Below are 62,486 nucleotides of genomic sequence, written 5' to 3' on the forward strand. Positions count from 1 at the left end.
AGCCAAGGAAAAAGTTTTCACAGTTTAAAAGAAGAAGAAGAGGCAAAGGACATGACTCCCATTACCAGTTAACACTGTCCTCTGCTTCCTCATTAAAAAAAAAAAAAAGCAACAACAGTATTTCTCTTTTACACATCAGGTGAGCAATGTACTTACTTCAAATGATGACAGCTTTTTGCCAAGTGTGACTCCTGGAAATATTGATCAGTTGAAATATTCGGATGCTTGCATCTCTTGAATTTGCTTACTGCAGCCCTTCTTCCTGGTCAGCCAGAAGAGCACCAGCAATTTTGTTATCATGATAAATTACCCTCCCTGGTAGGTCACTAGTTTTTACCAAAGTCACAATTTGCTCCTTCCTTTAGGTCAGAACCTGATTTTTCAGGGTGACAGATTTATTGCTTGCTTTGTGCTTTAAAAAACAAATCACTAACATTGCTCAAAATACAGTTCTGTCCCAATAATTGTGAATGCTTCCTTATGGGAATGGGAATTTCATTTGTGTTTGAATATGGCAAGGGAGGGGCCATTTCCATGTTTCCCTGGACTTGAACTGAGAGGACAGTCAGTTAAGCTGAAGCTGGTTAAAGCAACTGATGATCAAGTATTTGTCAGCATCTTTTCTTCTTTTGAGGAGGCTCCGAAACAGAGCAGATCGCTACTTTTGGAAAGAGCTCCCTTGTGGGAAGCAAGAAGAGCCTGTGCAGAAGCATAAAAAGGAGAGCCAGGGCTAGCACACTGTGCTTGGGAAGTGCAGGTCTCCGAGAGTGGAAGAGAAGATAAAGCAGCCTGGTCGGCATGCTGTGGTGTATGTTTGGGGTTTGAGTGAAAATTAGTTTTCCACTGAACAATTTATACACATTTTGTTCCATGACAGTTGCAACTCCTTCGCTATAACAGCACCCTTCCGCGCTTTCTCCGTGCATCCTCCACAGCCACTGGCCCTTCCTTCCCCCACCTTCCGGCTTTCTGAGCTTTGTGTTGGGCAGATGTTGCCCTTTGGGTCTCATGGTCTTCTGAGGACTACATTTCTCCTACATGTTCTTGTTCACTTTATAAGCTTATCTGTTGCTTGGCTGAGAGGTGGGTTCGGTTCCATGTTTGAAGAGTATCTAGGCACCACAGCCTTCGGAAGTTCACCAGTCTCTGACCTTGTTCAGTAAGTCTGACCTTGTTCATGATTCTGAATCTTGTTCTGCTTATTTCTTCTATTCTGTCCCCATTCTTTTGTTGTCCTAATCAGAGTGGCCTGTCGTGGTAGTGGTTGTCTTCTGGTTCTTCTGATCTCCAAGTCGTGGAGGCCATGGTTCACATGGACCATTAGTCCTCTGGGTTAACTGTGTCCTTGAGTATTAGAAATTCTTCCCAATTATTTTCTCCAAGTGGAAGGAAACCAATAACTGTATCTTACCTGGCCACTGGACAGTTTTGGAGATCCCAGGAGCTACTCACCACAGCAGAATGTAGAGTATGACCTGACATCCCACTTTATACTGCAGACCACGCGTTGACTACAACCTGTTTGATGAATAAAGTTTTATTGGAACACAGCCATGCTCGTTGGCCAATGTGTTGTGTATGATTGCTTTTGTACTATCATGGCAGAGCTGAGTAGTTACAATATCAATCTCAGGGGGTCAAAAATGTGTACCCTCTGGACTTTTACAGGAAACGTTTTCAACTCTTGCAACAGTGAGAAGCAACATTCACAACACTCATGCATAATGGTCAGGAGTTGGATGCTGAAGCATTAAGACTGGAGGCTGAGTCTAGATGGCTCAGAGACGAGAAGAGCAGTTGGTCCTTTTCAGATATGCCACCTGTTCAGTGCAGTGCAGTATTGCACAGGGCAAACATGCGATGACTCATTAAGTCTTTCTATGGTCAATCGACCTTTTTACAGCGCTGTGACAATTTCATCGCTTTGAATCTTCTACATATCATTTAATGCACATGTGCAGGAAATACATCAGGATGAAGGCCATAGAGAAGTTCTAAGTCATGTGATACATGGATTTTTAGCTTTAATAAGTCTGGCCAAACTGTCTCCAAAACAGTCAAAAATGATGTGCCCTACTGCCACCTCCATGTTGTCAGGGAGCCAGGATGGAGTTCAGGCAAAGGTCATGACTCTGGAACTAGTGCACCTGCCTTCTAATCCTCTGTCACTTATTGGTTATGTGGCCTTCAGAAAGTTACCACTCTGTGCCTGCTTCCTCGTCTGCTAAATGGAGAGGATTACTGTTATATCTTATAGGGCTATTGGGAAAACTAAATGAACAACTGCTTATAAAGCATGTATAACAATGCTTAGCTATACAAGTAGTAGATTTTTAAAAGTTTAATTCTGGTGGCAAGAAAGTGATTTTCATTGTCATTCCCAAACTGACCAGTCATATATTTTGCCATTTATCTTATTAACTCATTCAAATCCTCTGTATCAGTGGTTCTCAACTTTCTTAATGCTGTGACCCTTTAATATAATTCCTCATGTTGTGGGGACCCCCAACCATAAAATTATTTTCATTGCTACTTCATAACTGTAATTTTGCTACTGTTATGAATCATCATGTAAATATCTGATGCTCGGGATGTATTTTCATTGTTACAAATTGAACATAACTAAAACATAGTGATTAATCACAAAGCAATATGCAATTATATATTGTGAAATATTTATTTCTATTTGAAAATAAATTAAATTTTTTGAAGCATGGTGTAGCATGGGTCTTAATATAACAAAAGTAAAACATAGCTACATTTTGCGACAGTATGCGTAAAAAGCCCACATCAGTGCGAAGGTTGAGATAACTTCTTTATCACCAGATCAGACATTCTCAGGGCAGTCTTTGCAAGAGCACAATAAAGATCATCTTCCACAACAAGTCTACTTCTGTATTTAGACTTGATAACCAACAAGCTGGAAAACCCTGTTTAACAAAGACATGTTGTTAGAAATGGAAAAAGAAGATGTAACAGTCTCAGACAGAACAGGATATGACTGCAAACACTTGATCCAGAATTTTGTAATTGGCATTGTAGAGAAATCAGTTCTCATTGCATCACTGTTAATAAGTTAAATGAATTCCTCTTGTGCTGTATCAGGAATATCTTCAACTTTGTGTATGGGCTTCTGGCAAGTGCAAATGGGGGTGTCTGGTAGATTTGGAAAGGATGATGAAATTTTGTCTGCAAGCATGTGCAAGTGTTCTTTCACAAAAATTGTCATCATAATCCTTTTGTCTGGTTCAATGCCATGTTCCTCAAAGAAAGCAGATAAGGTAGGCAACATTTAGATTTTATTTTCATCCAATTTTTTTTGCCAATGCTAAAGTTCCATTTGGAATGATCATTTCTTTTCAGACTAATTAAGGAATGTTACATTTGGTCCTTGCAGTGATAAATTTAACTCATTCAAGATAGCAAAGATCTCTGCCAAGTAAGCTATTTTCTGCAGTTCACGTTTATCCCTGAAAAGTGCTTTGAACTGTGGTCTTGTTTCTTGATTTAAAAACTTTTTGAGTTCATCACAAAGCTCAAAAACACATTTTAAATTTTTTTCCTCTTGACAACCATCTCACTTCAGTGTGAAATAGCAGAGCATTATCCAGCACATCCAACTCATTGCACAGTTGTGAAAACAGTCGACTGACTGTTTAAAGTGCTCGCCTTTACAAAACTGACAGAACTTATGACATTTTTCATTACTGCTTGTAACTCTGCGGCAGTGTCTTCATTACTAATGTTTGCTGATGAATCAGACAGTGAGTTCCAATGACTTCTGGAGACTCACTCAGTACCAAACGTTGAAATCCAGATCAACAGCCTAGCATAGCTGGAGCACCATCTGCACAAACACCACAAACCTTTTCCCAAGAGATCTTATGCTCTTTCAGAAATGAACCAACTGCGTCAAATACATCAAGTGTAGTAGTTGTCATTTCAAGAGGTTTGCAAAAAAGAAACTCTGCTTTAAAATCACCATCATTAATACACCTCACATAAATCAGTAACTGAACTGTTTGCAACATCTATAGATTTATAAAGCTGGATGCTAAACATTGGAAGTGGAGCAGATTTAATTTTCTGGATTACCTGATCAAAACATCAGCAGACATGTCATCTATTCCTCTGAAGACAGTGTTGTTAGATAAGGAAATTGCGCTCAATTTCGTAACAAATTTGTCTCTGATCATAACTCAAACAATGTCTTTGGCCACTGGCAATAGTAAATCCTCAGCAATGGTGTGAGGTTTCATAGCTCTGGTGATTCTGAGTGCCACCAAATATGAAACTTCAATGGCTGATACGTTTTGTTTATGGCACTTGCCACCAGTGTCAAGTCTGGCTTTCTTGAGTCCATCAGCTTTGCTTCTAAAATAGTTGGTATCCTTGCCGACAAAGCTCAGATGCTTGCTATCAAAATGGCATTTCACTTTGTTTGGCTTCATACATTGGGCTGATAGAACTTCACAACAAATAACACATTGCAGTTTCTCAATTCCTGCTGTAATTATTGAAGTAAAACCATACTATAAAAAATCCTCACTATATTTCCCTTTCTTAACATTCTTCTTGACATGATCCATTGTCATGGGATTGTTTGATAATGAAAATAATATATAACAATAGCTTTAATAATACAAAAGATGATACATGGCATAGTTTAGTCAATACAGTTCATTAAAGTTTCCTATTATTTTCCTTTGTGTTTTTTTTACATACCTGTCACTATACAAAAGGGGCAGTATTCACATCAACCATAGCTGAATATAAAAAGACTGATCAGCTTGATGGTGAGCGGGGAGTGGCAGGCCTCGTAGGGAATGATCAAGGGTAAGGTAACGTAAAGAAGAGGTATAGCTATAACCCAGGTGGGGACGGAGCATGATAGTGGGGCAGGGGGAGAGTCAAGGGAAATAGAGGAAAGAGCTAGGAGGCAAAGGGCATTTATAGAGGTCTAGACAAAAACATGTACATATGCAAATATATATATAAGGATGGGGAAATAGATCTATGTGTCTATATTTATAGGTTTAGTATTAAGGTAGCGAAAGGACCTTGGGCCTCTAATCAAGCACTCCCTCAATGCATGAATACTTTCTTCTATTAAATTGGCATTCTATGATGCTCACCCTCCCGACACAACCGCTGAAGCCAAAGCGGGTGAACAAATAAATGTGGTGAAGAAAGCTGATGGTGCCCAGCTATCAAAAGAGATAGAGTCTGGGGTCTTAAAGGCTTGAAGGTGAACAAGCGGCCATCTAGCTCAGAAGCAACAAAGCCCACATGGAAGAACACACCAGCCTGTGTGAACACGTGGTCCTGAAGGGATCAATTATCAGGCATCAAAGAACAAAAAAATCATATCATTGGCTGCACACCTCCAAGATACGATTGCCAAGGACAAATGGGTGCATAAGCAAATGTGGTGAAGAAAGCTGATCGTGCCCGGCTATCAAAAGAGAGTGTCTGGGGTCTTAAAGGCTTGAAGGTGAACAAGCAACCACCTAGCTCAGAAGCAACAAAGTCCACGTGGAAGAAGCACACCAGCCTGTGCAATCATGAGGTGTCAAAGGGACCAGGTATAAGGCATCATCATAAAAAAGAAATCTTCCCATAGTGAATGAAGGGGGAAGTGCAGAGTGGAGACCCAACGCCCATTTGTCGGCCACTGGAGATCCCCTCACAGAGTGGTCTAGGGGAGGAGATGAGTCAGTCAGGGTGCAATATAGCACCGATGAAGAATGCAGCTTTCCCCCAGTTCCTAAATGCTTCCTCCTCCCCCCCCCCCCCCAACTACCATGATATGAATTCTACCTTGCAAGTCTGGATAGAACAGAGGTTGTGCACTGGTGCATACAGGAGCTGGAGGCACAGGGAATCCAGGGTGGATGATACCTTCAGGACCAGGGGTATGAGGGGCGATACTGGGAGAGTAGAGGGTGAGTGGGTTGGAAAGGGGGAACCATTTACAAGGATCTACATGTGACCTCCTCCCTGGGGGGCGGACAACAGAAAAGGGGGTGAAGGGAGACTCCGGATAGGGCAAGATATGACAGAATAATAATTTATAAATTATCAAGGGCTCAAGAGGGAGGGAGGAGCGTGGAGGGAGGGGAAAAAGAGGACATGATGCAAAGGGCTTAAGTGGAGAGCAAATGCTTTGAAAAATGATGAGGGCAAAGAATGTACAGATGTCCTTTATACAGTTGATGTATGTATATGTATGGATTGTGATAAGAGCCCCTAATAAAATGTTTAAAAAAAAGACTGATCAGCATCCAGATTAGGTTCCCATGGTATATATATATGTATATATATATATGGTTCCCATGTGGTGTGTGTGTGTGTGTATATATATATATATATATATATATATATATATATATACAACCCACAGACTATATATGTATGCATCAAATATACAGTCTAGTCATTTGTGTATGCTTCAAATACCTTCTCCTAGATTTGTCATTTTCAGGCTCTTTATTATACACAAAGTCTAGAGTTTTTATCTTATTAAAAAGCAATTTTTAACAATATTCCACAAATACATTCAAGTCAAGGCTATAATATCAGAATATGTTACTCCAAACACATTGACTATCCACCTTCATAAGACAATTACCAACTCCTTCTTTTATCTTTATACTAAGTCAAACAGGTCTTAATGACACATCACATTCTTAAATCAAATTAATTTAACATTGGTAGTCATTAATAATAATAGAATCAGGAATAAAATACTACCCTGCCCTCATTATTCTTACCTATGATGAAAGAATAAACACATTTTAAAACACTTAAAATTAACAGGTGGTATCACTGTAGTAGAAGCACCATAATTTATTCTTATGCTGCTCTGAGCACTCACTTTATAAGGCACACCAACAGAGAGAGCAAAGCGGTGGAATCTCTTGCCATGTTGAAGGAGATCTTGAAAAGCCACGGTTTATAAAGTGTCCAATTCATCAAAAACTATATTTCCATTACTGGAATTATGAGCTCATGGAAAAGAAAGTAGTCCATGGTAGAGTGCCCACTGGATGCTGAGGTTGCAGCTAGACCCTTGTCCTCTTCCCATTGTCTTCACCAAGTGCCATAGCTCTAAGCATATCGCACACGTTGGACAGCTCCTAGGTGCTATAAAATCTCCATAGCTCATTTATTCATGTAAAACATATCATTCCTTGCACTTTAAAATTAACAACAGCAACTCAGAAGATTAGAGAGAAACTCTTAAGGGACAGTGAGTTTATTTTAATAAGTGAGAAAAAACTCAAGAAACAAGGGTGAGAATGGCTGCTTGAAAATATATAATCAATGTCCCTGAATTGCACATGTAGAAATTATTGAACTGGTGTATGTTTGTCTGTGAATCTTTTCTATAATAAGAAGTTAAATTAAATCTTAAATATATTTACATATGACCACTTCATGAGAATTATTTGGGTTTTTCAAGAATTTCTAGATAAAATGCTGGGTTATAAAGGCAAGTTGCTTTAATATTTTTATCACTGGTTATTTTGTGATCCAAGTACATCCTTTCTAAATCCCAAATGTGCAATGTCTAAAGTGCTTGCTTCAAATTAATCCAACTTTGGTCCTTAGTTCAACATGTCTCCAGAGAGCAAGAAATATTTAGAAACTGTTTTTATCTGGGTACTATAAAAGTCTTAATATGCTTTCATCATAATAAAATAATCCAAATCAATTTTGAATTTCATATAATAATTGTAGAAAGGCAAAAGACAGTTGGTGGAAATAAGAATTTAAAATCTGGTCTATTGTTCACTTAAATGAGTATTAGTCCTAGTAATAATCATTGCCATTAAGTCGATTCCAACTCATAGAGACTCTCTAGGATAGGGTAGAATTGCCCAATGAAATTATGAGACTTTATGGGAATGGAAAGCCTTGTCTTCCCATGTGGAGCAACTGGTGGTTTTGAACTGCTGACCTTGTAGTTAGTAGACCAATGTGTAACTACTCTGCTTTACACCAGATCCTGAGTAAGACTCTTCATTTAGTTTTCTCTTCACAATAACACTACCTTATAGGTAGTATTAGCACTTCCATTTCTCAGGATCTATCTGAAGGAGAGCTTATTTGGGCTGCACTGTATGCATTAGCTAAAAACAAGACTCTAGGAAATACCACTTGAAATGTTTCAACAAGCTGGTGATGCACCAGAAGCATTCACACATCTATGCCAGGGAATTTGGAAGATAACTACTTGAACAACTGACTGGAAGAGATTGGATTTGTATCCATTCCAAAGTAAGGTAATCCTACAGAATGTTCAGATTATAGAACAATATCATTCATTCACAGCAAGTAAAATTTGTTGAAGATCACCAATCACACTTGCAACAGTACAGTGACATGTAGAAATTGCTGAACTGCTGTATGTTTGGCTGTGAGAGATTCAGCCCAGATTCAGAAGAGGATGTGAAATAAGGTACATCATTGCTGAGGCTAGATGGATCTTGGATGAAAGCAGACAATGCCAGAAGGTGTTTACTTGTAGTTATTGACTGTGCAACAGCATTCAGCTGCGTGGATCGTAACTACAGACGGCATATAGAAGAGTGGGAATTCAAGAACACTTCATTGCACTCAGGGGGAACCTGGACCTGGACCAAGAGGTGGTCAGAACAAGGAAATACAGCATGGCTTAAAATCAGGAAAGGTGTGTGTCGGGGTTGTATCCTCTCAGCAAACGTATTCAATCTGTATGCTGATCACCTCACCAGAGAAACTGGTTTATATGCAGGAAAGCATTGCATCATGACTGGAGGGAGGCTTATTAACAACCTGTGATATGCAGATAGCAGCAACTTGCTGGCTGAAAGTGCAAAGAACTTGAAGCACTTGCTGATGAAGATCAAGGACTGCAGCTTTCGGTGTGCAGTCTTACACGTCCGTGTAAAGAAAACAAAAACCTTCACAACTGGACCAGTGGGTAACATCATGATTAAACAGAGCAAAGATTGACATTGTCAAGGATTTTGTCTTGGATCCACAATCAATGCTGATGGCAGCAGCAGTCAGGAGATCAAAGGAGACATTTGCATTGCATAAATGTGCTGCACGTGATCTCTTTAGAGTGGTACAAAGCAACACCTAACACAAACCATGGTACTTCCAGTTGCTTCATATGATGTGATAGTTGGACATTGAATAAATAAAATCAAAGAATTGAAGTATTATTTGAATTGTGCTGGAGAAGAACATTGAGAGCACCATGGACAGCCAAAAGAACAAACAAATCTGTCTTGGAAGAAGTATAACCAGACTACTCTTTAGAGGCAAAGAAGATGAGACTTCGTCTCAAGAACTTTGGACATGTTGCCAGGAGAAACCAAGCCCTGGCGAAGAACATCGTGTTTGGTAAAGTAGAGAGGCGTGGAAAAAGAGGAAGACCTGCAACAAGATGGATTGCCATGGTGGCTGCAACAATGGGTTCAAACATAAGAGCAATTATGAAGATGGCATGGGACCAGGCGGTCTTTCGTTCTGTCATGTATAGGGTCGCTATGAGTCAGAACTGAGTTGACGGCGCCTAACAATAAATAACAACATCCAAATCAGTGAAGACTCCTTGAGCATCTGTGATGTGTAGGGCACTGTCCTAGCCATTTCAGGAACTGTGAAGATTGCAATTCAAGTGCTTTCGCTACAGGATAATACAGCCTTCTGAAAGGGCATAGAAGAAACAAAACTGTTTTGCAAGATCAAAGACACGTATGACGACATCTCTGAAAGAATGGGGAAAGATTTATATAACAGATGTACAGCACAGTATGGCTGTAAAACCAAAGAATTACCTCCCCTGCCTTCCCTCCCTCACCACAAAAGCCACAGGGGCTCTTCCATGGACCTTCCACAGAGGCACCACCATTGCAGGAGACTCCATTTAGCCCCACTGGCCCACCTGTGAGCTTTCCAACCTCTGGCTTTGGGTTTCAATCTAACTTATTGGTGGCATCACCTGCTCCGAAATTGGTTCCTTGCCACAGACCATTCTAACCCTCATCTCCCACATCCTCCTAGAAAGATGTGTTAATACTCAAGAGATCAGCCCAGTATTATTCTTTAAACTCTTTCAAGTAGCATCCTAGATGAGGAACTAGAGTAAAACTTTAAGATGCAGCATCATATCAGTGAAACTACTGAGAAAAAAATTTTAGACAGTAAAATCATTGGATTGTATTTGGCAGTGCCTACGAGCTTACAAGATATTTGGGGTAATAGCTTGGGTACAAAATAACACCCTTGACTCCAACCCTCTCATCTTTTTTCAATTTACAGTTTGTAGATGGTCTGTAATAACATGCCATCAAAAAATAAATATTTCCACAAGAATCAGCCGAATTTTCCAAGGTCCATTCCAAACCACTCTGTTCACATGTTTACTCTAAGTAACAGAAGTCCTTGCCTTTCGTCCATCACTACAACTATTTTCTTTTGCGGCCACCAGAAGTTACCAATGAAATAGCCCCAAGAATATCATGCACACAAAGCTAATTGCAATGGATTTTGATCCTCTTTGGCTTGTTTGAAGAACTCTACATTGCAGAGAATGGGGAGTGCCAGAACAACCCATGTGCCAAACTTCCCTGTAACTCCATTTACAACGCTTTGCCAAAGCGGATCCTGTAATGATGGACACTGACTAGCAGCAATGAAAATATTCTTTCCTCATCAATACTGAGTGTGATTTCATGACGGAATGAGACGATCAGTGAACCCAAAACAGAAAGACTTGGCGTCTGGTCCGCCGGAAATTACCGTGAGTAGAGCTCACGGAAGTTGATCTTTGTTTCTTTCTCTGTAAAACAGGTGAGAGGTCAACGACCTAGCCCCCCACCCTCTCAGTGGTTTTAACATTGTTTGATGACACTACCTTTTATTCTAGGCAAGACAAGCTCATTTTTTATACTACCTCAAGTTAGTGCCCCTATATATATAGAGAAAGGAACTTTTAGATGTGGCAAAAGGTCAGAAGGTAGATCTCAGTTCAAAATCGTTATTAAATTTAGAGTTTTTCTAAATCAAGCACCACCACTCCACATATGGACATTTTCCATAAAATTAAACTCATGTGTTTTTAAGTCACATTCTTAGAAATTTGGGCTAGATTTGCTCCTAAGAAAGGCATTCAGCTACTAAGAGTAACATGAAAGTATGAAGTCCCACCAGAACACTGTGTATGCTCCTTGCTGCTTGTTCTCAGGTTTCTGTGATGACAGCTGCTTTGCCACTAAGAGCGCTCCCCCAGAGGGCCTGTCCTCACCCCGACTGTATTTCTGAACTGAGTATATCAGCACCTCTCTTGGTTTCTTTCTGCTACAACTGAAATACCGCAAATGGGTGAGTTTACATACAGATGTGTGTGTTCTCACAGTTTAAGAGGCTGCATGTTTGAATTCAGGCCACTCGCTCCAGAAAAGGCATTCTGGTCACTCCGGAGAGAAATCTTTGTCTCAGCGGCTTCTTGATGCTCCCTGGGGATCTCCACAGGGGATCGCCCTTCCCCCTGTCAGAGCTGCTCTCTCTCTTCTGCACCTAATCAGCTGTTTGGTGTGTCTCAAAGTTGAATGTATGGTTTTCAACCTTCCTTGTGCCACGACCCCTTTCATGTGGTGACCCCCCAACCATAAAATTATTTTCATTGCTCCTTCATCACTGATTTTTTGCTACTGTTATGAATCAGGCGACCCCTACAAAAGGGTCATTGGACCCCCAAAGGGGTCAGGACCCACAGGTTGAGAACCGCTGCTAGAGGGCTAGAGCTTCAGTAACATAACAGACAGTGCTATTCCCAAGCTGAATTGTATCCACAGGTATAGAGCTTCAGATTGTTGTGAGCTGCCTTGAAGTCAGTTCAGACTCATGGCGACCCCATGCACAACAAAACAAGCCACCGCCCAGTCTTGAGCAATCCTCAGAATTCTTCCACTATGTCCATCCACCTTGTTGAGGGCCCTACCATTTGTCGCTGCCCTTACACTTTACCAAGCATGACATCCTTCTCATTGAAGTCTTGCCATCTTTGCCTCTAAGGAGCATTCGGCTGTACTTCTTCCAAGTCAGATTTGTTTGATGTTTGGGCAGCCCATGTATTTTCAATATTTCTCTTCAGCCCCAGAATTCAAATGCATTGATTTTTTGTTTGTTTGTTTTCCTTACTTGGTTCCCAACTTTCGCACGCATATGCAGAAATTTAAAATAACATGGCTTGGGTCAGGTGTCTCTAAGTCCTCAAAATAACATCCTTGTTTTTCAAGACTTCAAAAAGCCTTTGTGCCACAGATGTACACAATGCAAAGATGTACCGTTTGATCTCTTGACTGCAGCCTCCATAAGCATAGATCGTGGACCCAAGCAAGACGAAAGAAATCCTGGACAACTTCATTATTTTCTCCATTTATCACGATGTTACCCATTGGTCCCATGGCGAGCATTTCTGTTTACATAGACTTGTAATCCATACTGAAAGCTACGCTTCTTGATCTTCACCAGCAAGTCCTCCGCGCTTTCAGAAGCAAGGCTTGTGTCATCTGCATATTGCAGGTGATTAATCGGCCTTCCTCCAACCTTGATGCCCCACTCTTCTTCGTTGTTCGTTTCTCTGATGATTTGCTTGGCATACATATTGAAGAAGCATAGTGAGAGGACACAACTCGGATGTGCACATTTCCTGATCTTGAACTATACGGTAGGCCTGCTCTGTTCACACAGCTGCCTCTTGAGTCACGTGCAGGTTCCACATGAGCACAATTGGGAGCTCTGGAATTCCCATTCTCAAAACGTTCCATTGTGTTTCATAATCCACACAGCTGAATGCCTTGGCACAGTCAGTGAAAACAACTGTATATTTTTCTGGTATTGTCTCCTTTCATGCAAGATCCATCTGACATCAGCAATGGTGTCCCTTGTTCCACGTCCTCTTCTGAATCCAGCCTGGACCTCTGGCAGCCCTCTGTCAATGTAGTGCTGGCGAGCTTCATCAAAATCTTACTTCCATGTAATGTCTATGCATTGTTCTGTAACCTGGGGATCCTGTGGGTCATTATTCTTTGGACTGGGTATAAATATGGATCTCTTCCGGTTAGTTGGCCAACTAGCTACGTTTCATATTTCATAGCTGAGGGAGTGCTTCCAGTTTATTGAGACATTTCAGTGGGTGGTCCATCGGGTCTGGGAGCCTTGTTTTTGGCAAATGCTGTCAGCACAGCTTGGACTCTGTCCTTCAGCACCATTGGTTCTTGCGCATGTGCTACCTCCTGAAGAAATAGAACATCAGCTAGTTCTTTTCAGTACAGTGATTCTGTATTCTTTCCATCTTCTTTAGAGGCTTTCTGCTGTAATCAATACTTTGTCCTTAGAATCTTTCAACGTTGCAACTTGAGGTTTGAATTTTTTCATGAGTTCCTTCTGTTTAAGATACGCTGAGGGTGCCCTTCCTTTCTGATTTTCTAATTTGCACATTTCATCATAATACTTAACTTTGTTTTCTCGACCAGCCCTTTGAAATGTTCTGTTCAGCTCTTTGACGTCATCACTTCTTCCATGTTCCTCCACTTGGATATTTTCTTTCTTTCCTGTCTGTTTTATTTGTTTGTTTAATCTTGGTTTTGTTTCTCTGCTTACCTGGCAGCACCTGTGTCTTTTTGTTATTATTATTGACCATTTTATTGGGGACTCTTACAGATATAATAACAATCCATCAATCAATTATATCAAATGCATTTGTACAGATTCTGCCATCATCATCTTCAAAACATTTTCTTTCTACTTGAGCCCTTTGATATCAGTTCCTCTTTACTCCTCTCCCCCACCCTCCCACCCTGTAAACCCTTAATAAATTAAATATCTATTTGTTCATATCTTACACTGTCTGGTATATCCCTTTACCCACAGTTCTGTTATTCACCCTCCTCAAGGGGGTTTATACATCCATCATTGCTATCAGTTATGACCTTTCTCTTTAATGACCTTTCATGCTTTCGTCAGAAAATGATATTCTTTATGTTATGCTACAACTTATCAGGTCTTCTGTCATTAGTGTTTAATGCAGCAGATCTGATCTTGAGATATTCTCAAAATTCAGGTGGAATATATTCAAGGTCATATTTTGGCTCTTGTGGATTTGTTTTAATTTTCGTCAGCTTCAACCTGACCTCACATATGAGTGGTTGATGGTCTGTTCCACAGGAAGCCCTTAGCCCGGTCTTGGCTGCTGATAGTGGCCCTCTCCATGGTCTCTTCCCACAGATGTAGTAACTTTGATCTCTGTGTAGTCCATTTGGAGAAGTCCATATGTATAGTCACCAGGTATAATGTTGTTGAAAAAAGGTATTTTCTAGGAACCAGTGGTTTGCCTTGCAAAATTCTATCATGTGCCCTCCAGCTTCATTTTTATCACCAAAACCAGATTTTCCAACTACTGTTCCTTCCTCTTTGTTTCAGATTTTGCATTCCAATGACCAATGGTTATCAATGCATCTTTATTGCATGTTTTGATGAATTTCACACTGAAGATGTTTGTAGAATTCTTCAACTTTTACATCACTAGCTTTGTGCATACATTTGAATAATAGTTGTATTGATTAGATTTTCTTGAATGTAGGTAGATATAATCCTATCACAGACAACATTGCACTTCAAGATAGATCTTGAAATTTCACATGATTCCTCTTGATTGTATTGTTTCCAGCATAGTAAATTATATGATTTTCTGATGCAAAAGTGCCAAGACCAATTCAGTTCAATTCACTAACACCTGGGATATCGATCTCCATATGTTACCATTCATTTTTTATGATTTCTAATTCTCTTAGATTCATACTTTATACATTCAAGTTCTAATTATTAATAGATTTTTTCAGCTGTTTATTCTCATTTGAAGTCATGCCTCATAAGCAAACGAAGGTCTCAAAGGCTTTACTCCTTTTGGGGTTACATAATCTGTTGTCAATTTGAGACTTGAGTGAAGGGGTGGAGTTTAGCCCATCAATCAAGTTGCAGCTTGACGACTTCATTTGGAAGCACGAAAGTGATAAATAGCTCACTAGAGGCAGGACACTCACACACTCCATGAGAGATATTACTGACGATGAGCCTGATGGAGCTACACTGATGGGGCCAGAGCACTGTGAGCTGGAGGAGCCACATGGAGACCTCTGCCAATGCTGAGATGCTTACACCCACACCAGATCCATTAGTATTGACCATTTGGGCTAATATTGGATTTATGGACTTATGGACTGGGCTGGGATATTTTCTTAATGTACAATTGCTCTTTATATAAGCTCTTTCCTATACACATGAGTGTCCATGAATTTGTTTCTCTAGTCAACCCAGACTAACACAACTCCCATAGGCTTTACAACATTTATGGCATTGCGCTCAATTTTACTCTGAGAAGGCAGCTCTTCCTCGGTGCTATTTTGAATGCCTGCTGACCCAGGGGGACATCTTCTGGCACTGTCTCTTACAATCTCCTCGCCCTAGTCACTAGACACTCAGTATCTGACAGTGTTTTGATGCCATGCATGAAGTTGTCAGCAGCTAATTCCTTCAAAATGGACATATCTCCTTTGCAGTCTGTTAGTCTGGAAGCTCTGCTGAAACCTGTTCACTTTTGCATTTGAATGAACAATGACATAGCTTCCAGCATGACAGCAACAACACACCACCACAGTACAGCAAACTGATAGACAAGTGGTAGAGGGTTAGGATTTATCAAACATGTTTTTGGAGGACACTATTCAATCCACAACACCCTCCTGCATGTAATGTATTGCATTTATTGAACTAATAATCTATCTTCTCTCTATGAAATTGGAAGGGTTTTTCCCCAAAAACCATTGTATTAGAAGCTAATTCAGACATTATACTATTCCATAGTTCAGTCATATCAAGCAGTGTTATACAATCACAGTGTTATACAATCACTACCACAGTCAATTTAAAAATATTATCTTCCTTCTTAAATTCTCTGGTATCAGCTCTCCACTACCCCTATCACAACTCCCTTCCCATAATTCCCAACAACTCTTATTTTAGTTATTGTCTTTATAGAGTCACCTATCTTGGGTTTCATGTACTGAAAAACATATTATAGAGAGTCAGAAAGACTACCAACAATGAGAAAATACAACAGAGATAAACCCCAATATAGGAAAGGAAAAAAAAAAAAACAGAAAGTGTTTTAAAAAAACAGATCAAGCACAAAGTATATCAAAAGGTCCAATGACAGGGTTTTAACCATTCAAGTCAGATTTATCATTTTAATCTACTATAATCATCTCTCCAGTACTCTCTGTCTTATCACCATGTGAGTTAGTTTATTGTGCCAACCTGTGAGGTTAATTGAAGGGCGGAGGGATAAATGGCTCAGGGAGCCTCGCCTTTCTAGTTCTTAGGTCTCTTGTTTTGTGATGGTCACACCAGGGTGCAGCTGCCTTAGCAGTTCCCTGCTTATGCTTGCAAGGCTCACTTCCTGCAAGACATCCCCAAGGAGAAGCCACGTGGACCTACCCTGATACATCCCTGGGTCCTGGAGCACCCATGTGGAGACCCTGCCAGTGCTGAGATGTTCACACATTCACTGACTCAGCTTTCCTCCTGCAGTCAGCATCATTGTGTCTGTTTTGTGAGATGGAGGATGATTTTGTGGATTGGTGTTGGACATATGGGTTAATGTTGGACTTGTGGGCTTGGGCAGCACTGGGTTGGGATGTATTCTTGATTTGCACTTACCCTTTATATAAAACTCTCTCTTCTACATATGAGTTTCTGTGGATTTGTTTCTCTTAAATACAAGACTAACATACCACGTTACTGCAACCCCGTGGTTATGTTAGGATTTTGCCTGGAGGAAAATCACCGGATTCCCCGTATGTGGATCCTGCACATGCGTTTTAGGCTTCCACTGTCATCCATCTCACACCAGTGTTTCACAATTTAAACTTTGATATTATTCCCTCCTTTGGATTTAGATGATCTCATTTACAGTCTTTGGATCATGGGTGTTGTGGGCTTCTTCCAAGTGGGCTTATTTGACGTCTCCCTTAGATGGCTGCTTGTTTGAAAACAAGCCTTTAAGACCCCAGATGCTATTCTTTCTGATAGCTGGGCACCATCTAATTTCTTAACCATGCATTGCTATGGCACAAGTATCCTCCATGTTTCTTTTGTGAGAGCAAGTATTGATCAAGGCCATGTCATAAGAACTAATTTTTCTTAGATTGGAGATAGGATTAAGTGTGAGCCCCAAATTCCTGAATATGTTTCTATCTTTCTCTGATACCGCTTAGAGACATCCTTGCTAATTTATGGTAGGGAATTGCATCGACCATCTCCCTGCAGCATAAGGATCCTCTGTTCACAGTGCCATCGATTGCCCCATGGTACACATTTGACACCACAATAGAGAACGGGAGACTGAAAAGTATAGGCTAACTCCAAATTGCAATGCATAGATTATTGACGAAATCAGAGGTTTTTGTCTATTTTATTCACTTGTATTTGTAGCATCTAGAGCATAGCAGCCACTCAACAAATAGTACATGAATATCAATTTATACGATGATGTGAAAACTACCATTTTAAAAGAATAGCATATATTAGCTGTATATTTGGGGGGAAAGCTCCAGCCTTACAGATGTTTTTCATTTCCAGATGACAAGAGAGACACATTTACATCCTACCAAGAAGCACTAAGTAAATGAGCGCAACATACTGGAAATCATAACACTGTCTGATTGTCTCTCATGTCTATCAAGGAAATCACATGAACATTATTATAGAGCACATTTCGTTTGAGTTTGCCCACAGATTCGACAAAGAGAGGTGTTTTAAAAGGCACTTGTGCTGGAAAACCGTCCGTAGGAATGCAGCCAGAGTCTTTGTTTTATCTTAAGAATCAATTATAATGAATACTTCCACAATCAAGCAATTCTATTTCAAGCCTGTATTCTAGACAGACTAGGAGAAAATCCAGAACCTCCTTCCTGGGATTTCCATAAATTCTTCAAAGACTCCTGGGGCTTGTGGAGTCTGCAGGGCAACCTCTGGGATGCCCATTCTGAGTAGGAAACAACATCCTCCTGGCTTATGTGCTATCGGTCAGCTCTCAGTTCTCGGTCCCATCAGTGCCACCTGAGGTTCCAGTCAAGTACATGCTAAGTATGTTTTGGAATCCAGGCTTCATGAATCAAAATCATTGTCCTTATTTTCCCTTCCAACTATCAGATTTCTCTTTTCAAGACTTCCTGGTGTTGTTATATTTTTGTTTTTTCCTTCTTTCTTCAGAAAATATTGGTTGATCACTTCAGGGAAAATCAGACCTAGAAATACAAGGAAATATTTTACAAACCCAACTATTCTCCTATTCTCTCTCTCGCTCTCGCTCTCTTTCTCTCTCAACAAGTCTTTTTTAGCCCACTATCTTAAAGCTGGAGTATGTTTTGATCCCTTGGCAGTAACACTAGATTAGCATCATTCAAATGGCCAGACTTTTGTTTACTCATTTGGAAATACTGCTTTCTTGCCTCACTGCCTCCTTCATTTCCATGTTCATCCTTATCACTAGCAAAAGTTGGTTTCTCCCAGTTGTACAAATGAAGGTCACCAGGGTTTCTGAAAATTGTGACCTTATTAGCAATTTTTAACATTGTCTACAACACAGTTGTATGAACAGAACAAGGGAATGCTACACGATTTAAAATCAGGAAAGGTATGTGTCAGCGTTGGATCCTCTCACTATTCTTGTTCCAACTCTACACTGAGCAAATCACCAGAGAAGCTGGCTTATATGAGGGAGAGCGCTGCATGAGAACGGGAGGAAGGCTCATTAGCAACCTGCGACCTGCAGATGACACCACCTTGCTGGCTGAAAGTGAGGACTTGAAGCACTTGCTGATGAGGATCAAGGTTTGCAGCTGATAAAGTTAAAGTTTATTGTGCCAACCTGGCCGATAAACACAGGTGGGGTTAATTGAAGGGCGGAGAGATAAATGGCTCAGTGAGCCTCGCCTTTCGAGTTCTCCGGTCTCTTGCTTTCTGATGGTCAGATCAGAGTGCAGCTGCCTTAGCCAGTTCCTTTCTTCAGCTTGCAAGGCTCACTTCCTGCAAGTCATTCCCAAGGAGAAGCTGCATGGACATACTCTGATGCATCCCTGGGTGCTGAAGTAGCCATGTGGAGATCCCTGCCAGTGCTGAGATGCTTACACATTCACTTATTTGTCTTTCCTCCTGCAGTCAGCATCATTGCATGTGTTTTGTGAGGTGGAGGACGACTTTGTGGATTGGTGTCAGACATATGGGCTAATGTTGGCTTTGTGGGCTTGGGAAGCACTGGGTTGGGATGTTTTCTTGATGTGCACTTACCCTTTATATAAAACTCTCTCTCATACATAGGAGTTTCTGTGGATATGTCTCTCTAATGCACCCAGCCTAACTCAGCAGCCTTCTACAGGGATCACAACTCAATGTAAGGAAAACCAAAATCCTCACACCTGGACCACTAGTTAACATCATGATAAATGGAGAAAAGATTGACGTTGTCGAGGATTTTGGGCTTGCTTGGATCCACAATCAATACTCATGGAAATAGCAGTCAAGAAATCAAAAGACATGTTGCATTAGGTAAATCTGCTGCATAAGTCCACTTTAAAATAATGAAAAGCTAGGATGTTACTTTGAGAACTCAAGTGTGCCTGACCCAAGCCATGGCAATTTCCACTGCCTCATAAGCATGTGACAGTTGGACACTGACTCGGGAAGACTGAAGACGGGGTGATGCATTTAAGTTGTGGTGCTGACAACGCACACTGAAAGTAGCGGGGACTGCTCAAAGGACCAACCGATCTGGGGTGGAGGAAGAACACCGAAGGCAAAGAGGGAGAAACTTGGTGTCACGTACTTTGGAAAGACCGGTCCCGGAGGAGGACGTCATGCTTAGGGTAAAGTGGAGGGCTAGCCAAAAGACGAAGGTCCTCAATGAGCTGGATTGACACAGTGACTGCAGCAATGGGAAAAAGCATGGAAACACGTGTGCGGCCGGTGCAGGACCGTGTGGGGTTTGGGGTGGGGTCCCTGTGCGTGGGGACCAACTCAATGCCACACAACAGCAACACCATAGTGCATGGCACTAAAATACATGGTAGCATGCTGCCATGTGAGAAACAGAAGTACACTTCATATAAAAAGAAGATTTATTATCATGCACATAAAGAATAATTTAGAATAAATCTAAATATTTAGAAATAATCACGGAGAGGATAAATGTGTACCATCTCCATTTTGTCCCAAAGCATATACAAAAGGCCTTCTTACAATGACTGATTGTCACCTCGTTGTCTTAAAATTCTCGCTTTTCCATTTTTAATTATTCTGTTTCTGAAGATGGAGGCCACTCCTGCTGTAACTCCAAAAGAAGAGGAGTTTTTGTTTCAAATTCCCCTTTGTCTTCTCCACTTGCACCACTCCTGAAGTGGGCATATACTGACCGATGCTTGAAAGTTCCAAATCTACTTCTTCAAGAGACTCCACTTCTTGTTTAATTTCTTGTCATTCTCTGTATGATTTTAACTTCTTAACCTGTTTGAATTGATCTTTCTTGGGACGTGATGAGCGCTTTTCTTGTATTTTTCTTTCTGTGAGTCTAATTTAGTTCCTTTGTTGCTATTTTCTAGACTGTATTATTAGCTTCTGTGTTTTTATAAGGACCTCTCTAACTTTCTGTTCCTCGTCAGAATCATGATGTAAATCCAATGATTTGGATTCCTCCAGGCTGCCAACTGTCTTGTGCGCATTCTCACTAGAAAGTACATTGTTCAGATGTGCAATAAACCATCAAGCTTCTCCTATTTGAATTCCCCTATTTCTGCATGGTAGAACCATCTTCCCTTATACCTTCTACCCAAACAGAGGTCACTGTCTTTTTAAAAGTTTTTTTTAAGTTTCCTTGAAATCTTTCACCACCCTTCCTACCCCTCAATGCCCGCCCCCCCCCCCCCCCCGCACTGACTTGCCCCTGTGATAAGATCTCAATAGTGGTGGTGGCCCTCAAAGTGTGCCTTCTCCCCATCTGCCCTCAGAAGGATCTTTTCTCCACCTCCATCTCCGTCTCCATCTTCTCTTTCTATTGGTTTCATGGGGAGGTGGTTGGGGTGGTGATACACTTAGTCCTGAAATATTTGACTCTAAGCCAAGCCTTTTCAAATCCTCTTATCTTTTCAAAGCAGAAAATGCTATTGATGCCTTTTCTTCTTCCTTTACTTTTCTGTTTAATCTCAGTGATTCATTTTGGCCACACTGTCTTTATGAGTCTTTTCTCTTTCATGAAATTCCACACTAGATCTGTTGTCCACTATCCACCACCTCCAGGAACCACAGAATCCCTTTGGTTGTGACTTCCAGTCACTGCTCCTCACCTGGGGCCTGGCCTGGGCCCCTCCATGCTGGGCGGAAGAGGGCCCCAGGTCCCTCTACCTTACTTTTTAATTCATTTCCATAGCTTAAGTGATTTTCTGAAATGTTACCCGATTGACTTTGATACGCCTGGAACATGTACCCAATATGTGATTCTAAAAGGAAAGATTATACACTTTCCATCACAAAATGAGGACATTAAAAAAAAAACTGTCCACAATATTTGAAAGACATGAATTGTGAAGTGGGGAATGGGCAAGATGGACTCAACCCAAGACACTTACACTGAACAACTATGTGCAGATATCTGTGCACCCCTCTACAAGATGCACAAAATTGAACCTGTCCCTTCGTACACATGGGGAAAGAGGTGAAAAAAATACAAACTGGAATTTAACTAGCAAAGGTGCACATAAAAGTGAAGCATGGGTGTAGTGTAAACATGAGCCTTTCTAAGAGATGAATTTTAAAATAATCTTCAGAAATAAAAAGCCTTGAGTTACAAAGAACAGAAAAGCATTTCCCTGTGAGAATGTGATTGAAAAATGAATCTTACCATCCTCATCAAGGGGTCCTAGTGGAAGCAGTAGGTAAATGCTAAGGGTTAGTAGTTCAAACCCACAAGTCTCTCCGTGGAACGAAAATGAAGCAAACTGCTTCTGCTAAAACTACAGCCTTGGGGACCAGGAATCAGGCATCACAGAACAAAAAATCATATTGTGAATGGTGGTGAGTACGGAGTGGGGACCCAAGGCCCATCTGCAGGCAACTGGACATCCCCTTACAGAAGTGTCATGGGGAGGGGACCAGCCAATCAGGGTGCAGGGTAGCAATGATGCAACATACAACTTTCCTCTAGTTCCTAAATGCTTCCTACCCACCCACGCCAACTATCATGATCCCAATTCTACCTTACAAATACGGCTAGACCAGAGGATATACACAGGTACAGATAGGAATGGAACCACAGGGAATCCAGGACAGATGATCCCTTCAGGACCAGTGGTGAGAGTGGCAATACCGGAAGGTGGAGGGAAGGTGGGGTGGAAAGGGGGAACCGATTACAAGGATCTACATGATAATCTCCTCTTTGGAGATGGACAACAGAAAAGTAGGTGAAGGGAGACATTGGACAGTATAAGATATGACCAAATAATAATAATTTATAAATTATCAAGGGTTCATGAGGGAGGGGGCAATAGGGAGAGAGGGGAAATGAGTAGCTGATATCAAGGGCTCAAGTAGAAAGCAAATGTTTTGAGAATGATGATGGCAACAAATGTACAAATGGGTGAATGGATGGATTATGATAAGAGATGTATGAACCCCCCAAAAAATGATTTTTTAAAAAGAACTAAACAAATTTTAAATGGGTCAAAGGGGGGAAAAAAAACTACAGCCTTGCAAACCCTGTGGGGCAGTTCTACTCTGTCCTGTACGATCACTATGAGTGAGAATCCAGTCAAAGGCTTGATTTAGTATCATCATCACCATTATCATCAACAAAATGATTGTTGCCATCAGTCCAAGGTTAAACTGTAAGAGGCTCCAAAACTCTTACTCTAGGTTAGCATCCCTTAAACAGTTCCCCACTTAATGGCCGAATTCCTCTTGGAGCAATGGCTCATGTATCTGCCAGTGTTGCTCACCCGGTCATCACTTACTGAGACACCAGGCCCACGGAAGACTATCAGCAATTCTCTCTCAAGGACGTCTTCTCCTTCTCAGCCCAAAGTGGGTGGCAGTCAAATATGTCGGATTATGAAATCCACATTTTGTGTGATTGTCCCTCATAACACGGTAACTTCCCTGAAACATGTATAATATAGTGGTTAACTCACATACAATCTGGGTTCATATCTCGGCCCTGCCACCTAATTGCTGTGTGACCTTGGACCACTTACTCAGTCTCTCTGCACCTCTGTTTCATTATCTGAAAAGGACAAACAGTCCTTTCTTAGGATTATTTTAAAGACTCAATAACGTAAGGTCTACAGGGCCCTCAGTATACTATCTACCGCATTGTAATGTTCAGTAAATGTTAGAGATATTCAAGGCACAGGTCATTTCTCTTTGCTCACCAGTGAAACAAGTTAATAAGACATAAAGTAGCACTCAAAGCACAGCTGGACACTTTAATTCAGTCAATAGAAATATGAATGCCTACTATGTGCCAGGTATTATTTCACACCCTCATGATCCAGAAATCAAGAAAAGAGTGAAAAAAATCTCTTTTTGGAGGAGCATACAATATAATGAAGGTAAGACAGACAGTAGACCTGATGCATGCGGAAATGTTATCATAAGGCTGGGGGTGACAAGTGCTACAGAGCATAGTAGGACAGAAGGGGGAAGATGCAGAACACAACAGAATAGATTACAAGATTAAGCCTCAGTGTAAAGATGTCGTTTGAGCAAAGATGAAAAGAAAGTGAAGGCATGGGTCGTGTGATTAGGTAGAGAATACTATGTACTGTCGAGTCAACTTCAACTCGCCGTGGCTATAATATTTATGCAACAATTGCCGAGTCGTTGCTCCTGGAGAGCATCTGGTGGGTTAGCAGCAGAGCTCTATAACCATTGCTCTGCCAGGGATTCTTACAGGTAAAGCATCGCCACTGGAAGGCTCGGAGGCAGAAGACTGCCCAGTCAAGGAAGAACCAAGGGGCCAGTGGGAGTGGAGCAAAGGCAGGATGAGAAAAAAGAGTCATAAAAGATCAGAATGCTAGTGGTGGGGTGAAGGGGAAAGCACAGACCACGTGGGGCCTTGTAGATCATTTTGAAGGATTGTACTTTTACTCCAAGTAAAATGGGAACCACAAAAGAATTCCATGAACTGTCAGATTCGATAGATTGATAGACAGACAGACAGACAGATATGTTAGAGAGGGAGGTGGGTAGGTAGACAGACAGTAGAGCTATACAGAATTAAAGAATACTCTGGCTTTTCTTGAGAATAAATTGGATGAGAGCACAAAGACAGGTCAGACAGCTACTGTCATAAACTGGGTGAGATGGCTGATTATCATGATTAACCATGAAGGTGCCTTGAAAATTGTAGTGGACATGGTTAAGTGATCAGATTTGTGGTGTTTTGTGAAGATAAAATCATTAGGATTTCCTGATGGATTGGACTGTTAGGAGAAACAGAGAAAATCAAGGATATCACCTGAGACTTTTGAATCGAGCGATTCAAAGGATGATAATCACAAATCGATGGGAAGAAGGCTGGGAATGGCAAGTGTTGCAGGAGGGGTGGGTGTTACAGAAAACCAGGTGCTTAGTGTGAAAATGATGAGTTGGAGATACTAGGCTATCACTGATGAAGTGTTATGGAGTTCAGAGGATTTATGAACAGTGTATCATTTGATTTTAAAGTCATGGTTCTATATGACATGAGCAAAATGCTATGATGTGTTCAGAACAACTACTTCTGCCAAAGAAGAGACTTAAGGGCAGTGAGCAAGAAAGATTATCCCTGAGAATGAGAAGACCCAGGAAAGATGAAAGAGAGAGGAAACAGTGAGAAGTGTTTATGGTTGCAAGTGGAGGGGAGAATACTGAGAGGAAGGTTATAGGGGGACAGAAGCCCTGGTGACAGAGTGATTACAAGCTGGGACACTACCTGAAGGTTGGTGATTCCAGCCCAGCAGCCACTCATAGGAACAAAACACCTGCTAAGCTGCTTCAGGACAGGTCACAGGCTAGAAGCCCTGCAGGACACTGCTCGGTCCTAGAGGGTGGCTATGAGTCAGAATCAACACAACACACAATAAACCAGGGGGAAGAGATGTAGGGGCTGATAGATAATCTGGTACTCTGCTATTTGCTTAAATGTTGTTAATGTTCGGTTGTTTTATGGCCACTTACAATAATTCTAGATATGAGAGATTTCTAATGAAATCAAATATCCAAGAGGGCAATAAATTGGGTCCACTCATAAGTTACTGAATCTTTACCCATAATTTTGATGTGAATGGAGAACACACATATTCTTTACCACCCAGCATATTTGTCCCTAATGGCCCATGCTCATGAGTCAGTTATAACTCTCTGGAATTGTTTTTCCTGAAAGAGAAAACCTTGGAGGAGTTGAAAGAAAGAAAGAAAGAAAGAAAGAAAGAAAGAAAGAAAGAAAGAAAGAAAGAAAGAAAGAAAGAAAGAAAAGAAAAGAAAGAAAGGGGCCTTTTAGATTTTTGGCATTCTCACACATTCAGCAGGTATGTGTTTTACTGACATCCTCCTATGTGCCAGGGGTATTTAAGATGTTGATGATACAAGCATAAAGAAGAAAACAAAACAAAACTCAGTCAATTCATCAGTCTGCCTTAGGGCTCACCCAAACAACCCAAGCTCAAAGTCTGAGCATTCCCAAGGGTTAATCCTCAAATTAGAGAGAAGGAGGATGTTCAAAATATTTTTTCTCAAGAGTTTATTTGTTTGGCATTTTTATCATTTTTCATTCAAAAGAAAATGTGAAACAGGTGGTCATTCTGCCTGCTTTCTAGAGCATCAAGATGTGAGAAATCAGGCTAGACCAAAATTCTCACAAAATTCTCTCTCTGGGGAGCTCCCTAGGTGAAACAACAGAATGAGAATGTATTAGTAAATGAGCAGCAATCAAATAAAAAATTTAAATGCTGCGACCAGTCAATTCCCTTGTCCCTGCAGCCAAACATTTGGAAATGTCCTGGCCCCCATGGCAACACACTCAGAAAATCAAAACTGGCTGTTATGACTCCCAAACAGTGTAAAACCTTTACCTCCCCTTGGTCTCACAGATGAGATTGACATATGTGCAAGGTAATGAAAGAAAAGGTTAGGTTCTTTTTCATCTACAAAGGTTAAGGGCGAAATAATCTACAGAACCTTCTTCCCCCAAACCCTTGACCAAGGTCCCTGCCATCAAGTTGATTTTAGCACACCATTCATTCCAAAGGACCATGTAGAACTGTCCCACAGTATTTCTAAGGTTATGTTTTTTGTGAAAGTAGACTGTAACATCTTTGTGTTGCAAAGCAGCTCATGGATTTGAACTGCCAACCTTTTGGTAAGCAGCCAACTGCTTAACCACTTCTTCACCAGTGTGCCTTCATCTCTTCTCCAGGTAATTGCATCTGCCTAGATTTCAGGAGATTGAGTAACCCCAGAGGAAACCCAGTAGACTGCACAGATTACCTTTCTGTATCTTAGGGTCCTTACCACTTTTTGTCCCGTCTGCAAGGAACCCAGGTCCCCCAGATATTTACATAGCTGTCACTTCTCATCTGAGTCCTGACACCCTCCACACCCTCACAGACTGCACCCCAGAAAGGCCTTCCCAGAGGACTGCACTCCTGGTCACCCCTCACCTTACCCCTCTAATGTAACTACCTGAATTTGCAGTCTGAAATTTACCTTTAGTATTCATTTATTCTCTCCACCCTTGGACAGGTTTGAGCCAAGCTTACAGATTAAGGACAGTTTACAAATGGAATCAGGTATCCAGTTCAAAGGAATCAGCCACTGAACATTTATGGATAACATTGACACATCAGAACATGGTCAGAGATGGTGCAGCTAGATGAACCTGGCAGGTGAGAAGGCACTCAAAATATGGCTGAGGAAGAGTTGCTTTCTCAAAGTACAATTGACCATAAGGACTCAGATGGAGTAAATTCTGTGGGAGTAGAGCCTTCAGGATCTGCATTTACTGATGGGATAACACTCAAAATGGGAAGAAACAGCTGCAAACATCAATTAATCCGTGGAACTTGGAAGATATGAAGCATGAATATAGGAAAATTGGAAGTTGTAAAAGATGCCTTCCCAACATGATCCCTGAAGAGAAAATGGGTACATATGCAAATGTGGTGAAAAAAGCTGAAGGTGCCCAGTTATCAAAAGATATAGTGTCTGAGGTCTTAAAGGCTTGAAGATAAACAAGTGGTCATCGAGCTCAAAAGCAACAAAGCCTACATGGAAGAAGCACACCAGTGTGCTCATGAGGTGTTGATGGAATCAGGTAACATGCATCTAAGATCCAGAATAAAACCATACCCAATGTGAATGAAGGGGTGCATGGAGTGGAGACCCAATGCCATCTGTAGACAATTGGACATCCCATCACAGAGGGGTCACAGGTAAGAGATGAGTCAGCCAGGGTGCAGTATAGCACCAAATAAACACACAACTTTCCTCCAGCTCTTTGGTGCTTTCTTCACCCCACTATCATGACCTCAATTCTACATTACAAATCAGATTAGACCAGAGCATGCACACTGCTACAGATAAGAGCCTACAACACAGGGAATCCAGGATAGATAAACCCCTCAGGGCCAACAAGGAGAGTAGAGATACCAGGATTAGGGAGTTTTAGGAGGATTAGGGAGAAAGGGGGGAAAGGGGGAATTGATCACAAGGATCAATCTAGAACCACCTCTCAGGGGAGATGAATAATGGGAAAGTGGGCAAGGGGCAATGGAGGATGATGGTAAGATATTGAAAAATAATCTTTACCTTATCAAGTGTTCATGAGAGAGGTCAAGTGGGGGAGGAAAGTAGAAGTAATGGGGAGTTGATATCAAGGACTCAAGTGGGAAGAGAATGCTTTGAAAATGATGATGGTGGCATATGTGCAAATGTGCTTGACACATTGGAGGAATGTATAGATTGTGATAAGAGATGTAAAATCCCCCAATACAAATATTTTTAAGTCAACATATCAAGATTAATATTCTAGGTATGAGTGAGCTGCTATGGACTGGTGGGGGCCATTATTAATCAGAAATTCATATAGTCTCTATGCCAGGAATAACAGATTCAAGAAGAATGGCATCACATTCATTATCTTAAAAGAGGACATTTCAAGCTCAATCTTGAAGTACAATGCTGTCTGTGATGGGATTACATCTACCTTCAAAGAAACTGAATCAATACAATTACTCAAATTTATGAATCAACCATTATAGCTAGTGGTGCAAAAATCAAAGAATTCTACTGCCTCCAGTCTGAAATTGATTAGATATGCAATTAATATATATGGATTAATGTTGGTAACTGGAATGTAAAAGTTGGAAACAACCAGGATGAAACTCTCCTTAGAAATATGATCTTGCAGACAGAAACAAAGCTGGAGATCACATCATAAAATGTTATAGGACCAACAACTTCTTCATCATAAATGCCTTATTTTCAACCACACAAATCACAACTATATACATGGACTTGTCCAGATGGAATACACAGAAATCAAATTGACTACATCTGTGGGAAGGCGACCAAGAAGAAGCTCAATATCAGCAGCTAAAACTAGAATAGGGGCTTACAGTGGAACACATCATCAATTGCTCATATGCAAGTTCAGGTTGAAGTTGAAGAAAATTTAAACAAGCCCACAAGAGCCAAATTATGAACTTAAGTATATCCCACCTGAATTTCAAGTATACCTCATGAACAGATTTGATTCATGGAGTACGAATGAGAGAAGACCTGATGAACTGTGGAATGGCATCAAGTACCCCATTCATGAGGAACGCAAAAGGTCATTAAAATTATCAGAAACGCTATTCAATTGGCATTCTATTATGCTCACCTTCCCAACACAACCACTGAAGACAAAGCGGGTGAACAAGAAAATGTGGTGAAGAAAGCTGATGGTGTCCAGCTATCAAAAAATATAGTGTCTAGGGTCTTAAAAGCTTGAGAGTAAACAAGTGGTCATCTAGCTCAGAACCAACAAAGCCCACATGGAAGAAGCACACCAGCCTGCGCGATCATGAAGTGCTGAAGGGACAGTTATCAGGCATCAAAGAACAAAAAAATCATATCATTGTGTGCTCACCTCCCTGATACGATTGCTGAAGACAAATTGGTTCATAAGCAAATGTGGCGAAGGAAGCTGATGGTGCCCGACTATCAAAAGATATAGCATCTGGGATCTTAAAGGCTTGAAAGTAAACAAGCAGCTATCTAGCTGAGAAGCAACAAAGCCCACATGGAAGAAGCACACCAGCCTGTGCAATCACGAGGTGTCTAAGGAATCAGGTATAAGGCATTATCATAACAAAAAAATCTTACCATAGTGAATGAGGTGGGGAGTGATGAGTGGAGACCCAAAGTCCATTTGTCAGCCACTGGAGATCCCCTTGCAGAGGAGTCTAGGGAAGGAGACGAGCCAGTCAAGGTGCGATGTAGCAACAATGAAAAATACAACTTTCCTCTAGTTCCTAAATGCTTCCTTTCCTTCCCCTCCCTCCCCATCCCCCCACTATCATGATCCAAATTCTACCTTGCAAGTCTGGCTGGACCAGAGGATGTGCACTGGTTACATATAGGAACTGGAAACACAGGGAATCCAGGGAGGATGATCCCTTCAGGACCAGTGTTGAGAATGGCGATACTGGGAGGGCAGAGGGAGGGTGGGTTGGAAAGGGGGAACCGATTTCAAGGATCTACATGTGAACTCCTCCCTGGGGGACGTACAACCGAAAAGTGGGTGAAGGGATCATGAGGGAGGGGGAGCAGGTAGGGAGGAGGAAAAATGAGGACCTGATGTCAGGGGCTTAAGTGGAGAGCAAATGTTTTGAGAATGATGAGGGCAATTAATGTACAGATGTGCTTTATGTATGTATGTATGGATTATGATAAGAGTTGTATGAGCCCCTAATAAAACGCTTAAAAATTTTTAAATTATCAGAAAGAAAAAAATATCAAAGAGGTTATCAGAAGAGACCCTGAAACTTACTATTAATTGTAGAGTAGCTAAGGAATATGGAAGAAATTATTAGGTAAAAAAGCTGAACAGAAAATTTGAAAGGGCAGCCCAAGAAGATTAAATCAAATATTATAATGAAATATACAAAGACCTAGAGTTAGAAAACCAAAAATTCACCCTCAGTATATCATAAACTGAAAGAATTCAAGAAAATTTTCAAACCTTAAGGTGAAATATTAACAGATTCTATGGGTAAAAATGTTGAATGATGACATATCCAAAGAAGATGGAATAATATATGAAGTCACACCACCAGAGAACTATCCGACATTCAAGTAGTTCAGGAAATAATTTATGAGAAAGAACTAATGGAGCCTAAGAGTGGCCATGCTGCTTAATGAAAATGGCTGACAGAAGGTCAAAATGGGAGACAGAAAGCCTGGCTCTGGCTTGATTCAGTCAGAAGCCTGAGGCCATACTGTGTATCAATGGACTAGTTTAGATAAGGATTAAGATAAGATAGATAAAGATTGAACTTGACTGTTTTAAGAATTTTGTTTAGGATCTGATTCTACTTTGTTTATATTAATTTCTCCTGATTATTATTGTTGATATAATGAATGATAGAAGTGATTATTGGGAAGTATGAAAATCAAGAGCTTGTAAGCCACTGCCTTCAGCCATTAAAATTGGATCTTTAAATGGATTTAAGACATGCCTACAAAGAAGGCTCTGAAAAGATAAGCCCCACCCAGTGTCTTCAGTGTTCAGGACATTTGGAGGTAAAGATACTTGCCTTGGAGGCTGTTGACAGATTGAAGAAAAAAAGGAACTATAATTTTTTGGTCTGTGATAGCGTCATAATCTGGTATCAATTTGAGACTATTGAGAGTGAAGGGGTGGATCTACCTGTCAATCAGGCCGAAGCTTGATGACCTCATTTGGAGGTACTACATAGATAAATAACATCCTGGAGGTCAGATACTCTCACTTCCTGCAAGACATTCTTGTTGACAAGCCACATGGACCTACACTGAAGGAGACAGAGCCCTGGATTTGGAGGAGTCAAGTGGAGACCCACGCCAGCGCTGAGATGCTTCCACTGCCACTGGATCCACAAGACTTTCCACTCACTGGCCTGGGATCTTCCTGCATTCAGCATCATTGCAAGGTTGCATGAATCTAAAGAGGAAATTATAGACCGGCATCAGATATATGGACTAATATTAGACTTATGGATTTCTCTGGGCTAGGCTGGAATGTTTTCTCAATATTCAACTGCTCTTTTATATAAAGCTCTTTCTTATACATATATGAGTCTCCCATGAATTTATTTCTCTACTCAATCCAGACTAACACTGAAGTGCAAGCTTCACTGAAAGCATAGTCAGAAACAAGACTCCAGAAATTGATGGAAAACCAACTGAAATGTTTGATTAAGCTGAAGAAGCACTGGAAGCACTCACTCATCTATGCCAGCAAATTTAGAGGACAGCCACTTAGCCTATTGACTAGAAAAGAACCATTTTTACACCTATTCTAAAAAGAAGTGACCCGAAATGATGCTCAAATTATGGACCAAGATCATTGATATTACATGTAAGTAAAAGTTTCCTGAATATTATCCTATAATGATAGCAGCAAGACAGTGACTTGGAGCTTCCAGAAAATTCAAATTCAGAAGAAGACACAGAACAAGGGATAGCTAGTAATATCATATATTTCTTGACTCATAGCAGACAATACCAGAACGATATTTATTTCTATTTCATTGATTATCCCAAGGCATTTGACTTCTTGGGTCATAATAAACAGTTGAGAAGAATGGGAATTCTAGAACAATTTAATTGTACTCATGCAGAACCTGTACATGGATCAAGAGGCAATTGTGCAAACAGGAAAAGGAAACAAAGATTTCCTTCATGAAAGGTGTGCCTTAGGGGTGTGTCCTCTCATGATACTTACACAATCTATATGCTGAGCAAATAATCATAGAAGCTTATATGAAGGAAAGCACTGCTGCAGGATTGGAGAAAAGCACATTAGCAACCTGTGATATGCAACTAACGCAACCTTGCTTGCTGATAGTGAGGAGAACTTGAAACTCTTGCTGGTAGAGGTCAAGGGCTGCAGCTTTCCATATGGATTACAACTCAATGTAGAGAAAACCAAAATCCTCATAACGGATAACATCATAAGTGCAGAAAAGATTGAAGTTGTCAAGGATTTTGTTTTGCTTGGATCCATAATCAATGCTCACGGAAGCAGAAGTCAAGAGAACAGATACTGCATTGCTTTGGGTAAATCTGCCGTACAAGACCTCTTAAAAGTGTTGAAAATAAAAGATGTTACTTTGAAGACTAAAGTGTGCCCAACCCAAGCCAATGGTATTTTCATTTGCTTCCTTTGCATATGAAAGTCAGAAATTAAATAAGGAAAACTGAAGAAGAATCAGTGCATTTGAATTATGGTGCTGGCGGAGAATACTGAAAGTTCTTATGGACCGCCAAAAGAACAAGCAAATATATCTTAGAAGAAGCGTAACCAGAGTGCTCCTTAGAGGCAAGGCCTCATCTCATGCACTTTGGACATGTTGTCAGGAAAGACCAAACCTGCTTAGCAAAGTAGAACAGCAGCAAAACGAAGAAGAGGAGGAGGTCAAGGAGGGGGAGGAAGAAGAAGAAGAAGAAGAAGAAGAAGGAGGAGGAGGAGGAGGAGGAGGAGGAGGAGGAGGAGGAGGAGAGCTGGTGGAGGAAGGAGGAGGAGGAGGAAGAGATGAAGATGACGTAGTAGTAGTAGTAGTAGTAGTAGTAGTAGTAGTAGTAGTAGTAGTAGTAGTAGTAGTAGTAGGCTCTTGACAAGATAAGTTGACACAGTGACTGCAACCATGGGCTCACGCATAGGAACCATACGAGGATGGTGCAGAACTGGGCGGTGTTTTGTTCTGTTGTGCGCAGGGTCACAGGTTTGAGTCAGAACTGACTTGACAGCACCTAACAATAATAACTACAGTCATTGAACACAGATTCTCTGCGGGTCAGGATCAAATCTACCTCGCGCATCATTGCACAGGCAGAGCCCAGGAATGGAGGAGGCAAACTGTACTTATCAAATGCTCAAAGGCACCACCTAGAGTGCTGGATGGGTGGTCCGCTGTGCCTCAATCTGAGAGTCTCTTCCCAGCTGCTCCATGTCAATATGTTAGAGCCTCCATTTCATAAGCAAGAGAAATGCAGGTGTGATAATGATCCTGAAAAGGCAGGTAGCGAAATATCCCCGTTGGCCTCAAGTATTCATTTCAAGAGCAAGTTCGTTTTTCGAGTCCCTTCTGCTCACCTCCCATCGTATGTGGAAATGTCACTGCAATGTTTCTTTTCTCCTGGTGGTGGACAATAGAGTTTCTTCTGTGAGCACGTGGGGTTTCCAATGAGTGAGATGCTAGTAGTTGACTGTGTAAGATCTCTTTGTATTCCTCACAAAGAACTGAAACAAGAATGAGAAGCTCGACGTCGGACAGTGTAAGATATGACAAAATAATGATAATGTATAAATTATCAAGGGTTCATGAGGGAGGGTGGAGTGGGGAGGGAAGGAAAAAATGAGGAGCTGATACCAATGGCTCAGGTAGAAAGCAAATGTTTTGAGAATGATGATGGCAACAAATGTACAAATGTGCTTGACACAATGGATGGATGTATGGATTGTGACAAGAGTTGTACGAGCCCCCAATAAAATGATTTTTAAAAAAAAGAATGAGAAGTCCTAGGTTATAGTTCTGATTTTGGTGCTGACCAGCTGTGAGATCCTATCTTCTCTGAGCCTCTGTTGCCTCAGGATTTTTTTAAAACAAGGTTCAGCTAAATAATGGTTAGCATGGCCTCTAATTCCAAATATTAATTTTACTATAACTCAATGATGACTTATAAGCAAGAGTATAGCCTTTGATATCAGAAGTTCAGAAAATAAAATTATATTTTTAACTGCTTCCATTTTTACTTAAAAAGAAATTATACTTTATTTCTAGAAAAATCATTTTAATTTGTGCATGCTTTCTTCACTCTTCACTATTAGAATACCTTTATTGTTAGAAATGATAGACATTAGGTACAAAATTCTCATATTTTTAGCCATTACTGTCTTCCCTCTCCGAAACAAACTAACAATCTAGTGGCTAACAGGTTGATCCAGAGTCATGCTAACCCCTTGTGTGCAGGGAGGAAGAGTCCTATAGAGCTTTCACTCCAGAAGGCTATAGTACATTTTCTCATTAATTATGTCTCATTTCCTACATTTCCAATGTTTTGAAATTTTTTTTAAGCAAAGACTTTTCTGAAAAGATTTTACATTTCCCATTTATCCACCCCCAAAATGTTCAATTGGATTGAAGAGCTAAATGTACAAGAAGACTAGCTCATACTTGTATCGCATTTGCGAGGTGTTTCTAAGTATTTTGCATATATGTTAAATCCCTTAATTCCCCACAACAGCCTTATGCAGTTGATGACAATATAACTACTTATATTTTACAAATGATAAATCTAAGAGGGAGTGAGGGTGGTTAATAATCGAGTTTAAAGTCATATGTCTTATAAATGCCAGGTGGTCTTTTGAACCTTGCCCAGAACTCCCACGTTCACAACCTTAATCACTACTACCTCTGAGTAGAGTATTTCCGAGAGCCAGAATGGGAAAGGGAGCATAAGCATAAAAGAAAGGAAAGAAAGAATAAATAAATGAAAAAAAGGAGGCGGGGCTGGGGGGAAAGAAGGAGAATATATTGGAATACTGATTCATCTATTAAAAATGAAAACTTCTTAACTATCAAAGAAATAAAAATCAGAACTAAAATATCATTTCCCGCCTATAAGCTTTTGTGACATTCATACTTTTACGAAAAGAGCTCATGGTAATATAAATTGGTACACTATTGCTTCAAATATGTTGCCAATATTATCTGTAGCATTCAAAGCAATTATAAGAAAATATTGATAATTATAAGACTTGATAGTTATTGAAACTGAATGTAGGTTTAGGAAGGTACATTCTATCACACTCTATTTGCATGAGTTTTAATGTTCTCATATTAAGGATATTTTCAAGAAAAACTTGTTAGAACACATTTTATTGAGAGTTATTACAGATATACCATTCCATAGGTCAATCACTTCAAGCAGGATTGTACAATTGCTACTACAATCATTTTCAAAATATTTTCTTAAACTCCTGGTATCAGCTCCCCTTTACCCGCCTCCCCACTGAGCCCCCCCCCCCGCACCGGAACTCTTATTCTATTTGATGTCTCTAGAGGTTCAACAGCCTGGGTTTCATACCCCCCCAAAATATAACAATAATTCGAGAGGGCCACCCACAATGACAAAATACATCAGAGATAAGCTCCAATATGAAAACAAACAAACACAGAAAACATTTAAAACTAGATCGGACCCAAAGAGCATCCGGGGGTGTCAGGGGACAAGGTTTTAATGGTCCAAGTCAGGTTTACCATTTTGATCTCCTATAGGCAACTCTCCAATACTCTTTTTGATATCCAGTTTATTCCCATCCCTCCCTTATGGACTGAGGGACACCACCGGAGGCTTATTTCCTGTGTAGATCGCAAAAACATATCTTGGGCTTCCACTGTCATCCATATCCTTCTGCAAACTAGACTCTCACAATTTAAGCTCGGACAAAATTCCCTCCAGCTTTAGATGATATAATTTCCAATCCTTGAGTCGTGGATATTGGTGTGCTTCTCCATGTGGACTTAGTTGTCAGCTCATTTAGATGGCTGCTTGTTTGGAAACAAGCCTTTACAACCCCAGACACCATTTGATCTTAGTCTCGGGGCACCATCTGATTTCTTTACCACTCTTTGCTAAAGCACCCATGCCTTCTGTGTTTCCTTCATAAGGGTGTGCACCAAGCAGGGCCATGTTGGAAGAACTAACTGTTTTTAAATTGGAGCTAGGATTTAGTAGGAGCCCCAAATCCATTTCTAGATCTATTTTTTTAAATCTTTCACTGTGCCTTTACTGATGCAAACAGGAGGAGGGTGACACAGGTCAACTTAAAATAATAGGTTTTTGCCGGATGTCCAACCAGATGGAACAGCGCCCAGTCCTGAGCCACCATTGCCCGTGTCCGTACAGTGGCTCTGGTGTCCAGAAAAGCCCTCTCCTCATGAGCATCCTTCCTTTTCACTGATCCGCTATATCCCGACCATGGCGTCCTTTCCCAGCTTGGCCTGGCCAGACCAGAGTAATAACAGTCAAATCAGAATGTCATGTGAACCATGCAGTGGTCTCTTTTGTGCCTTTTGTCTGTAATGTATCTGCCATGCACTAGAAGTCTCCAGAGTAAAGAACACACACTGCGATAACCACGGAGGGCCTGAAAGGAGAGGGAGAAAAAATATGTCCAGCAGGGTTGAGCACAGACAGGAGGAAGAACCACGTGTCCCATCTTCAGCCTCCACTAGACCAGCCCGGCTCTTCCGGACGGACTCTGCTGGAGGCCACCTGCAGGGGTCGTGAGAGATGGACTGCAGAATTTGCAACTCTTCTTAATAAAGACCCATCATCATTTTAGCTCTTTCCAAGGGACAGCGTGTGTTTTCATATTACCAGACGATAACACTGCCAAGGTCTTGTGCTTGGGATATTCGTCTACAGCCCAGTTCGACTTTCAGTGACAGCTGCAGATAATTTCTGAATTTTAGATAACTTAAGTCTCCCCTTAGTTCAGTCGCTAAAATGAACCCCTCTAGTCATCCAGAAGAGCAAATCATCCCAGAGTGTCGATCTTCACTAAACTCTAAAAACAACAACAAAAATACACAGACGGTGGTAAAGCCTTACCCAGAAGATACGTGCAAGCAAATCACCTTCTCCTAAATCTTTGGAGGATGATCAAAACCCGTCCAGACTTGTTCCTTCTGTTTGGCCTCAAGTTGAGACACTGCCGAACGATAATCACTTGGGTTTGTATCAAAGTTGTTCCAAGAACTTTACCACAATATGAAATCAGTGCGCCATTAAGTGGGACACTATTGATCCTTTTGGTGGGCAACAACACTGAAAGGCAGGTCATGGTGACTGGAAGGAAGCCCTGGTCCCCAGGGCCCTCTCGACTGCAATTAGAGTCTGTGAGGTTGTCTCCCTGCAACGCCGCCAAGCAGAGAATCTACATGCCGGCAGGTGAAACCACAAAGCTGTGTTTCTTCTCCAACCACCTTGTCCTTTTTGCCTGTATAGGACCAGCCGATCTCTTCAACAAGTTTTCTCTGTTGCCTGTGGTATCCATAAGCCCAATAAGGCACCTGGAAGTTCAGGCAGGAACACAGCAAATGCTCTGGATAAAGCAGGACAAGTCCAAGATTATCCTTAGAGCAGGGCCAGAAAGGCTAGTTGATCCATTTTCCTGACTTCAATCATTCTGAAAATCCTGGTGATTAGAAATACTTTGCTTTCTAGATCTCTATTTTTTATCTGCATTTGGCTTCCCTTACAAACTTCCTTATAGAAAACTTTTAAGTTTAAACATATTCAATTCTTTGTACACAAATCATAAAGTATATGTACAAGAATATCTATGTAAACATCTGGCAAAAATGTGCCAAAAATACACTTGTAACAATAGAAAATCATTTCTAAAACAGGAGTGTAAGGGTATGTCAGAATACTACACAACCATCAAAAACCATGTTTACAAAGAAGGCTCCACGACATAAGCAAACACTTACATTGAAAAATCAAGTGGAAATAAAAGAAAGCCATGAGACTTTATGATTTTCAGAAATATTACCACTAAACATGCTTGAAGAAAATAAATGCTCAATTTATATAAAAGCTTTCTTAACATGGTGGGATTATAATATTTTTAAGTTATGCTCTTAAAATATCCCCTACCTTTTTCAATAATATGATGTCATTACAGTTCATACAGTAAAGGGGAAATGTAATCTAAACCTTGAAGGCAGAAATAAAGAGAAAATCCAAAATGTAAAAATTAACTCTGAGTCTGTTTGATCAAACGTCCCTAAAAGAGGTGTGCGATAAGCATGCTAATATTGTGAGCCGAGCCCTCCCCCGGAACACACGAGCCCTCCACCGGAACACATAGCCCCTGTGAAATATCTTTTATTTAGGAAATCCTAGGACTTTAGAAAGGTCCTGGGTGGTTTGGTGGGTGAAGTATTGAGCTACCAACCAAATGGTAAGGGAAGACAAGTCCGCCTGCTTCCCATTAAAATATGCAGCCTCGGAAATGCTGGGGAGCAATTCTACTCTGTCCAACAGGGTTACTGTGAATCGAAATGAACTTGTTAGAGGTCATGGATTCTTTAGAAAGCAGCCCTGATGGTGCAGCCATAGGAGAAAGAGAGGGTGATCTGTTCCTACAAACATGTTGTTGTTGTCGTTGTTGTTGTTGTTGTTGTTAGGTGCTAGCTATCAAGTTGGTTCTGACTCACAGCAACGCTATGTACAATGAAATGGAAACTGCACCATTCTGTGCCATCCCAGAAACTGGGCTTATGTTTGATCCCATTATTGCAGTCAGTATATCAATCCATCTTGTCAAGGACCTTCCTCTGTTTCACTGCCCCTCTGCTCCACCAAGCATGGTGCATTTTCCAGGGACCGGCCTCCCTTAAAAACATACCCAATGTCAGGGAGACAAATCTCACCATCCTTGCCACTAAGGAGTGTTCTGGCTGTACTTCTTTCAAGAATTCTTTTGTCAGTTCATGGTACTTTCAGTGTTCCTCTCTGGCACCATAATTCAAATGCATCATTTAATGTCCAACTTTCACACACCTAGGTTAGTATTCTCTGCTTTCAAACTGCTGGTAGGTCCATCTGACATCAGCAACGGTGTCTCCAGTGGTCCGTCAGCTTGTTGAAACATTTCTATTGGTATTCTTTCAATTCCCGGAGCCTTGTTTTTGGCGAATGCTTTCAGTGCAACTTGGATTTCTTCCTTCAGCACCTTTGGTTCTTGCTAATATGCTACCTCCTGAAATAGTGGGAATGGCAATTAGTTCTTTTTTGAAGAGGGACTCTGTGTACCCTTTCCATCTCCTTTGGATGTTTCCTGCATCATTCAATATTTCGTCCATAGAATCTTTCAATATTGCAACCCGAGACTTGAATTTTTTTCTTGAATTCTTTCTGTTTAAAATATGCTGAGCATGTTCTTCCCTTTTGGTTTTCAAGCCCTCGGTCTTTACAAGTCATCCCACTTTACCATCTGTGCGAGCTGTCATTTAAAATGTTCTGTTCGGTTCTTTGACTTGGTCACTTCTTCCATGGTCCTCACCGACTCTACAATTAGAGCAAGTTTCAGGGTCTCTTCTGAGATCCACTTTGATCTTTTCTTTCTCCCCGGTCTTTTTAATCATCTTTGCTTTCTTCATGAATAGAGTTCCAGACGTTATCCCACAGCTCATCATGTCATCTGTCATTAATGTTTAATGCATCAAATCTGATTTTCATATGTTCTCTAAATTCAGGTGGAATACACTCACGTCCATATATTGGCTCTCATCGACTTCTTTTAATGTCCTTCGGCTTCAACCTGAAGTTACATATGAGCAATTGATGTCTGTTTCACAGTTGACTGCTGGGCTAGTTTGATCTGCTGATATCGAGCTTCTCCATCATCTTTCCCACAGATGGAGTCAATTTGATTTCTGTGTGTTCCATCTGGAGGGGTCCATGTTTCTAATCACCATTTATGGTTTTGAAAAGAAAAAAAGAGGGGGGTGTTTGCAATAAAGATGCCATTGGTCAGCTTCATTTCTATCACCAAGACCACATTTTCCAACTAGTATTCCTTCCTCTTTGTTTCTAACTTTTACATTCCCATCATCAATAATTATCAATGCATCTTAGTTGCACGTTTGATCAGAAATGGAAGGTGTTGGTAGAATTCTTCCATTTCTGCATTACTAATGTCAGAGGTTGGTGCATGAATTTGAATTAAAGTAATGTTGATTGGATTTTCTTGAATGGGAATAGATATAATCCTATCATAGACAGCATTTTAAAAGAAATTTTCTTTTTCCTCCATCATTCAATATTTTGCCCATATAATCTTTCTTCTTCTTTTTTTTAATAATCTTTCAATATTGCAACTCAAGGCTTGATTTTTTTTTCTCTTTAGTTCTTTCAGTTTAAGACATGCCTAGAGGCTCTTCCTTTTGGGTTTTCTAACTCTAAGTTTTTACACATTTTCTAATATTGGACTTTGTCTTCTCAAGCTGACTGTCAAAAGGTGACGTTCAGCTCTCTGAATTCATCACAAATGCAATGCCATTCTCTGAATTCATCACAAATGCAATGCCAGCAAATCATGTGATCTTCTGATTCAAAATGGCCAATACCAGTCCATTTAGCTCACAAATGACTAGGGTATTGATCTTTATGAGTTATTTCATTTTTGACAACTTCCAATTTGCCTAAATTCTTACTTCATACATTCGAAGTTCTGTTAGTAGACTTTGGCAGCTGTTTCTTCTCATTTGTATTTGTGTCCCAGCAGCAAATGGAGGTCCTGAAGACTTTACCCCCACGGCTTTGCTCCATTTACGTCATCATGGTCAGTTCTACTGTGAGAAGGCAGCTCTTCCTCAGTCATATTCTTGAGTGCCTGCTCATCTTCCGACACTCTCCCTGACACTGTTCTGCTTCTATTTCTTGGGCCTTCGGTATCTGACAGTGTTTCGGTGCTAACCATAACGTTCTCAATGGCTCAGTCCTCCAGCGGGGACAGCCTGTTCCTTCTCTGTAGTCTGTTCTTAGTCTGAAGCTCTGCTGAAATCCATTTGATCTGGGTGACCTGCCAGCATTAGAAATGCCAGTACCATGGCTTCTAGCAACACAGCAACACAGAAACCTCCACAGTGCAGACTGACAAACAAGTATAAAGATTACAGCCTAGAAAAACCTATAGGTCCGTGAGATCTGTCACAGGGGGTCATTGTGAGTGAAAGTCAACAACAGTTGTTGGACCAACGTGTAGACCAAAAAAAAAAGTACCAACATTTGACCAAAAAAAGACATTCCAGACAGGGGCTCCCATCTGAAAACAGTATGTTGAGCTCATGCTCAACACCCAACACCAGTGCTCAGCTCAACACCTGCGTAGGCCATCCAGCTGCTCGGAAGCTGCGTAGTGCTGGGCCACAGGTGATGGAATTGAATTAGCCCCAACAGCCTTTACCGATCTGAGACCCAGAGCACTGGCTGGCATTTGAAGTGTGTGCCCGTGTGCTTGTGGCCAACTCCCTGGAGAGTGTAAACTTTATAAGCCACAAAATAATTTTGACAATGGGCAATAGAAAATAATAATTTCTAAAAACAAAACAGAAAAAGAGAGAGTCCTTCCTCCTTGTAGTTTATTAGTCTCGATGCCTAAGCATTTTTCTTGGTTTAATGTACCCTCCAAACACAAAGGCCTCAGGGCAAGTATGCCTACTACTCGCCTTTTTTAAAAAAATCATTTTACTCCATTTATTGAGGGCTCATACAACTCTTATCACAATCCATAGATACATCAATTGTGCAAAGCACATTTGTACATTCATTGCCCTCATCATTCTCAAAACATTTGCTCTCCACTTAAGCCCCTGGCATCAGCTCCTCATTTCCCCCCCCCCTCCTCGCTCCCCCTGCTACTCTCCTTTACAACTAACCACTGGATCATCAGGGTTCAAAGGTTAACAAGATGGCTACAGTTGTCTGTTAAATGCTCTACTTTTCCAGATGGAAGAAATTTGAGAAAATTCAACAGCATGTCAAAATGTTTATAAGAAATATGAGATGAGAGAATCTTATGATATAGAACAGATAGACAAAATAAACGAATTTAGTCCTTTGCCACCTCTTAGGTCTCATGACAAATCCCTTAACTCCCTGAACTGTGTGTCTGAATTTCCTCAATCAGAGGGAATGTCGAGGTGAACAGAAAGAAAACACACCCACCAAAAGGCGGTCATGTAGTTCCTCAATACGGAAAACCTGCTACCTCCCTGTTCCCTGCACACTCAGCTGCTAGGCGCGCCCAGTGGCATCCGTGTCATCTTTCTGAGCTCAGTACTGTAACCGCCCAGGTGGCAGGGACGATCAGCGTGTAGCACGCTTTGTATAAGCACATCATCAGCATATGTGGCTAACTGGCAAACAGGACTTGATTTGGGGTTTAATGGTGACTGAGGTGACATATTTTAAGACATAGTCATTCATAAGATTGGCAAGTCCAGTTAGAAAATAATGGAAATATGATATTTAGAAAATCAGGATCATGTCTCAAAGTAGGGTTTTACACCCAAAGCTGAGGGAGTAGAGTGCCATTCTGGTGGGCCTGAAGGGAAGAGCTGAAACCCAGGCCCAAGCATTCTCCCCCAGAGAGCACGCTCAGCACCTGAGGCTGGCGAGTGTGGAGCCACTGCACAGACAGGCTCAGAGAACAGAGGGTCCTTTGCAAGCCCTGAGAGCACACGTAACTTGTTCTGCTGGGTTGGGGACTTGCTTGATGCCATGATGAGGAGGCCTGGTGGCATAGTGGTTAAGCACTGGGCTGCAAATTCAAAGATGTGTACTTTGAAACCACAAGCTGCTCCACAAAGATGAGGCTTTCCACTCCCATAAAGAGCTGTTGTCTAGGAAACCCACAAGGATTGACATACAGGGTGAATCGGAATCAACTTGATGCCACTGGGCGGGGTTTTTGTTTTTTGTAGTTTGATCCCTACTATTCCTTCTTTCTCTCCAATGTCTACCGTTTGTCATGGAAACATCTGCCTGTGCCTGTCCCACCACAGTAGTTTGGAAGCAGATCACTTTGATTCCAGCTTTCATAGGCTCACAGATAAAGAGAAAGTTTTCCTCAGCATGGAAGATGCCTAAAGTCTCACCCAGAGTTGATGCTGATAATGTAGAAGATGAGATTCAGAACTTGCAGTTGACTTAAGACTTTTAGGATGGTGTGATAGGGTGAATGTGCTTTGTTTGGGGTAAGGATATAAATTTGGGAGGGGCAGGGCCAAGGGTAGTATGTTGTGAATTGAATACTGTCTTTCAAAAATATGTGTTGTAAATAATAATAATTTATACATTTTCAACAGTTCATGAAGGAGAGGGGAGTGGGGAGGGAGGGGGAAATGAGGAGCTGATATCAAGGGCTCAAGTAGAAAGCAAATGTTTTCAGAATGATGATGGCAACAAATGTACAAATGTGCTTGACACAGTGGATGTGATAAGATTGGATTGTGATAAGAATTGTACAGCCTCCAATAAAATGTTTTTTTTAAAAAGAAAGAAAAATATGTGTTGTAAATGCTCCTCTCTGTGACTGTGATTATAATGTGATTAGGGGATGGGTTATCTCTGTTGTGTTGATGAAGTAGGATTAGTGCAGGGTGTGTTAATAGTCCATCACTGTTGTGATGTACAAGAGAACCCACTAGCAAGTAGAATAAGCTGGGGAAAGAGAGATGCCAAGCCACAGAAAGATCAAAAAGGGACAGAAGCTCAAAGGAACAAAAATCGCTCTCCAGAACCAACAGAGAGAGAAACCTCTCCCCCGAGCTGCACACTGAATTTGAACTTCTAGCCTCTTCAACCGGGAGGCCAGACATTTCCGCTAAAGTAACAGAGAAGCAGCATGCTCGTGAAAGCAGCAGTCAAGAACACAAGCAGCTTATTTCAGTGGGCAAATGTGCTGCACCAGACTCCTTGAAAGTGTTAAAGAGAAAAGCTATCACTTTGAAAATGAGGTGCACCTGACTCAAACCATGGTACTTTCTCATTAGAATGTTGGCAAGGAATGTCAAAAGTGCACGGACTGCCTGAAGAGCAAACTAATCTATCCTGGGGGAGGTCCAGTGAGAATGCTCCTTAGAAGTGAGGATGGCAAGACTTTGTCTCGCCTACTTCGGTGTTACAAGGCAGGACCAGTCTTTAATACAGGACGTCATGCTTGTTGAGGTAGAAGCCATCCGCTGAAACAATCCTCAGTGAGCTGGAACGACACTGTGGCTTCAACAATGGGCTCAAGCCCAACAGCAGCCGTAAGAACGGTGGCGGGTCCGACACTGTTTGATTCTCTCATACACAGAGTCAGACCAGCTCACTTTGCAATAACAACAATGTTGGAAAAGACAGAGAAAGAAAAGAATATGGCTTTAAAGAAGCAGAGATAAGATTTCAGTTACAAAAGGAAAACCAAATATTTGGTATCTTCTTTCTCCCTGTGAAGTGTACATTTTTAAATTGTCACCTTGATTATATCAACTTAAATTTTTAAAAGAAAAAAAACCCTATGTAGGTCTGTTACACTCTTCTTAAAAATAAAAATAAACTGCTATCCTACTATAGGAAAATGTAAGGACAAAATTCCAAATGGACCTCTAATATTATCACATTCAAATTTCAAGAGCTGTTGAAAATTATTAGTAAGTGAATAAGCATTGTTTCCCTTCAGCTACTCAAAGGGAAGCTAGGCCCTTTATAATCAGAATCAAATTTCCTCCCTCTGATTTCTTCTGTATCACCTGGTCTTGTCCAAAATGACTCCTACTCCATGTTTAACTCAACCCCTTTATCTTTCCTTATGCTACGTCTTACCTGAAACGCTCTCCGTTCCTCAAACTTGATCTCCACCTTCCGAGACCCAGACGCCGCAGACCATGCCACCTGGAAAAGCTTTACTGGTTCCTCCAACTCTCAGTGACTGGTCCATTAGTTGGCTCTGATTTATATATGGTTTTTACTACTCGTTAAATTTTTAAATGGTGTGGGCAGGTCTTTTCTACCCAATTGAATTATAAACACCTAGAACCCAGGAATGGATACTCTCACTGCCAGGAAGAAAAAACAAAAAACCCCGCAGAGTTCCAGATCTATAACTCATTAAATTCCTTGCTGATTTGATTCAATGATATCAACCTCTTCCCGTGTTGGTTCCATCATATGGCAAGTAGGTAAGTTCGTAACACCATAAAATCCATCTCTGTATGTTTCAGGTCAGCTACTGCATACACCACGATCAGCTCAACTCATTATGGCTGATATCTAAGCAAAACCTCTCAATCAGGATCCAAATGCACCCGGTCCACCTTCACTTGATAACTAAATGACCTACAGGTAACCAGCCTGGCCTCCCTTAACTCCTCATTCCAGGCATGTTCCGAAGGTCAACTCAATTGCCACTGAGTCCGTTCTGACTCAGAGTAACCCTGGAGAGCCAGCAGAACTGCCCCTGGATGCTTCTCGGGCTGTAACTCGTTAAGCAGCAGAGAACTTCAGGATTCTCCAACAGATCCGCTGGTGGGTTCACACTGCTTACCTGTGGCTCACAGCCTGATAGAACCAGTTACTAGAATCAGACACAACAGACAAATGACAGACACATGGTTGGGACGAGGACTTGAGAGAAAGCCAGCCTGGTTATCTTTGGTTATCATTTAATCATCTAGTGAAGGTGGATTAGAATGTTTCCTCCAAAATTAGCTTGTCTTGACATGCTTAAATGAAAGGCAAGAAAGTACTTTTCAACTCATCTTAGACCAACATATTTTTGGTGAAATCTTTCATGGGGTTCCATAGGTGTGGGAACAATTATAACATAAAGGTCTGAACTGAGAAAGGTGTGTTTGTGTAATGAGGATTGCCTGTCACAGTTGACAGGGGCTATTTTCTGCCTAAAAGCTATTTTAGTGCTGCTGTAAGAAATTCTCCCTCTCTGTCACAAGCCTATCCCTTAGAAGAAAAGAAAATATGGTAGGTGATCATTAGCCCATTTTATTTTATTTACAAAGATAAGGTTTACAGCCTCCAAGTAAGGCTAAACTCTTGTGCTCTGCCCACAATTACCTTGTAACACAGAATGTGGTTTCCAGGTTTCTTTGTAAATGTTGCCCTCTCCCAAGACAGTGAAAATTCCTGGGCACCACATGCCCCAACGACCTCAAAGAAACATCAAGTCACAGCTCATTATTGAATACACCAGTCGCATAACAGAAGGTTGTGTGGGAAATAAGTTATCACAAAACAATAGGAAAGGGGAAGCTTATTTTTAAACGGTATTGGGATAACTAGATAACGTTGTGGACAGGAGTAGGGCAAGACAATGACTGAGCTTAGCATAAACACCAAGCAAGGAAGTAGAACAATATATTAGACATCTTTTTAAATCATTAAAAATGAGCAGAACATCAATTTATATTTGGAACAGATGAAAATATGGGAAAAAAGGTAACTAATGTAATTAGGTCAAGCAAGATAAAATTTTCAAACTCATAAGATAAAAAACGGTGATTGAAGGAAAATTACTCTAAATTTAAACAAGGGGTATTATAAGCATCTATTCTAAAAGCATAAGAAAACAAGTAAGACCCAAAAAATACAATGAGACAAAAGATAGGGACATTATGTCAGACAATAGCAGTGAAAATGACAAAACAGGATATGAAAAGTGTCCAACAGTAGGCATTTCTGCAAACAGATAGAAATCGAATATCCTGTGACCCAGCAAGCCCACTCCTAGGGATGTGCTCCAGAGAACTGCAATTGATCTGAACATGCAGTCGCATACCTATGCCCGCTGCAGCACTGTTCACAATAGCAAAGAGATGGCGACAACCAAACTGCCCAGGTACAGATAAATGGATAAACAAAGAGTGGAATATTATGTAACCTTATAGAATACTGATGACTTACCAGAAATATAACGGATGAATTTGGAGGGCATTACGAAATAATGTCAAGAACAAATGCCATATGACCTCACTATGATTAAAAGACAAGAAAAGTTATACATGCCAAAAGCAATGCTATTTGATAATTATTAGGGATGGCATGGGACCATTGCTGGATTTGTAGTTTTGTCCTGGGCTGCTAATTGCAAGGTCAGCAGTTCAAAACTACCAGCCCCTCGAAGGAACAAACACAGCTTTCTACGTCCGTAAAGAGTTACAGTCTCAGAAACTCACAAGAGCTGTTCTACCCTGTCCTATAGGCCAATGGTTCCCAACCTTCCCAATGCCATGACCCTTTCATACAGTTTCTCATGCTGTGGTGACCCCCAACCATAAAACTATTTTCGTTGCTGCTTGAGAACTGAAATTGTGCTACTGTTATGAATCCGGCGACCCCTGTGAAAGGGTCATTCGACCCCCGAAAGGGTCCTGATCCACAGGTTGAGAACCGCTGCTGTAGGCTTGCTCTGAGTTGGCATCAAATCAATGGCAGTGAGTTTGAGGGATGGGAAGGAGTGGAGAGGGGAAGAATTTTCTAGACAGTAGACACTTGTAGATTCTGGTGATGGAAAAGGCAATCCTGAAAAAGGGTCAAGTCAACACAGCATGACCAAGATTTTAAAAACCACACTAAGAAATACACAAGAATAAGGGACTGTTTGTATAAAAATTATAATATATATAATTTTGCAACAGTAATAACTAAAAAGTACATATCTGGCTACATAGGGTACACAGGTGTGCCTATACAAGAGGGTATTAAAAACAATTTTTTCAATGTTATATATTTAAATTTTTTTTCAACCAGACCTGTGTCTTTATTAAAGAGAATCAGAACTAAACTAGACCTGGCAGCCAAGGAGAGACGTACTGGCCAGGAAGATGGGGTGGGTGCAGGCCCTAGGGATTCAAGAAAGGCGATTGACCTGGGAGAGGCCCAGGAGACCAGGCGTTGGCAGCGTTCGTGGAAGTGTCCAAGGTTGAGCTTTTAGGTACTGGGACCCCCAGCTGGTTCTCCAGGGGGTGCACGGTGGGTTGGGCTGGCCAGGATGTCACTAGGGCACTCCTGTGTGCCTAGATCATCCACTGGTCTTGATCCTGCTCATTGCCTTCCATGTCCACCTCATTGACCTCTCCATCGTCAGGTGACTCATTGTAATCATTCATCTCGTCCATGTCCTGCATATCCTCATCATCCTCTGAGTCTTCCTCGCTATCTTCATCATCTTCATCATCTTCTTCCTCCTCGTCATCATAGTGCTCTGAGGCTGGCTTGCCAATAGGTACCAGGTTGTTGTCCTTTTCTGCAATGCTCTGGAGCCAGGCCTGATGCTGCTGTTCCTGCTGTTGCAGTTCAGTCTCCTCCACACAGGGCCGATCCAGATTAAACCAGAGCGTTTCAGTCACATGGGGGAAGAGTGAGGGAAACAAAGTAGACATGGCTCCTAGATGGCTATTTAACCTTGGTCAAGTCACGTCACCAACCACTTGGAGCCTCAGCTACCTCATCGCGCCCGTCGGCGATGGCCGACAGCAACCCGGAGGCACTTCTATCTGTATATTTAAATTTTTTACAAAGCAACCTTATCACCTTCAAAGTTTTATTTTACAAAACAACTATATCACCATATATCACCATTGCACTTAATACATTTATCAAATCTGTGATTCCATTTTTTTTAAAGAAAAACAAAATATCTTTTAGACACTAAATTCTCCACCCTTTTTCGCAAAGATGTTAGTCTTTGACGCTTGTTGTTGGGTGCTCCATTTCCAACCAAACACTGTGCAATCTTCACGCCTGCTATATTTTAGTCCTTTGTGGCAACCACTTGTATCAATGCATATCATGAGGTTCTTCCTCTTTTGACTGATCTTCTACTTTTCCAAACTTGGGGTCCTAAAATATGGGAGAGGCGGCCTCACCATCCTCATTGTACAGAGCATTCTGGCTGTACGTCTTTCAAAGGCAGGATTGGTTGTTCTGGAAGCCCTTGGCGCTGTCACCCTTCTTGGTCAACACCATTGGCCAGCTTTCACTGGCTTATGGGGCAATTGAAAATCGCATGGCTAGGGCCAGGTGCATAGCCCTCAAAGTTACATCTTTACTTCCTTGAATAGATTTATGGCAGATTTACCTAATGCAATAGTCCTCAACTGAGGGGTAGCAACCCCTTTGAGGGATGAACGACCCTTTCACAGGGGTCGCCTGCTTCATAACAGTAGCAAAAATTACAGTTATGAAGTAGCAACAAATATAATTTTATGGTTGGGGGTCACCACAACATGAGAAACTGTACTAATGGGTCCCGGCATTAGGAAGATTGAGGACCACTGACCTAATGCAATACTTCATTTGAGTTCTTTTTTTTTTAACATTTTATTAGGGGCTCATACAACTCTTATCACAATCCATATATATACATACATCAATTGTATAAAGTACATCTGTACATTCTTTGCCCTAATCATTTTCTTTTTTTTCTCTCTTCTTTTATTTTTTTTTACATTTTATTAGGGGCTCATACAACTCTTACCACAATCCATACCTATACATACATCAATTGTATAAAGCACATCCATACATTCCCTGCCCCAATCAGTCTCAAAGCATTTGCTCTCCACTTAAGCCCTTTGCATCAGGTCCTCTTTTTTTTTTCCCTCCCTCCCTACTCCCCCCTCCCTCATGTGCCCTTGGTAATTTATACATTGTTATTTTGTCATATTTTGCCCTATCCGGAGTCTCCCTTCCCCCCCTTCTCTGCCATCCATCTCCCAGGGAGGAGGTCACATATGGATCCTTGTAATCAGTTCCCCATTTCCAACCCACTCACCCTCCACTCTCCCAGCATTGCCCCTCACACCCTTGGTCCTGAAGGTATCATCCACCCTGGATTCCCTGTGCCTCCAGCTCCCATATGCACCAGTGTACAACCTCTGCCCTATACAGCCCTGCGAGGTAGAATTCGGATCATGGTAGTTTGGGGGAGTATTTGAGTTCTTGACTGCTGCTTCCATGAACACTGATTATGGATCCAAGTAAAATTAAATTCTTAACATCAATCATTTTTTCCATTCGTCATAATGTTTATTGGTCCAGAGTCGCAATCCTAATTGAAGACTGCAGTCTCTAATTTTCTTCAGCAACTTTTTCAAATCTTTCTCACTTTCAGCAAGCAATGTTATTTTTTGGGGGTGGGGGGGGGCGGTTGTTTGTTTTGCTTTTTAAAAAAATCATTTTATTAGGGGCTCATACAACTCTTATCACAATACATATATACACCAATTGTGTAAAGCATATTTGTACATTCATTGCCCTCATCATTCTCAAAATATTTGCTCTCCACCTAAGCTCCTGGCATCAGCTCCCCATATCTCCCACTTCTTCCCCACTACCTGCTCCCTCATGAACCCTTGATAATTTATAAGTTATTATTTTGTCATATATTGCACTGTCTGACATCTCCCTTCACCCACTTTTCTGTTGTCCGTCCCCCAGGGAGGAGATTATATGTAGATCCTTGTAATTGGTTCCCCTTTTCCAACCCACCCTCCCTCCATACTCACAGTATCACCACTCACGCCACTGGTCCTGAAGGGATCATCCGCCCTGGATTCCCTGTGTTTCCAGTTCTTATCTGTACCAGTGTACATCCTCTGGTCTACCCAGATTTGTGATAGAATAAGGATCATGATGGGGGATTGGGGAGAAAGCATTTAGGAACTAGAGGAAAGTTGTATGTTTCATTGCTACTATACGTACCCTGAGACGGACTCATCTCCTCCCTGAACCCTTCTGTAAGGGGATGTCCAATGGCCTACAAGTGGGCAATGGGTCTCCCCACCTCATTTACAATGATAAGATTTTTTGTTCTGATGATGCCTGCTACCTGATCCCTTCAACACCTCATGATCACACAGGCTGGTGTGCTTCTCCCATGTGTGCTTTGTTGCTTCTGAGCTAGATGGCTGATTGTTTACCTTCAAGCCTTTAAGACCCCAGACGCTATATCTTTTGATAGCTGGGCACCATCAACTTTCTTTACCATATTTGCTTATGCACCCATTTGTCTTCAGTGATCGTCTTAGGGAGGTGAACACACAATGATATGATTTTTTTTCTTTGATGCCTGATAACTGATCCCTTCGGCACCTTGTGATCACACAGACTGGTGTGCTTCTTCCATGGTTGCTTTGTTGCTTCTAAGCTAGATGGCCGCTTGTTTACCTTCAAGACTTTAAGGCCCCCTGACGCTATATCTTTTGATAGCCAGGTACCATCAGCTTTCTTCACCACATTTACTTATTTGCCTGCTTTGTCTTCAGTGATTGTGTCAGGAAGGTGAGCTACATAAAATGCCAGTTTAATAGAACAAAGTATTCTTGCATTGAGGGAGTACTTGAGTGGAGGCCCAATGTCCATCTGCTACCATAATACTAAACCTATAAATATATGCACATAGATTTATTTCCCCATCCTCATATATAAATATATTTACATATGTACATGCCTTTATTTAGACCTCTATACATTCCCTTTGCCTCCTAGCTCTTTCCTCTATTTCCTTTGACTTTCCTCTTGTCCCACTATCATGCTCAGTCTTCATTTGGGTTTCAGTAATTTCTCTTGGTTACATTACCCTTTATCATGCCCTACTAGCCCTCCTACACCCTCCTCACCACCTATTTGGATCACTTGTTGGTCCCCTGTCCCTGGGTTTGTTAACACCACCACCTTTCCCCACCCCACCCCCTCTCCCATGTCCCCCCAGAACTGTGGGTCCCATTGTTTTCTCCTCCAGATTGTTCATCCAGTCTATCTTATTTAGACAGACCTGCAGATATAATAACATGCACAAAAACAAGACAGAGCAAAACCCGAGCAACAATATAAAACAAAACAACAACAGCAATAACAAACCAATGACCAAAAAAAACACAACAAGAAAGAAAAGCTTGTAGTTAGTTCAAAGCCTGTTTGTTGGCCTTTAGGAGTGTTTTCCAGTTTAGTCTGTTGGGGCACCAAACCTGGCCCCAAAGTCCACCTTCAGCATTCCCTGGGGACCTCACTGCTCCATTCCCTTGCTGTTCTGTTGCACTCCCTTAGTGTTTTGTCTCGATGTAGCGGGATCAGGCCAGGAGCATTTCCTACACTGTGTCTTCAGTGTTGTCCCCTGTAGGGCTAAGGGTCAGTGAGGGATGTCATGTTTCATAGTGGGGCCGGCCATGTGGTCCTCTCTGTGGACTGGCTGCTCTGAGCGGAAACATCATTCTCAAGGACTGGTAGGCCAGGATGTGCTTCACTCTCCCCTCCTCCCCCTTAATCTGCTCCCAAGTGTTCTGACAAGACATGTTTCTCTCCCGGAGCTGCAGATTCAGTGCCTTCCTCTGAAATAAATTCTTCTGGGGAGAGGGGCAGGTGTCCACGTTGTTGGGATTGGGGCTGGCCCCTCACTGTGATTCCATTTTTGGAAACATTTTTCAAACTCATCTGCTTGCATAGCTGACAGCACCTCCCTCGTTGTTTTCTTCACCTGCTCTGCATCATCAAATCACTGTCCTTAAATGTCTCCCTTCGTTCACAGAAATAAAAGGACGTTGCAGTCAGGAAGGTGCATGGGACAAGGGAGGCATGATGGTTGTAGCCAAAACTGCCTCGCATGAGCCGGTGCATTATCATGGTGGCAAAACCAGTCTCCCCACACCCTCACAGAAGGGTCACAGGAAGGGACGAGACAGCCAGTGTGCAGTATAGCAGCAACGAAACACATAATATTCATCTAGTTCTTGAATGTTTTCTCCCCACCCCACCCCCACCACTATCATGACCCAGTTCTACCTCAAAATCTAGCTAGACTGGAGTACATACATTGGTACAGATAAGAGCTGTCAACACATAAAGTCCAGGAAAGATACACCCTTCAGGAAGAATGTAGTGGAAGTAGCAATACCCTGAGGGCAGGTGGAGAGTAGAGAGGGAAGGAGAAGAGGGAAACTGATCACAGGGTTGATTATGTAAACCCCACCCAGAGAGGGATGAATAATAGAAATATGGGTGAAAGAAGACACCAGACAGTGTAAGATATAATATAACAATAATAATATATCATTGATCAAGGATTCATGAGGGTAGGAGGGCAGGGAAAGGAGGGAGAAAGAGAAACTGATACCAAGGGCTCAAGTAGGAAGAAAATGTTTTAGAAATGATGATGGCAACATATGTACAAGTGTACTTGATATAATAGCCCCCAATAAAATGATTGATTTTTTAAAAATCCCCCATGTGACACAAATCAGGCCTTTTTTGTGGCACACTGTTATGCAATCTTTTCAGAACCTCTAAATAGAAAGCTTGATTAGCTGTTAGACCTGGTGGAATGAACTTCAAATTTACTATCCCCCTCAAATCAAAAAAACAAATGAGCACCATCTTGATCCTTGATGTCACTTGATGAGCTTTTTGAGGGCAAGATGATGATGGCGTCTTCCACTGGCTTGATTGATGTTTGCTGTGGGGTCATAGAACAGCACCTTGTCTCCTCACCAGAATGACCTTGGGAAAAAGTCTGGGTCGCTTCCTAGCTGTTCTTTCAAAGCACAGCATGTTTCTACTCCATGCTCAGTCAGAGCCCAAGGGACAAATTTCCCAGCGACCCTTCTCATTCCCACATCTACTCTTAACATTCACTGAACAGGTAGTCCAGATAAGTTCCCCATCTCTTCAATGGTCCGTCATCAGTCTTGGAGCACAAGTGCGCGGATTTGTGAAGATTTTCTTCGATTCAGGAAGTTAATGGGCATTCAGAACGTGGTTTGTCATCAATCAACATTTCACCTTTTTTTGAAATGAGAAAACCACTCCTACACTGGGGTGTTTCCCATAGCGCTCTCCTTGTAACAGCACAACAGTTTCTGCGGTGTTTTTCCTGAGCAGGAAACAAAATCCACAGCTTCATGCTGGTCTTTTAAATCGGCCATCACAGAAAAGGAGGTTCAAGAGAAGCAGCTTTGATGAAAAAATGCACTGTGACCAAAGACAGCCTTCGCAGGTGACACCCTGGGGTGCACTGACTCAGCCAGTTGCTTGGCGCGCCCTTAGTGGGAAAAAGGCATCCCAGGAAAGCTCCCCCAAGTGACGCTTTCTTCTGGTTTGTTTGTGTTTTGTTTTCCTGGGGTTTGGGGGAGATTTTTGTTTTCCCTTGTATGTGTTTAGGTAAGCATACACAAGTGCATGTATACAGGTATTCCCAGAGGCAAACATATATGCATGTTTGTGTGTGCTGCTTATACATTCAAATCTAAAATGAAGCCCTCAGAGGGCACAGCCAATATGAACAGCTACTTCACAGGACTGGAATCCTGGGTTCAGGGTTTCGGACCACAGTCTTGGAAGGCAACTTAGTCAGCACGCATAACAAAGCTCTAAAGGTGACCTGCACATCCTATTCGGTGAGTGGCATGTGGAGTCTTAAAACCGTGCCAGTCGCATCCCAGCTGTAGCTCTTCCTCTGCACGCATCAGGTGCAAAAGAGAGCGAAAGAAAACATCGACTGGAGGAAGAAACCGTCTACCACAGAGCTTCTTAAACGGGGCCATCCCCTCTGCAGAGGGTTTCCCAGCAGCCTGGAGAGCGGCACAAAAAACCTAGCAACAGTAAAAGGTTTCTGAATGCACAACGATAAAAAAAAAAACGCCATTGAAATCAAATTCGTGATGAACTGACGTGTTCCTGGCGGTGGTTGCCAATGTGTGTCGTGCCATTTCATTGCAGCCTGGACTCGGCACACACAACCTGCACTCAGAGCCAAGAAAGATCACCAGAGTACGGGGTTGTGCTTCAACACACTATCAAAAGCACTAGCTTCCTTAAAAGTTGTGTTTGGTTGGCATACTCATCTTATCTACCCAGATGCATACCCAGGGTTGTGTACAGATTTCTCAGGTGAATAGAGGTCACAAGTGGGAAATGTTTAAGAAGCCCCGCATGTGTCAGAATGAACTTGACAGCAATGGGTGATGGGAAATACAATTGGAAATGCAAATAAGTTGTTATAAAGCTGAGAGTTTGGGACAAAGGTCCTGACTAGGCATAGGTATTTTAGTGGCACGTTGTGTCTTCAGAACCAACGCTACTGTGAAGTCACCTGAGGCAACATGGGCACACACTGCCAGAAACATCTCATTCCATGTTTGAGTTGTAATTACTTTATGTTTGGGCATCCAGAAATGTTTCACAGTTGCCAAATTTTTCATGACTCCCACATTCAGTTATGTAGCCCCAGGTGGAGTTATGCCCACAGAAGCAGCTCTGACCAGAACTAATAGTCACAAATGGAAAAGCCTCCCCTACTTTGAAACCAGATTGAGATGATGTCCACCTTCCACTCCTGACCATTCCAACCAGGGACAGAACAGATGGTCCTATCTAGCAAGTGATGATCCTGGAGAAAACGCAGAATAAAGCTAAAATCACCAAACCTAGAGAAATCCCCCAAGCCCTCGCCCTTTAAATTTGGAACCAGATGGGCAACTGATGGTCAGCTAGCAGCCAAAAGACAGAGCAGTGCTTAAAATAGTATCATTCATGAACCATGCTCCTCTGAGAAATCATCAAACTGAGACCTAGCAATGGGCATTCATCGGAGACCAGAGATGAGAGTGCAAGTGGGAACAAAGAAGCGAGCTTAATGGAAACAGAACAGCCAAGAGTGACGGGTAATGGTGACACATGGTGAAATGGGTAACGGACATCACTGAATAACATGGACACAGATTATTAAATGAGAACCTAACTTAAACTGTATAAATGTCCATCAAAATCCCATTATATTTTTTAAAGTATTCAACGTGTTCAAAGTTAAAGAAATAAAAATAAATACTAGTAGCAATAGGAATGATCGTGTAGTGGGTGTTTATTAGATGCTGCTGCTCAGTGCTGCTGAGTCAGTTCCCACTCAGGACTCCATGAACAACCGAAGGAAGCAGCGTCCCCATCCACGCAGCCACTGTGTCCATCCATCTCCTCAAGGCGCTTCCTTTTTGTTGTTGTTGTTGTTGTTGTTGTTGTTGTTGTTGCCCCACCACTTGACCAAGCAGGAAATGGTAAGGTGACTGGTCTCTTCTGACCACAAGTTCAAAGTTTATGAGACGACGTCTCACTATGTTTGCCTCCCAGGAGCATTGTGGTTGTACGCCTCCTAAGTCAGATTGATTGTTTTTTAGCAGACCAGGGAACTTTCAATATCCTTCAGCACTACGATTTCAATGCATTCATTCTGCTTGGTAATCCTTATTCAATGTCCAATTATCGCATGCAGCGAAAGTGATTGAAAATCCCATGACTTGGGCCAGGCTCACCGTAGTCCTCAAAGCAACATCCGTGCTTCTCAACACTTTAAAGAGGTCTTGAACATCGCAGGCAATGAGCCATTTTATCCTTGACCACTGGTTCCATAAGCACTGCTTGTGGATCCAAGAAAGACCAAGTCCTTGTCCACTTCGATCTTTTTTCCACATATCATAATGTTACCTATTGATCCATTTGCAAGAAGTTTGGCTTTCTTTACATTGAGTTGTGATCCAAGGCTGAAATCCTTGATCTTCATCAGCAAGTGCTTCAAGTCCTTCTTACTTTCAGCAAGCGAGGTTGTTAATAAGTCTTCCTCCAATCCTGATGCAGCATTCTAGATAGATAGAGAGAGAGAGAGAGAGAGAGAGAGAGAGATAGATAGATAGATATTTTATTAGGGGCTCATACAACTCTTATCACAATCCATACATATATCAATTATGTAAAGCACATCTGTTCATTCATTGCCCTCATCATTCTCAAAACATTTGCTCTCCACCTAAGCCCTTGGCATCAGGTCCTCCTTTTTAACCCTCCCTCCCTGCTCCTCCCTCCCTCATGAGCCCTTGATAATTTATAAACTATTATTTTGTCATATGTTGCCCTGTATGACATCTCCCTTCCCTCACTTTTCTGTTGTCCGTCCCCCAGATAGGAGGTCACATGTAGATCCTTTGTAATCGGTTCCCTCTTTCCAACCCACTCACCCTCTACCCTCCCAGTATCGCCACTAACACCACTGGTCCTGAAGATATCATCCGCCCTGGATTCCCTGTGTTTCCATTCCTATCTGTACCAGTGTACATCCTCTGGTCTAGCCAGACTTGCAAGGTAGAATTCGGATCATAATAGTGGGGGGTGGGGGATGGAGGAAGCACTTAGGAACTAGAGGAAAGTTGTGTTTTTCATCGTTGCTACATTGCACCTTGACTGGCTCGTCTCCTCCCCTAGACCCCTCTGCAAGGGGATCTCCAGTGGCTGACACATGGGCTTTGGGTCTCCACTCTGCACTCCCCACCCCTCAGCATTCCTAATATACTTTGGTTTCTCTGATTATTTGGTCAGCATACAGATTGTATAAGTATGGTGAGAAGATCCAAACCTGGGCACACCTTTCCTGATTTTTAGACCATGCAGTATTCCCTTACCCTGTTTACACAACTGCCTCTGAATGTAATGTTCTGGAATTCCCATTTTTCTCAAAGATATCCATAGTTTGTTATGATCCACATGGTCAATGCCTTGGCATAGTCAATAATATAAAAGTAAGCATCTTTCTGATATTCTCTGCATCAGCAATAATAGCCCTTATTCCACATCCTCTTTGGAATTTGACTTGAACCTCTTGCAGCAACTTGTCAATGTGCTGTTGAAACCATTGTTGGATGATCTTTCTTTGGAATGGGAACAAGAAGGTAGCCCTATTATACGCTGGGGGGAGAAAATGGAGCGATGGGGCTCTCTGGCCTTATAAAGATTTATAGCAGTGTTTCCCAAAGTGGGTAATGTCACCCCCGGGGGTCATTGGAACAATCCGGGTGGTTGCAACAGCAGATGCCTACACTTTATCCTGGGCTGTGAACTACGGTACAAAGGTTTTTAAATGCCGAGGTGGCACTGAGGTTTTTTGTTTGTTTGATTGTTGCTGAAAAAGGCGTGTAGGTCAAATAAATTTGGGAGCATATGATTGGTAACTTCTAAAACCCCATGTAAGTGAAAGCCAAACTCAACTGCCATTAAGTTGACTCTGACGTACAGCTACCCTGCAGAGCAGGGCAGAACTGCCGGAGACTGGAGCAAAAAGCCTCCTCTTCCTTCCCAGACCAGCGGGTGGTTGGCAGCCCAGTGCCTAACCCACCACACCATGAGGGTGGCACTGGTTTTCCTTTTCCTTTCATTTTTTTTCTCCTTCTCTTTCTCCTCCTCCTTATTCCTCCTTCCCTCTTCTCCTCCTCTCCTGCCTCCCTGGTGGCATGGTAGGCTACATGTTGGGCTTGTAACCACAAGGTCAGCAGTTTGAAACCACCTGCTGCTCTGAAGAGAAAGAAGACACTTTGTACTCTTGTAGAAAGTTAGTCTTCGAAACCCACAGGACAACCCAACTCAATGGGAGTGAGTTTTGAGGGTTATTTGGTGAAAGCCCCATATATAGTCACTAGGAGTTAGAACTGGTATGAGTCAGCAGTAGGTATTATATACCAGGCACTGGGTTAAACGAGGAATAGGCATTATCCTATTTAAGCTTCACAATCAACCCAGTGGCATATATTCTTATAATAAATTTAGAAATAAAGAAAGTGAGGTTTTGAGATGTTAGTAACTTATCCAAAATCGCACTAGTATGTGGTATATGAATGTGAATGCAATTAGCTTGATTACAGAATTTCATGTACTCAGGATATCTTTTCACAATTGATTGTTTGTAATGTAGACACACTATGGTCCAACTTGCCAACTTATCAGTTGATAGCCAGAGTATAAACCAATCGAAGTCTTTTGAAAGAAGCAGTGCATCCAGCCATAGTACTACTCAGAGCATGTCTACCTCTTTCTGGTAGGACCCCGTTCCACCCCTTCCATGGAATTACTCTTTTAGAATAATCCCATTCCTTAAAAATGCATTCTAAAAAAATAATTCAAAAGAAGGGGTAGAAGGATGTAATAGAGATGCTTATTGTATACTGACTCAATATAGCAAATAATTGGAAAACAATATTCCCAGGGAAATAGAAATTCTTAAGTAAATAATGGTACAAAATCTTGGTGAACTATTATACTGCTTTAAAAATAATGATAAATATAAAGCATGATAATATAGATATCAAATATGTTAAAATGTAAGCTAGCACCATGAAACCAAGAGTGCAATATTCACTGAAATGATAGTGATGTAAATGTAAAAACTTGGAAACAAGTGCAGATAATAGAAACATCTATACTTCAATGTTTTATAAATAGATGAAATGGAGACATTTCTAGAAACATACCATCTACCCAAAATAAATTCAGGCTGATATAGACAACCTCAACAAACTCATATGAAAGAAGAAATACATCAGATCTTCAAAAAAAAAAAACTTCCAACACCCCTCCCCCCAAAAAAATCAGGACCAAATGGCTTTAACAGGGAATTCTACCAAGTATTCAGAAAAGAGATTATGCCAATTCTACACAGATAATTCCAGACTATAGAAAAGGAAAGCAAACTCCCAAGTTCACTTTGTGAAGGGAGCATAACTGCAATAAATGGGGTGCGGGGTCACATCTAAGCTCCTGTGGCCCCTATTGCCACGAGGCAGGGGCCAGACAAGCTTCCATGCTCCATCCTTTTCCTGCTCTGACACCAGCTGTTCTTCCCATGGCGCTCTACTTCTAAGATAGGGTCCATAATGGTTTCAGGGGCACACAGAATTATACAGTACTCGTAATTACAGGTGGCTGTTAGGGACGTCAATAGACTACCACAGGTCAGGATCAGAGAACAGTAAGGATTCAGTCAGTGGTCCACAGCAACACCTCTCCTCAGCCAGCAGCCAAGACTCTCCTGTCCTAGCCTCCCAGCCATGCAGCCCCGTGGCTTCTGCATCTGTGGACCAGGACGGCAGCTCACCTATGCTCTATCTCATAGTTCCATGCATGGTCTTAGGCAAGTTAAGAAGAAGTACCACTTAGTCTCGGAGCTGCTCTCCTGAATTCCCATGTGTCTCGGGTGCCTCTGGTCTCAGCCTCCACCGCTCAGGCAAAGATCTAGAACATGCTCTTCTTTTGTTCTGATGGTCATGGGTTTGCTATCTCTGCCCCTGACGGTTCCACAGAGGAATGGTTCGATGGAGGTGTGAGTTTTTTGTCTTTTAGTCCCCCATTCTTCCTAGGAAAACCAAGGACAGTGTCTTAAATAACACCTTCTAGAAGAGTCTTAAAATGCCCCCAAGGAAACAAAGGGTGTGGCTTGATTCATAACTTCTACTAAGGTTAATACTTAATGCCACCTTAATCCTGCCCATTACTATAGCAGAGAACTCCCTCCAAAATGGAATTATGGACACAGTCATAGTGCCCAGAATTATACTACATCCCAGAAGGAATTATGACTAGAAAGTTCATACTAATTGCCTACATCTCAATAACCCAGTTACCAAAACCACACACAAATAGAAAACAACATCCTTTATAAACATACAAGTAAAAATTCTTAACAAAATGCTGACCAATAAAATCCAACAATATATCAAACAAAAACTACTCCATGAGCAAGTAGGGTTCATGTGGTATTTAAGAGTGGTTCAATATTGGAAATCAATGTAATATGCTATATAAAGAAGACAATATAAGGACTAGATGACCACATCAATAGAAACAGAAAAGGCCTTTACCAATATGCAACACCCATTCCATATAAAAACACTTAACATAATAGGAATAGAGGGGAAATTACTCAACACAATGCAGACCAAATGTGGAAAACCATTGGCCGGCATCTTGTTCAACAGGGAAAAACGGAAAGCATCCCCTACAAACAGAACCAGAAGTGGATGCCCTTCATCACCACTCTTGTTCGCCATTGTGCTGGGCGTCTTAGCCAATCCACTAGGCGACAAAGAGAAATCAAAGGAATACAAATGGGCAAACACAAGGACAACTCTCACTATTAGCAGATGATGTCATTTTCTACGTAGATAACCCCCAAAATTTGACTCCAAAAAATATTAGAAACAATCAAAAGGTTCAGCAAAGTGGCAGGTTACAGAACTAACACACACAAAATGGGATTCCTGTATACTGAGGAAGAGAATTCTGAAAAATAAATAAAATAAATACTATTTACAATAAAAACTCACTGCCACTGAGTGGATGCCAACTCATAGTACCCATATAGGACAGAGCAGAACTGCCCCTGTGGGTTTCGGAGACTGTAACTCTTTACGGGAGTAGAATGCTCCGTCTTTTTTCCAGAAGAATGGCTGATGGTTTCAAACTGCTGACCTTGTGTGTGGAATGCAGCCCAGTGCATCATCGCTATGCCTCCAACACAAAATATGACATCCTGAGGAATAAGCTTAATCAGAGATACAAAATATTTGTACCAAAAAAAACCTACCCTACGGAGCACTACTATGAAAAAACAAAAAAGATCTATATAAATGGAAGAATAGTCCATGTTTGTGGATAAAAAGGCTTAACACTATGAAACTGTCAAGACTACCTAAAGCTATCTATAAATGCAACATGGTCTTTATCCAGACGCCAGCTCCATTCTTTAAAGAAATGGGAAAACTAATGACTGACTTTATATGCAGAGGGAAGAAACCCAGGGTGAGCAAAAATCTTCTTAAGAAGAAGAATTTAGGAGGCCTCTTACCACCTGACCTCAAATTATATAGCCACATAGTCACGGTGCTGGTGCAATGGTAAGGCTTTTCAATATAGGAACAGAATAATCTGATTGAAAGCAACCCAGAAATAAGGCCATCCTCCGACAGACAAACTGATCTTTGACAAATGACCAAAAACGTTAAGTGAGAAAGAGATATTATCTGCAACAACTGGCACGAGCAGAACGAGAGCTCCACCCAAAGAAGAAGGAAACAGGGCCCAGAGCCCGTCTCGGAGCAAGAGTGAGCTCGAAATGGATTGAAGACCAAAATCTAAATCCCATGGCCGTAGAAGATCATCAGCGCGAACACAGAGCCATAAGAGAGGGTGCAGACGTCCGGCCCAACGTAAGGAAGGAAGCACGCATAGAAGAAAGCAAAATGAATGACTGAGCCCTACTAGACATAGACACTAGTGCCTTAAACACTTCATCAAAAGAGTATGAAAGGACCCATGGACTGAGAGAAATTTTTAGCAATGACACACAGACAAGGGACTAATCTTTAAAATCTATAGAAAACTGTAATACCTCAATTAAAAAAATAATCCAATTTAAAACTAGGCAAAAGCCATGAACAGACAGTTCACCAAAAAAGATATCCAGAGGCTGGTAAACATGAAAAAGTGCTCATGATCATTGGCCAATGGAAAATGCAACTCAAAACATCAATGAGGTATAACCTTATACTGACAATGACAGTCCAATTGAAAAATACAGAAAACAAGAAAGGCTGGAGAGACTGGAGCTCCCATAGGCTGTTGGCAAATCTATAAACATGTACAACAATTATGGAAAGAAATATGGTATTACCTCAAACAACTGGGAATAAAATTCCACATAGGCCAGCAATCCT

The 62,486-nt window shown here is 41.5% G+C and overlaps 2 pseudogenes; both read right to left on the reverse strand.

Annotated features, from left to right (window-relative positions):
- Positions 1–20,351: 20,351 nt before the first annotated feature.
- Positions 20,352–22,018, reverse strand: LOC142439515 (WW domain-binding protein 4-like; annotated as a pseudogene).
- Positions 22,019–47,729: 25,711 nt separating this feature from the next.
- LOC142437305 (anaphase-promoting complex subunit 15 pseudogene) lies at positions 47,730–48,461 on the reverse strand (annotated as a pseudogene).
- Between the last annotated feature and the right edge of the window lie 14,025 nt (positions 48,462–62,486).

Source organism: Tenrec ecaudatus, chromosome 1 (assembly GCF_050624435.1).
Source record: "Tenrec ecaudatus isolate mTenEca1 chromosome 1, mTenEca1.hap1, whole genome shotgun sequence".
Taxonomy (NCBI): Eukaryota; Metazoa; Chordata; class Mammalia; order Afrosoricida; family Tenrecidae; genus Tenrec; species Tenrec ecaudatus.